This window comes from Ictidomys tridecemlineatus, chromosome 6, assembly GCF_052094955.1.
Source record: "Ictidomys tridecemlineatus isolate mIctTri1 chromosome 6, mIctTri1.hap1, whole genome shotgun sequence".
In the NCBI taxonomy this organism is placed as follows: Eukaryota; Metazoa; Chordata; class Mammalia; order Rodentia; family Sciuridae; genus Ictidomys; species Ictidomys tridecemlineatus.
In genome coordinates this window covers 30,024,120-30,096,208 of record NC_135482.1, presented here as the reverse complement: position 1 = coordinate 30,096,208, position 72,089 = coordinate 30,024,120, and positions in this window count along the sequence as shown.

The window sequence follows — 72,089 nt, the reverse complement described above, 5'->3', positions numbered from 1 at the left end:
GCACCATGTTCTACTGTAAAGAAAAACATCCAAATATTATATCAGATCCTATAGTTCACTAAAATTTGTGGAAGTCACAACTGATAAAATGAATGTGAGAAATCTGGAAGAAGTGTCAAAATTTTCATAAAAATGTAAATAAAAGTATATATTATATATGTACCATGTATCTCATATCTAATTTTTGTGCATGAAATAAGTCTTTTTTAAGCCATATCCTAAAGATAAATATTTTGAAGGATGTCTCATCACACACTACCAAAATTGTTCAGACCTTATCACCAACAACTAAGATTTAAATTGAATTAAAATTAATTAGCCAGGATAGAAGATTTTATTTTTGTATATTAAAATGTTTAATTTAGGCTCAAATTTCAAGTAAACTACAGAAAAGCCTCTTAGTCATTTTGATATTCGTGAGTCATCAATTAATTTTATCTAGAATGTTTACTAAAGGCCCTCAAATGAGTTGAAACCAATTAAATCAATAGAATAAAATTCAAGTCTCTCTCTCTCTCTCTCTCTCTCTCTCTCTCTCTCTCTCTCTCTCTCTCTCTCTCTCTCTCTCTCTTTCTCTCTCTCTCTCTTTCTCTAAGAAAGCTGCCTTTAGTTCTAATAGTAAAGAAATCTATAAAGGTTACATTAAGTCCAGGTAACCTTTACGAAGAAGATGAAAAGACTCACTTCACCAACATTACATAAAACTTCAGAGTTTCAAATGAAAGAAGCACAGAGATAGGTTTGATGAAACTTTTTCTTCAAATGCAGGACTGATCATATGTCTCATAAAGAAGACTTAGCAGCAAGATGTTCAAAAGAAAAGTATTGACTTGTTCAGAGAAAGCCTTAAATCTCCTACCAGGAAATCTGAAAAGACTAAATAAGGATTTTGTCTTCTGGTGAGATGAAGGAATAAAACCCACCTTAGAAAACTGAATACTTTCATTATAGATTGCTGAAAAGACTTCTAAGCAAATATGCTGTTCATCTTCTTCAAATGAAGAATATCTACAGCTATAATATGTTATTGTATCTGAATTCCACAAATAAAATAATATTACCCAAAATAGTTGAGATACAATTTTGTATTTATTTTATAGAAAACTAAACCTCATCCCCCTTCCACATTTTCTAAGCAACTCTGTGCATTGTTTCCAAAAAAAAAAAAAAAAAAAAAAAAGATTGCTTAGTGAAAAAAAGATATTGAATTTCTATTTTATTTTCCCACTTTCTCTCTTCCAACTTTATATTTGTTAGAAACGTAGTGTTAATTCTTATTTGGTCTGCTTGTAAGGAAATTTTATGGCAATTTATTTGAATGTATTTGAAGAAATCTTTGTTGGGTTAAATTACAAGTTAAATCACAGAATTAGACAATGACAAATCTCTGTTTCAGAATCTTGAATATAGCAAAACCATAAATAGTTCGGGTAATTCAGAAAATAAAAAGGGAACTTATGTTCAAGGAGAAATCAGGTAAATAGAACAACTAAATTCTGAGAAAAATCAGGGACTACAGGTAACTCTAGAATTTCACAAGTTCTAAAATAAAATTATTAATTAAGGAAAGAAAACCTAGAAGAAATCACTTTCTAGTTGCTGCCCCTGGTAAAGTGGTAACTAGGAGCTAGAACTAAAGCCAAAAGAAGTCTAATGCATGAATAAAAAAGATGGTTTCTCCCACTTCCCTGATACCACAAAGTAAATAATAATTTAAAAAGTCACTAAATTTGGAGATGCATGGAATTTATTAAATTCACTTGTTAAGATCTGTAAAGGTCAGTTCAAAGAATTAGACAACTGCCATTCAGAAAGCGAAAATCAAGATCTATGGGCACACCCATGGATTGCAAATGGCAGAGGTGCTTAAAGGTTTACCAAAAGTGCTATGGTTGAAGAATTAATCGAGACTACAAAAGTTGACTATATCAAAGCTGAGCTTATTGGCCCATAATAAGCTCACCATGCCAGAACAAATTTGTAAAGTCTCTCTGGGTGAACAGAAATAAGAGGGCCATAAAAAGTATCCAGTTATCACTTTGGGTTGGTTAAAAAGGGACTGAAAACGCTGGGTGAGGTGGCGCACCCCTGTAATCCCAGAAGCCTGGGAGGCTGAGATAGGAGGATGATGAGTTCAAACCAAGCTTAGCAAAAGTGAGGCATAAAGCAACTCAGTGAGACCCTGTCTCTAAATAAAATATAAAATAGGGCTAGGGATGTAGCTCATTATTAGTTGTGTGCGTCTGAGTTCAATCTCAGGTAACAACAACAACAAAAAAAAGTGGAGGTGGAGAGGAACTGAAAATCTCTTTGGAGATTGGGCATTATCCAAGTATGCTGTCTATAGATTAACTTCCCAATGGTGTCTAAAAAAAAATTGTGGATTTTTTTTTTCCTGTATCTTCTATGGATAGAAAAACAGCAAATACCATAAGTCTAACATGGTAAAAACAGAATCCAAAATTTAAGCATAGATGGTAAGTTAGCTTCTCGTCTTAGTGGGCTTATACAAAAAGAACTGTTCCACAGTTATTTTTTAACATAAATAGATAAGTTTTATGGCAAAAAATGAAAATGTGATCCTTCTCCAATTCTGATCTCATTTAAAATCCTCAACAGCCCTAATTGTTTAATTTTACTTTGAGATATTGTCTAAGAGAGCACATCTCATAGCATATAAATCTTCCCATCAAGAAAAAATATTTTTCAAAAACTTCTTTCCTGGTCTCTGGAAATTGAGAAAATTCAGGTTTGTGCAACAATAAGCTCATTCTTTTTCTTCCACTGCATACTAATAAAGCAATTATTCTCTTCTCATGCTTCCTGTTCAGACCTTTAGAGTGTTCCTCTTTTCTCGGTGACAGACACTTGAAGTGAAAAAAGACATCATTAAAAAATTGTTTATTTTATTGTCAAATGTGGTTTAAAGTGTTGTTTTTCTTTCTTTACTGAGCTACTAGCTTCAATCTGAACATTTCACTACTGGTTTCACAGCTACCTCTGACAGGTTGCTAGGTATGAACACTTTTCCACACCTAAGGATTGCAGAACTACAATTGCCGATAAATTCAGAAAGTTTTTTTAGGAGTATTTGGTAACACTTCCTTACTTTTGCCTTTCCTTAATGTGCTGCTCTTTTAAACATCCCAGGATTGTTTTTGCCCTGCATCTTTAAATTGTTTACTCTAACATCTTGGCTCAGGCAAGAGCTCTTCATTTTTAAAGTACTACAAATTGCTTAGGTGGGTTGTGAAAAAATAGAAATCATCCTTCATTTTTATTTCCTCTGAAACTTGAACATTTGACTATATACATTTTATTGTTTTTCCCAAGGACTGTTGCAAGTTTTAAATAGTATACAACCAATTATTTAAACATTTTTCTACTTTGTGGTGCCTCTTTTCTACAAAGGAATCTCAATATTTCAAGACAAATAAACCACAAAAACCCTTCAGAAATGTCTGATTAACCTTTTGTTAGCAAAATGTCTCTTTGTTTTCCTATACCCAAATTTCACAATTGATATATATTTCCCAAAGCAACATATTTTAGCCAATGTTTACGTGGAGAAAAATGTAAGTTTTTGCTTTCCAAAACTCAATACAAAGTTTTCTTAAATGTAAGGGAAAATCTAAAGTTGTGTTCCAAATAAAATTATTAGAATGTCAAATGAAGAGATTGAAAAAATGCTAGTAAATGGGATATGTATGAAATGTCTCAAGTGTAATGTAGCTTTAATTACAAATGCTTCTAGTTATTGGATGGGTGGCCCATCATGGTTTAAGCTTTTTATATTCTAATATGATGATGTTTTACGTATAAATATTTCTCTGTATTTTGGTCACATTTTAGGAAATATGTTGGGGGTATGGGTTTTCACAATATTCATTATAATTTTTCCAACTTAGAATAATTAAAAATAAGCTCTTGAGTAGTGTTTACATGAAGATATCTAATTTTCAGGAAGATATTTCTGGCATCAGTGGAGATAAATATAACTGATTGAAAACTATTTTAGGTCCCCAAACTATCAATGTTATGAATTAAATTGCTAGATAGGACCATTACCTTCACATTCTTATGACTACAAATTCTAAATTATTATTATTATTTAGAGTACAAGTAAAGGACTACTATTATTTAGAGTACAAAGGACCACTATTATTTAGAGTACAAGTAAAGGACTGCCCTAATTTTTTCAACTATGAACATTTTGGTTTGATCATTACTTCTTCACAGTAATTCTAGAAGAATGTCCTAAATATCCTCAGAGAAATCCTGTTTCATAACTCTCAGTCTGGGATTTGGGTATATAGATTGATCTCAGTTCAGATTTCATCATTAGCATCATTACCACCCACTATGCTCCTTTTGAGCTCCTATTTGTAATCCTAAAAGGGAAAATGCTTTGGAGCACAGAGCATAGTGATTAACAGTGCATACACTAAAGGAAGACATCCTGAATTCAAATCCCAGTTCTACCATTACTAGTTAACTAACTAACTAACTAACTCTAACTTTACAGTATCATAGGGTCGGTTTGTTACCATTTTAATATACTAAGAGATATTGGAATCCATTGAAAGATAATTTTTATACTAGAAATAATTACTCTGGTAGAGTGTGCCTAAAAGGGATAAAGGTGGAAGAAAACAATTTCCACCAATTTGAGCAGTTTTATTCAAATAGAAGTTTGAGATACATGTTGAAGGAAAATAAAAGTGACTAGATTCATGATATATTTAGTAGGTAGAAGCTAGAGTAATGATAATTGATCTGTTGTAGGAACTGGCAGAGGAGAAAGAGACTATTTCAAGGATACTTAATATTATCTGGATTTTAACAAGTAGGTGAATGATGCCATTCACTGGGATAAAAACATTGTATTAAAAGGAAGAATAGCTAAACTTTCTGGACAGAGACTTAGTAAACAATAGTAAAAAGGCTCATTCTACAATGACCAGGAAAAAATTTAAAGATATAAGAAAATACATTTTTCAAGGTATCAGAGAAAAATTTGAGAACAAATTTTACTTTAAAAAAGTTAGAAAACAATAGTAAAACAAATAAACTAAAGGAAAGAAAATCATACAACAGCAGATATCAATGAAATAGAATACAGATTTATAACAGAAAAATCAAAAGATCAAAAATGGTATTTCTGACCAGGCATGGTGTTGCACACCTGTAATCCAAGTTGCTCAGAAGGCTGAGACAGCAAACTCGAAAGCAGCCTCAGCAAAAGTGAGGTGTTAAGCAACGTGGTAAGACCCTGTCTCCAAATAATATATATATATATCTGGGGATGTGGCTTAGTGGTCCAGTGTCCCTGAGTTCAATCCCAGTATCAAAAAAAGTTATTTATAATGAATGAGAAAATGCATAAAGTTGAGCAAACAAATAAAAGGAAAATACAAATAACTAAACTCAGGATTAAAACATAATATCACTGCAGATTCTTAGGCACGAAGAAGATAAAATACTTTTAACAAATGTACAAAAAATAATTTTGTGATTTTTATGAAATGGAGAAATTAAAAGTATTATATTTGACAGTAGAAAAATAAATATGAGAAATGATGCAAAAGTAAATAAAAATTCTAAATCATCCTGGTCTGTTCAAAGCAATGAGTACAAAAATAGAAACTTTTGCAAAAATGGAAACTTTAGGACCAGTTGGCTTCATTTACAAATTCTTTTGACTTTCAGGAAGAAATAAAACTATTCTTACACAAAATTTTTTAGAAAATAGAGAAAAAGAATATTTTCTAATCAATTTTATGAGACTAGCATAAAATTTATTTCAAATCTAACACAATTATAAGAAAGGAAAATTATTGGCCAATATCTTTCAGGAATATAAATGCAAAAATGTTAAATATAGCACCATTTCAAAGAGTTCAGTAAAAGAAAAATAGAATATAACTAGGTTAAGATTGTTTCATGAATGCAAGTTTGGTTTAAAATATGATTTAATTGTTGTATTATGACACATTTACAGAATAAAGGAGAAAATAATAAGGCCATGTCATCAGAAAAAACAAACAAGAAATAAATGGAACTTCCTTATCTAATAGAGGGCATCTGTAAACACCTGTATCTCACATGACATTTAATGATGAAATAACATTCTCCACTGTAAATTTGACTGTCATTTTACAGTGATAGATTGGAAGTCAGTGAGTAGATGAGAATGAATAGACAGAAAATATAAGCTGAGAAGTGAAAAAAGTCTAGGATGGTGAGAAATATCAACTCTAAGTGGTACCAAAAAAAAAAAAAAAAAGATTGAAAATAACAGTCCAAGAAGTAGAACAATACATATGAGAGTGGGTCCAGGCAAAAGGACAGTCAATATACATAATGGTTGATCGGGTCTGTTCAAAAGGAAATAAAATGCTAATACCTCCAGTACACTTCCCCTCCTCCTCCTTGGTTGCTAAGGTCACCTGACTCCAGGGAATTGTTCCTCTCAGCAAGGTGTTGTTAATGAATACCCTCTGGATGGCTCTCTTCCTGCCCTTTTGTTAAAGTAGGCAAGATGAGAGGAGGAGGGACTGCAGAAGAAAGGAAACCTAAAATCCATAAAAGGGGCAAGACATCCCCACTCCCTGGGCACCAGCTCTGGACTGCCCCCTCAGACCTAGACTTCATCTCTCCAGAAGAGTGTCTATCTGACTCTTTCTCTCTCCCTCTCTACCCCCACCCCCTCTGTTCTATCCTTTAAATAAAACTTTGTTCATTTGCCTTGGCATTTCTCAGGTGTTCAATCCTCAACACCACGGGAACAGGGACCCATTTCTGATTTCCAAGATAGCTATCAAGAGCATAATGTCATAAAAACTCAAGGATGGAAATTGTTCCAAGAAGGAGAGCATGATCTTTATTATTTTTTCCTCCACTTCCACAATCCAAGTCTAGGCCTACATAGGTCATGGATTGCTGTATTACAAACATTAAAAAAATAAATAAAATCTCTGTTACACGATAGTACATATTTATTTTGACCATTCAACAGTGAAGCAGGAGCGGGGATCAACTGATTCAGTCTGGGCTTAGCTGAGCAGCTGTTAACTGAAGGTCAAGTCTGAGCCTGTTTCACACATTTCTCATTCTCTTTAAGAGTGTTATTCTCCTGTAAATGGCAGGGATATAAGACAAAAAGAAATATTTGATATATCTCTTAAAGCTGCAGTCTTGAAACAGCAAATGATCACTCCTGCCCACATTCTATTAACTAAGACAAATCATGGCTAGATTCAAAACCAAGAGATGACATACACTCCTACTTCAAGGAAAGGCAAGATCAAATGGCAAAGGGAAATATTGGGCAGATGGATGGTGATAATAATTACATAATAATGTGCATGTTAATGCTAGTATACTGTGCACCTGAAAATTATCAAAATAACAAATTTTATTTTATATATATGTGTGTGTGTACGTATATACATATGTGTGTATATAATACAATAATTATATATTAATAATAATTATGATTACATATTATTAAACATTATCAATAATTATAGTTATTAATTATATAATATATATCATACAACACAGAAAAATTTGACATAAACAATAAGTGAGAAATTTCAACCTTTGTAATTATTCAAATTAATGACAAAACAATTTTTTGGATGCCAATCTCAGTGTATGAGCTGATACTTTAGTTTTACAAAATTCCTTTAGATTACCTAAAAACATGAGAGTGAAGGATACAGAAACCATTCATGGTCCTTAAGCACAGTCTTGAGAGGTCAGGATTAGATCCAAATGATGCTGTTTTGGGTCTGGGTGCATAGCTCAGTCATATAGTTCTTATTTAGCATGCTCAATGCCCTAAGTTCAATCACCCTTCCCTATCAAAATAGAAAGGCAATCCAAGTGCCTTTGTAATTATTCAAATGTATGACAAAAGGATTTTTTGTCACTCATTCTCCTCTTTCCCCTTTGTTGGCTCAAATTTTAAAGTGGAGCCCTTCAAAATTCATGACCTTTCAAGATGATGTATTACTTGAGTATGTGATCCAATGAAGTGGGAGAAAGAATCACTTCTTAAAAATAAAACACCTTTAAAAATAATAATGATACAGGATCTTTCTTAATATATTTGTACTTCCCTACATTTATTTGTACTGTTTCTCCTTTTCCCTTTCCATTCACACTATCTTATTTTCAAGAGCACAATGGGGAAAGAGGAGAATGAGTGACGAGGCCCCAGGTTTTCTGCATCATCCTGTACTTTTTGCATTGTCACACTCCTCTTGCTACCATGGCGCTTCTCTTCAACATGGCTACTCTGAATAAATGAGCCATATCTTTCTTGACCCCTGAGAATCAGATAGAAAGCTTTGGGCATACTGCCACAGAAAAACACCAGAGTTTTGTATAAAATTCCAGGTGACTGCACAGGGAAGGATAAGAACAATCAAATTAAAGAGACTGATGTGGGTCCTGAGAAAGATTCAGCAGATAGAATTGATGGAAGAAACTAACATGTGCCCTGCTTGCCTCTGCCAAGCTAATATGGCCACCTAGTCAGCTCCCTGGTGACATTCATTTGCCCTAGGAATTTTCCTTTGGTGAGTCAGTGAATTTTTCTAATTGTTAAATATTAGGAGCCTCAGATTGTAGGAACACTTAAGAAATTTCTTGAACAAAATGCAGGATACATGTGACTCTATTTATTAAATATCTTTCTTTCCTAAACTAGAAAATTAAGTTGTAATCTGTCAATAAGAAAATCCAATATAGAGTTCAGTACAAAATGATGAAGAAATGACCACCTTAGAGCTAATCAAAGATTCTTGTTCATATATCAACATATTATATATAAATGTATATTACATATAGTAATCATATATATATATATATTTATCAAACTATATGAAAGGATATGCACAAGCCTAAAAGTGAATATACCTAGAAATGAAAAGACTTAAGAAAGCATTGCATTTTTTCTGCATTTGTAAGTTTCAATTTTTTAAAATCAATGCATTAGCTTTTTGATAAAGTTCATTAAAATCTCCTTTTTCTGATCCAAATTTTCACTACTCTGCCTGATTTTCAGGCAGTAATTGCAACAAATACTGTTCCAAAGCCTGTCTTTAAAATCAGCTTATCTTGGAAGTTAGAAAGCAGGGAAAAATAAGATAGTATGAATGAAAAATGGAAAGGAGAAACAGTACAAATAAATATAGGGCACACAAATATATTAAAAAATATCATGTACCATTATTATTATTATTATTATTATTATTATTATTTTTTAGAGAGAGAGAGAATTTTTTAATATTTATTTTTTAGTTTTCGGCAGACAAAACATCTTTGTTTGTATGTGGTGCTGAGGATCAAACCCGGGCCGCACACATGCCAGTTGCGTGCACTACTGCATTGCGTGAGCCACGTCCCTAGCCCTATTATTTTTAAAGATGTTTTATTTTTAAGAAGTGATTTTTTTCTTCCACTGGGTCAGATCACATACTCAAGTAATACATCATTTTAAAAGGTAATGAGTTTTGAAGGGTTCCACTTTAAAATTTTAGCCAATAGTAAATTCATTTTAGCATAATTGAACACTAAAGCTTAATCCTTAATTTTATTATAGAAAATAAATTAGTACTAAAATGATCAAAAGTAAGGTATTACGGCATTGGTAAAAGCATTAAAGAAAAATATTGTTTTCTGTAAAACTACCATTGCCTACCACAGATTCAACCCTTTTCTACTGTATCTAAATGCCATTCCTTTGATGAGTATCCATAATCTAGTAAGCTGGCATAAAAACCATAATTTTGCAATAAAGATATATAGAAATTTTGGTCAGATATACTAGTCCTTTTAGGGTTGATATTCTATTAGTTTTGTGGAGCTTTATAAAGATTTACTGGATTTGTGCTAACATACTTTTCATCATCTATATAAACTGCCTATTCAATTATTGCTTTTTACCTATTACTTTGACAATGAAAAGACAATAGGCTCATTTAGAGAAATACCTTTCATGAAAATTTGAAATGAGTCATTGGATTCTCATTTATAGTGATGTTACTTAAACCTACATGACACATTCCATTTTTTTCCCATGAATTAGAAAGCCAATCTGCCATACTATGAATAAAAGCAGCTATCAGTTACATTGTCTTTATTCTATCCATGTTGGTACTATCAGCAATGTTTCAAGTTCCTTTTTATCATTTCCTCATTTTTCTTCCAAAAGTATTCTAAACCTCCTTTGTTTAGTACCATACTTCATTCCAAGCTCTTCATAATCAGGTGAAAGATTTTCTTCCCAGGAACTACTCATATCACCGCAGACTATAAATATTTAATTTCAGACATTAAATTTCTCGCCACAATGCAAAATGTGAAATGCCATGTTCCCATCTTTTTCTTTCTTCCTGAAAGTCCCTGCCTCTTTAGATGTTGCCAAAAATCACTTCTAACTGCCACATTTGATATTCAAACATCCAATTCTGAGAGAAAGATGGTGGCAGAGAAAGATGGTGGCAGAGCAAGAGCCTCCAGCAATTGATTATCTTCCCATACAGATATCAATTTGAATACCTATGAAGATACAAAATTAGTTTCAAAAGAACTAAGGAAATCAGATGAGGTATACAATATCTGCTTTTAGAAAAATAACAATAAAAGAACCATTGAGGAAGACAGAAATGAAAACTTTGCCCTATCGCCCTCAATCTGCTCCAAGAATACAGCAAGGAGGAGATGCCTCCTGATTGTGTGAGGGGCACAGAATCAAGTCTAGGCCTGAGATTGGAACCCTGTATCAGACCCACCACAGCAAAATTCAGTACAAGGAAAATATTCACAGATCCTATCCACAGGCCCCCATAGACCAAATCTCTGGACCTGTCTTAGCTTGGTGACCAAGGGAATGCCTCTACCATCTCTACTTTATCTTCAGGCAACACATTGTGGAGAGAGAGTTTATCCATTGAGGTGTGTGAAGGGTAAAGACTAGTAAAGTAAGCAAAAGAGATGCCTTGGAATTCAGTGTAGGGTCAGTGAAATTCAACACCATAAGGATGTCATTGTTTCTGTCCCTAGGCTAGTACCTACAGATAGAGCTCTGGAATTGACCCATTATGAGCTTTAGACCCTCAGCCCCGGCTGGGCAAGCTTATATTCTGGGTAGCATCATTCATGGCTGGCTGCAATGGTCTCAGGCCAAAAGTATACCTCATTAGTAGGTTGCCCTTACCAATGGTATCAGTGGCTTAAGGATTCTGGAAGTGATGAAGCATCATGGCATTGGTGGCAATGGGACTCTTCACCCTATTTCTCCCCATCACTAGGCAGCATAACATGAAAAAAAAATTAATTTCCCACTTGGGGAAGAAGAGAACAGTGGGTGCTAAATCACCTTATGAGCTTAGGGCCTATTACTCAGTGTCAGGCTGAACCCTACAGTGCTTGATACAGGTTTGTAACTCTGAATGAGACATGAGAGGCTTCCCTGTACCAGGTGGAGATTTGCAAGGGCATATTACTCCTTCCTTTGTAAACATTCATCCAATCCATCCAGAACAACATACTAACCATTATTTGGGACAAACTTGGATCCAAAGTGTCTTCCAGTGCTGTAATAGCAGAGATAACTACAGGCTTAAAGAAAATAATAGCACAGTCCCACATATAGCTGGACCACAGACTGGAATAAATATCTAATCTTTCCATGTGTAATCATCATCATATACCAACAAGCAAAGAAATTTCAGGAAATAATAACACTAGTTAACAGACAAATTAATATCTCCCAAACCAGCTATATAGCAACCGATATGTGAAAGTATTCAGAGAATTCAAAATAGCTGTTTCAAGGAAACTCAAGGAACTTAAAAAAATGACTAATTCAATACTTTACAAGAAAATTTAGCATATATTAAAATAATTTTTAAAATCAAACAGAAATTTCAAGGTGAAAAATACACTAAAAAAATGAAAATGCAATTGAAGTCAAATTACCAAAATAAATCAAATGAAAAACAATCAATAATATCAAAGATAGATTACTTGAAAATAGTCAAAGAAGAAAAAAGAATAAAGAGGAATGAGAAAAACCTTCAGCAATTTTGGAACAGCATTTAAAGAAAATATTTAGATTAGAAGGATTAAAAAGGGGCTTGAAAATACCAAAAGGGAAGAAATATTATTCAAAGAGATAAAAACAAAAAAAACCCTTCCAAATCTAGAGAAGAATACAAATATGGAGGTGTAGAAAGGATAAAGTTCACTAAGTCAGATTCAACTCAACAAAGTCTATTACAACACATGCTATAATTAAGCTCTCAACGTTTATTTGCAAATAGTAGATTCTTAAAATAACAAGAAAAAAACCAAGAAACATCAAATAAGAAATTTGAATTTCTCAGCAGAAACCTCAAAAATTAAGAGAGAGTATAATGAGGTATTTGTAATACTAAAAGGAAAATACTACCAATCAGGTATATGGAGAAAAAGAGAAAAGAACTATGATAAAACTAGAAAACAATTTACAAAGTGGCTTTAGTAAGATCCCCTTCAACAGATGAATGGATAAAGAAAATGTGAAATATATATTCGATAGAACATTACTCAGCTTTAAAGAAGAATGACATTATGGCATTTGCCATAAATGGATGGAATTGGAGAATATCATGCTAAGTGAAATAAGCTAACCCCTCAAAAACAAAGGCTGAATATTTCCTTTGATATGCAGATGCTAATTCCCAATGTGTTGGGGAGTGCTAGGGAAGAATAGAGTTACTTTAGGTACATGGTACACTGGAGTGAAGGGAGAAAAGGGGTTCTGGGAAAGGAAGGATAGTAGAATAAAATAGATATTATTACCTTATGTCTCTATATAACTGCATAACCAATGTGATTCTACAACATACAAAATCAGAAAAATGAAAAATTATACCCATTTATGTATGATATATCCAAGTACATAAATGTATTCTACTGTATACTCATGTATAACTAATTAAAACAAACAAACAAACAAAAAACAGTAAGACCCTATCTACTGATAATCACCTTTTTTAGAAATGATAGATAAAGATATTCTCAGTGGAGAAATTAAACTAGAAAATATTTCACCACCAGAACAGTTCTTAAAATGCTAAAGGAACTGAAAGGAGACATTAATGAGAAAAGAAAAGATCATGTGGTATAAAACTCACTGATAAGATTAGTTGTACAGACAAATTCAGAATATTATAATGTGTACTCATGAAGCATAAACCATTCATATCTCTAGAATAAAGATGAAAAACAAAATAATGAAAAATAATAATAGCAATTATTATTATCAATGTGTTAAGAGATAAGCAATATAAAAAGATATAAGATGGAATATCAATTCAAAAATTGGTAATAATTTTAAGACTCCAGATAATCACAAAAACAAATTTTATAGTAGACAAACAAAAAGTAATAAGCAAGGAATATATTACTAGAATAAATCACTTAAAGAAAAAGAAAGACCGTGAGAGATGGAGAATAAAAGAAAGGAATTACAATGAAACCTCAAAACAAGTTACAAAATGGCTTTAGTAAGAACTTACCTATTGATAATTGCCTTAAATGTACATGAAATAAATTGCCTAATTAAAAAATATAAAGTGACTGAATGATTTTTTAAAAAATGAATTAAAAATAGAAAGATCCAAGTATATGCTTCTTATACAAAACCATTTCACCTGTAAGAACATTACAGACTGAAGAGTAAGAGATGAATATGAAATTCAAAAGGAAGCAATAGTAGCCATACTTAGCTAAAATAGACTTTATAATAAAAGTAGTAAAAAAAAAAAGATAAAGAAGATTATTTTATAATGAAATGGGATTAATTCAGCCAAGGGAAAAAACAAATATGCATAGATACACATACAGTCAATATTGGAGCATCTCTAAATATAAGAGAAATGTTAAAAAATAAGGGAAGGCATAGACTAAAATCAATAATAATAGGGTACTTTAGCAACACACTTTCAGAAATGGACAGATTACACAGAGAGAATATAAATACAAACAAACAACCAAAAATCCCCAAAAAGTTAAACTATAGCCAAGACCAAAAGAATCTATGAGACATCTACAGAAAAATCTAACAATTGCAGATGCACACTCTTCTCAACACTATATGTAAAATTTCCTGGGTAGATCATATGATAGAGCACAAAGTAAGTTTCCAAAAATTTTAAAAATTAAATCATATTATGTATCTTTTTGACCTTAATGCAATTGTGAAGATTAATCTTGACTTGTCAGCTTGCCCAGATGGAGAAATGTGATGAAGTGCATTTCTGAATGTGTCTCTGAGGGGACTTACAGAAAAGGTTGACATGTGTGTGATTCAGCAGTCTGAGAAAGGAAGACCTGCTCTGAATGTGGACAGCCCTATCCAATAGGTTAGGGGCCTGTACAAAACAAAAACCAAAAGAAGGGGTAGATCCTGCCTGTGCTTGACTATTCTTGATCAAGTACATTTTGGCAGCCTCCATTTCCCACAGATTCGAGACTCCAGGTTCTTCAGATTTTAAGCATGGATTCACACAGGGAGCTTGCAGGCCTTCCATGTCAGACTGCAGCCACATCATTGGTCCCTCTTTTCTGAGACTTTCAGCTTCTTGGACTGAGCAGCTACTAGTTTCCTCAGCTCTCCAGCCTACAAACTGTCATTGTGGACAGATGAACCTCTGATCATATAGGTCAATTTCATAAATATGCTTTTTCATCATATATACTTTATATTGACTGTGTTCCTTGAGAGAACACTAGTTAATACAATAAAACTAGAAATCAGTAATAAGAAAAAATTTGGAGATGATATAAATACATGGAAACCAAACAATAATTCCTAAACAACCAGTGGACCAAGAAAAATATTTAAAAAGAAATCAAAATACTTTTGAAACAAAATAATATACCAAAACATATGGAATAGAACAAAAGCTGTATGTAGGAGGGAAATTTATAGCAATCAACACCTACACCAAAAAAGCAGAAAAAAACTCAAACAACCTTCCTGGATTAGTCAGCTTTTTATTACTGTGTCCCAAATACCTGACAAGAACAACTTAATGGAGGAGGAAAGATTTATTTTTAGTTTACTGTTTCAGCAGTTCAGTCCATGGGGAGCCAAGTCCATTGCTCTGGGCCTGCAGTAAGACAGAACACCGTGGCAGAAGGGCATGCAGAGAAAAACTTTAGCTTTTGGGAACCAGGGAGGAGAGAGAGAGATTGAGGTGAAAAGGACAAAATATTAACCCCAAAAGCATGCATCCAGTGACCTACTTCCTCTAGCCAATCCCTATTTGTTAATACTGATTATATTACAGTTTTCATAATCTAACACAGGTCCATTGCCTAACATGAGCTTTTAGAGGGATATCTCATATCCAAACCATAATAATGCTTTTATTGCTCCTCAAGGAATTAGAAAATCAAGAGCAAATTAAGCCCAAAACTAGCAGAAGGAAAGAAATAACAAAGATCAAAGCAGAAATAAATGGAATAGATATTTAAAAATAATACAAAAGATCAACAAAAGAAAATTAACATTCCAAAAATGTTTTCAATGATAAACTGTTATCTAGACTAAAAAAAAAAGAGAACACAAATAAATAAAATCAGACATAAAAAGGAGTCATTACAACAGAAAACACAGAAATACAAAGGATTATTTAAATGATTGTAAAAAAAATCAGACAGTGACAAATTTGATAGCCTAAAAGAAGTGAACAAATTTCTGTATACACATACATTACCACTTTTGGATATATATCCAAAGGAAATGAAATCAATATGTTGAACAGACAGTTTCACTCCCACATTTATTGCGGTACTATTTACAACAGCCAAGAAATAAAAACAACCTAAGTAGTCACCAACTAATGAATGAATAATGAAAATATGGTATGTATACACAATGGAATACTATTTGGCTACTATGAAAAAAAAAAGGAGAAAATCTTGCTATTTGTGACAACAGGGATGAAACTAAACACCACTGTGCTAGGTGTAATAATTAGGCACAGCAAGACAAGTACTGCATGATCTTGCTCACATGGAATCTACAAAAGTTGATCTCATAGAAGTTGAGAATAGAATGTTGTCACAAAAGGCTGAATAGAGTGGAGGAAAAGATGGGGAAGTTTAATCAATGAGTACTAAATTATAGTTAGATAGGAGAAATAAGCTCTGGTGTTCTATTACAAATTAGGCTAACAGTAGATAACAATAATGTACTCCAGATTTCAAAAAAAAAAGCTAGAAGAACAGTTTCAATGATTTTATCATAAAGAAGTGATAAATATTTTAGATGATAATCTTACCCTGATTTGAACATTACACAATGTGTACATGCATCAAAACTTCACAATACCAATAAAAAATTTTATATGTGTGTTAGTTAGCTTTCCATTTCTGTGACCAGAATATCTGAAAAGTAGCAACTCAGAGGAGGAAAGGTTTGTTTTGAATCATGATTTCACAGGTTCAGTCCATGATCAGCTGACTCCAAGTGAGGTGGCCCAAATTATGATGATAGAAGAGGATGGCTTCACTCATAGTGGCCAAAAAGCTGAGCGAGCAAGAAGGAGCAACAGGGAAGATGCACGACCCTTGGCATGCCCTCAGAACCCACCTCCTACAGGTATGCCCACCCCATCTATAGTGACCACACAATCCATTCAAGTTAGGATAGACTGATTGGGTTACAGCTCTCGAAATCCAATCATTTCATCTCTAAACATTTCTGCATTAACACACAGGAACTTTGGGGAGACACCTCATATCCAAACCACAACAAATGTATATTATTTAAAGAATTTATTCTACCAACTTCATTAGCAATGTTGAAGACTATTTATTAATTCATTGGTACTGGGGATGGAACCCAGGGCTGCTTTACCACTAACCTGCATCTCCAACCCTTTTAATATTTTTATTTAGAGACGATCTTACTAAGATACTTGGGGCATGACTAAATTCTTGAGTTTAGTCTTGAATTTGTGAGCCTCCTGCTTCAGACTCCCAAGTCACTGGGATTACAGGCATGCAGCACCATGCCCAGCAAATAATAAAGACTTTACAGATCCAGAATCACTAAAGAAATCCTGAGGGAAAAAAAGAATGCTGGAGGTATCATAATACCTGATTTCAACTTATAGCCCCAACCTATAGTAAAAAAAAAAAAATCATGGCTTTAGCATAAAAACACAAATATTAGCCAACAGAATAGAATAGAGGACACAGAAATATATCCACAGAACTACAGCCATCCAATTAGTGACAAAGGTGGAATAAACATATACAAGAGAAAAGGCATCTTGTTTAACAAATAGAGCTGTGAAAACTGGATATCCATATACAGAAGATTGAATCTAGATCCTTCTCTCTCACCCTATACAAAATTTAGTTCAAAATGGATCAAAGACCAAAGTTTAATGCCTGAAACTTTGATTCTGCTCTAACAAAACATAAGAGAAAAACTGTAAGATATAGTCACCGGCAGTGATCCTACAGCTCAAGAAATAATAGCAAGTATCAACAAATCGGATGGCATCAAATTTATAAAGCTCCTGCAGAGCAAAGGATTAATGCTGAAGACACATGCACAGAATTGGAGAAAAACTTTGCCATCTATTTTTTTTTTTTAAAAAGGATTAATATATCCAGAAAACATAAAGAACTCAAAACTTAACACCAAAAATTCAAATGGCTTATTCAATAAATGATCTAATAGAAATATCAGACATTTCTCAAAGAAAACTATACAAATGACCAACAATTATATGAAAAGATAATGTTCGACCATCAGGGCAAAGCAAATAAAAACCACATTGAGATTCCATCTCACTCTAGTTAAAATAGTAGTAATCAAGAATACAAATAAGAAATCCTGGAGAGGATGAAGGTAAAAGAAGTGTTGGTGAGAATGTATGGAAGTTCCTCAAAAAACTAGAAATAGAACTACTGTATGATCCAGCTGCACTACTCTTTGGTATATACCTGAAGGATTTAAAGTCCACATACTCTGAAGAAACATTATACCCATGTTTATCACTGCACAATTCACAAGAGCCAAACAATGAAATCGGTCTAGGCATCTGTCAATGGTGAATGGATAAAGAAAATGTGCTATTTACACACAACAAAACCATGAAGAAGAATAAAATCATGTCTTTTTCAGGGAACTTTATGGAACTGGAGATCAACATATTCAGCAAAATAAGCTAAATTCAGAAAGTGTAGCACCACATGTTATTGTGTGTGGAAATACCCTATGTGAAATCTAGAAAAAAATATTTAAAAACCAACACGAAAGCAGAAGGAAAGTATTAAAGATGAGAAAGGGTACTGGAGAGGGAAGAGCAGAAGATTTATAGTGGGGTTGAAATAAAGTATGAACAAATGTGCCACAAGAAAGCCTATCACTCTATGCCATTGATATTTTTGCTTCTTTTAAGTAAAACTAAACCAAACAAAAAGCAAATATCCCATTTTTTTGAGAGCCTTCCCAAATACTGTCTATCACAATTGCTTGCTCAGATTCCTACTGTAAGAACTACTAACTGTAGAGTGTTATGAACAGTTGTGCTTTTTTTTTTTTTCTTCACTATACTAAAGTAGTTAGAGGAGAGAATAACAACACAAATCCATCGAGAACTCCATTTGCCAGTCCTTTGTCCTAGCATGGAGCTCTATACTCCTCCAGGGAAAAAAAAAAAAAAAACAGGGAAGAGAAGAAGAAAAGATCCAGAATATCTAAAGAAATTTATGCCAGTTATGGTTTAGATGTGGTGTCCCCCAAAAGTTCATGTGTGAGATAATGCAAGAAGGTTCAGAGGAGAAATGATGGGGTTGTGAGTGCCTTAACCCAGTCAGTGAATTAATTCCCTGATTGATAGGGATTAATAGTGGTAACTGAAGGGATAGGGTGTGGCTGGAAGAGGTGGGAATTAGGGTGTGGCTTCCTTATATAAATATGTACCTGGAAAATGGAGTCTCTGTGCTTCTTGATCACCATGATGTGTGCTGCCTCCCTCTGCTACACACTCTGCTATGATGTTCAGTCTCCTCTGGAACCCTGAGAAATAGAGCCAGCCTTCCATGGGCTAAGACTTCTGAAACCATGAGCCCGCAAATTAACTTTTCCTCCTCTATGGTTGTTCTGATCAGATCCTTTTTCAGAGCAGTGAAAAACCAGACTAAAACAGTGTCCCAAAATGCCATCACTTTTTTAAACTCTCTAATAATAGGATTACTTCTGCCTAGAAAAAAAGCTTGTTCTAATTTACACTGAGAGACGAGTTTTTTCTTCTAATTCATAAGCTTTTATATTGTGTTGTAAACTTCACTGGATGCAACACCTGAAGGTAGGTATTCATACAACATTTTGTTGGGTAAATTATGACCTGAGGACAAACAAGAGATACATGATCTTTGAATAAAGTTATCAGTAGCTATCCTAAGGTCTAGTTCATAGAATGCTAACAGTAAGTGCTAGGTATCCAATAAATTATCCTGGGGATGGGATGGGGGTGTCTGGAGAGAACTTTGTATTAAATTTAAGATACAGAAATGAAATACAACTATCAGTATTTTGATTATATTTAACTTATTTGATTGAGATTTAAAATTATTCATCATTTGTTTCTGAGCAACATATCAATTCATATTAATGATCAGGATGTCTTTAAATTTAGAAAATACCTACTCTAAAATAAAATTGATTTGATTTAATTCTCCCTACATAATTCACCCAGATAAAATTTCCTTATTAGTTTCTTCTCAGGGAGGACAAATTCCTCATTAATTTTAAACATATCAATCTAAGAATGCTATACACATCAAATAGAATAATGATTGACATTATAAGAAACACAATGCACTACATACCAATTGTATTGTATGCCCATTATTCACTCATACAAATACAACCTTTATTTGTTCTTTGTTAACTTTATGAGGAGAAATTCAGTCAGATATTTAAACCATATTGGGCTGGGGATATTATGTGATAAAGTGCTATTTTTATTAGTGATAATATCCTAATGTGTGTTAATAATGTGCAATATCTCTGTAAGGTTTGCCCATGTAAGCATACTTTTATATTTAGAAATAATTTAACACAGATGTGTCTTCTTACCCAATCCCTAATTTGAGTCAACAATATTACTATAGAAAGAGAATATTTTCTTAGGTCATTTCATAGGCCAGGTTTTTTTTACCCAATTATTTACAAAATAGCTATTTATGTACTAAATCAATGAAAGAAACACTTCTGTTTGTTATTTAAATGAATTTAAAAGTGTGGTCACTTTTTGAATGCTGAGAGGCATAATGAAAATGGACCAACACAAATTCCTCCTAAAGGCATATTTTCTACAAAATGCTGAAGTATTCCTTCCTAAGGCTATTCATTTTCTCAAAATCTATCCATGGCTTACCTATCTCACTCCAGACAAAAGTAAAGTTCTTTCCATGATCTGCCTGGCTCTCAAGGCCTAGTCCCCTCTCCTAACTCTTATCCAACAACCACAAAGGACGAATTAGAGTGCTTCAAGGTCATCCTGCATCCTGGCTCTTTAGCTCCCTCTTTCCCCATGACTCCTCCACTTCACTCCAGAGCTGTACACGCGCATCATGGAATTTCCATGGAAATACCTGCCCACCAAGTACTATCTTCTTACCCTTTTCTTTTTCTTTATGCCACTTCTCACAGTCTGATAGTTGTCCTTTTGTTTTCCACGATCCCTCCGCTAGAACATAACCCCTAAGAGCAGATTTTTGTTTATTCAGTACTGTATCACTATCATTTATTATAGTGCCTGCCATGTAGTAGAAACTTAACAACATTTTATTGAATAAATGAAATAATATCACTGGAATGTTCATGGTATATTTGAAGTCATTAAAGACCTACCATAAAGATAAAAAAATTTTAATTGCCAATAACAAAGCATTTAAAACCATTAAAGGATTTGTAAGCCCAAATTCATTTTTTAAATATAGAAATATATGTAATATAACTTAAGGATTCTTTTCCTCTTTGGAATATTGTTAATATTTTAAAATATGAATTAGACTTTTCATTTAATATTGTTAAATGTTTGTTCTTGTTCTTCATTTTTTATCTTTTTCAGATAATGGGATCGTTATATAACATAACTGCCAGGGGAATACCTTCTCCAGAGAAAACAAGTCATCTACGTAAGAATGCTTATAGCTCAGAACGGGGGCAATGCAACCTCTATTAAGATTTGCCCCTGCCATTTGCTGTGTGTCATGGAATTGAAATACTGCAATGTAAAATTGTCCACCAGGATGGATTCTGCCTCATCTGTAGATTTACAACTATTTTCCACTACTGTATTATGTGATTATATCTATGTTAAGGGTGTTTTAACTATATCTCCAATTACCTATGCATTTTAATGCCAAGGGTTCTTGAGCATCAAGAGAAATGCTTAGGGTATTAGCAAAAGAAAACATGGGGAATTTTCATATATAAACAAATTCACTTTAAATATATTTAAACCTGTCAGTTGCATCTTTGCTGATGAGAGAATAAATTAAAGAAATTAATAATACTGAAATATATATATCAGTATATATATATATGTGTGTGTATGTGTGTGTGTGTATGTATATATATATATATATATATATATATATATATATATATATGTGGTATGTGTGTGTGTGTGTGAGAAATGATTGGGTTGTGAATCTTAACCCAATCAGGGAATTAATCCACTGATAGAGATTCTGCCTCATCTGTAGATTTACAACTACTTACAACTACATACACATACACACACACACACACACACACACACACACACACATATATCCTTATCTCTTCTGGAACTTTTCCAAACAAACTTATCCAAGTCGCTAGGTTTATAATACCTGATTCAGTTTGGGTAAAAACTAAACCCTTATGCCAAAATCATTGCAGATTTTGAGGTTTGAAAGAGAAACTATATTTTTTTTTACTTAATTTTATCTTATTTTTTAAGCAAAAATTACCTAGCACATATTATGTAATATTTTTGTTTTGTATAAGAGTAAAAAGATTATTAAGATAGTTATTGTCCTTCAAAAGACACAAAGCTGAATAAAAATGAGTCCATATCACTAAAGAGTTTACAGTCCAGTAGGGAAGATAAGCATACAAAGTGAGTATTGTCAATATCATAAGTGGAATAGGTATCACTCGCACCATGTATTGTGGAACTTCCAAGAGCTTGGGAGCTTTAGATAAGTATTCCGAGGAGACAGATGCTTGGGATGTCACACAAAATAAGAAGAAATTCTAAAAATCATTGGTTAAAAGAGCAGTGTGAATGACAATTTTGCATGTTACTGCAACAAGTCTCAGTGTGAGAAAGAATGAGGCTAGAGAGGAGACAGGGCTCACATCGGGAAGGTTCCCATGTGCTCATCAAAGGACAGATATTCAGCAGTAATTCTCACAATCAGTACATGATTGTATGGGGATGGACTTGAAGGCTTGCAAGACAGAAGGCAGAGAGACTAGTTGGTAGACTTGAGTAATTCATTTGAGAGAGACGATGAGAGTCTTACCAAGTTGGAACAGAAAAGATTAGGAAGAGCACATAGATATGAAAATATTTCAGGTCAATCAGGACAATGTTTTGGTTTACTGAAGTATAAAAATGATGAATATATGCAAAAAAGAATAGATGGCTCACCTTATGAAATAGAGTTGATATGAGAAAAAGTAAACAGAATTGTCCATAGAATTGCCATACAATTGTCAATAGCTAGCTGAAAGGGACTTGATAAGTTGTTTGAAATATTTGCTGCTTGCTTCATTTGGAAGAATTTTTCATTACCAGCTGGTGACACTATGTTTCACCCTGTGACTTGCTTTGGTCAATGAAATGGGAAGGAAAGTGATATGGCCACTTCCAAAAAGAAATGTTATAAATAGTTTCAAGGTTCTTCTATGTTCTATTTGACATCAAATATGGGATAGAGCTATCTGAAATGAGGGTTGTTCCTTTAATTTTGGTCATGTATGAAGATAATGTGTGGAAGAGAAGTGCTGCTGGCCCATGTAGTGTGAGAGAGAAAAAACTTTTTCATGTCATAAGACATTGCTTGTTTTGAAATATGCCTTAATATTCCCTAGCCTCATTATTCAATATACATCCTACTATTCATCTGAAAAGAAGTAAATAATTGCCTAAACAACTTATTGAAGAGTAAATAGGGTAGACTTGATTGGAGCTTAAAGTTCATGAGTGGAACAGAATTGGAAATTATTGAGACAGGTATGAAGGATAAGGGCTCAAATAACTAGAAGAGAGAAAAAAAAAAGGGATGTTGCAATAAAAACCAAAGCTTCAGATCCAAAAGTAAAGGGTTTTATTCTCCATGAGAGCACTGGAGTTAAAAGGTCAGCAGTAAAGCAGCTAGGTGAAGGTGAAGTCTTGTAATAGGTCTTCTTGGAACCAATGTGTCCCTAAGCAATTATCTACATATTGATATGAGCAGAACATAAAGCTCAGGATGGATACCATTAATGGTAACATATTATTTAGCCAATGTCCCTTTAGGAGACTGCACCTATAATCCAATGAAAATATATACTTTTTAACCTGACTTTGTCCCTGAAATCAAAATGTAGTTTGGACAATTTTAAACTGTGTAATGGTATATGCCGCATTGCAGTAAATGGAATGGAAAACTGCTATTAAAATGAATGGTAAATATAGCCTTTCAAAGAGGGTTCCCTCTTTCTGCTGCATTCTTTTGTATATTGTCAGTAAACAGTCATTCCAGATTTCTATCTAAGTATGTTTTGATAATACAGATCATGAGTATTATGTATACCTTTGCTTATAATGTTACCTGAGAACCAAACCTTGAAAAACTATAGAAACTGAGCAAAAATGAGGATGATATAAAAGCCAGGAAAGAAAGAATCATCCATAAAAAGAATAAAGGAAATGAATAAGAAGATAACTGTAGACAACCCTCAAATGCCAATTATAACAGAAGGAACAGAAAGTCTTAGGGGAAAAGAATGTGAGAAGAAAATTAGAATATAATATACACAAATAAGAAGAAATAAAGATGATTTATATTAATTTAATAATAATAATAATAATAATAATAAAATTAGGAAATAAATTCATAGTACATTACCTACCTCTGCTACCAACTAATATTTTCATAACAATAAAAATACAGCTTATTTTTTTCTTTATTTAAATTTTAGAAAAATCAATAAAAATAAATAAATAAATTTGAGAATTCATCAGAATCAAGATGGTAGAGTAGAAGCAAGTAGCACATTCAAGCCCCTCTGGCCAAAAAAAAAAAAACTGCTTGGACAAGGGGGTGATAGACAGAATGTACTAAGGCTTATTATTACATAGACCAAGACTTGAGAGTCTCAAATGTGGTTATTGGAATGGAAAGCAAGAAGGAGTTCACCAGACCTGAACATGTACATGCATATGGGTCAAGATTTCAGGGCAGTTTGACAAAAAGGGAAAGAAAGTGGTAAAATTGATAGGATCCTCTAAGAAACAGCACAGAATGAAAAAACTGAACTTAGACGAGGCATGAGCTGCCTAGTGGGCTGTTACATCAAAAGTACTCTGTTTTTCCTCTATTCACTAGTAGAAAACTGTGGCATCCAGCTATTTTGTGTAGATCACATCTGGGAAAGTTTCAATTTCTATAGCTCCATCTCACCTGGAGGTAGCAGTGGATATTCTCAAGAAAAATGCTTTTGAAGTAAATCATCTAAATAATTTAATTTAAACAGTGAGATAGCTGTGATCTGAAAGCCCACAAAGACTTCCAACAATAGGAATGCAACAGAACACAAGGAATACACGTCAACATGAAGGTATGCATGCAGCACCTGTACCATGCATGAAAAAATTACAGAAAAATTATGTGGGCACACACAGCCCCAAACCACTGAAGCCACCACAATTGGCAACAGGAACTGAATGGAGAGGGCAGGGTGTGAAAATGATGCAGGTGCACATACCCACTACAGTCCAACATAGTCTGTGCTATGCAAGCAGAGGGTTCTCAAGTGCCAGAAACTATTACAAAACTCCCGAAGCCAATCTGGCCATGCAAGAGAAAGGTGAGGTGAGAGCCATATTTCTAAACCCATTGTGAACAAAAAGCTGTCTCGAGAGTCAGGGATGGATTTAGCCACCAGATCACAGTGTTTCAGGACCATTCCCTCTGAGTCACAAGAGAATGTGTTAATTGGATTTATTTCTGTTTTTTCTTCTTTCTCATTTTTATACTCCTTCCTTTGTGTTTTATCTCTTATTTTTTTTGCTTATCTCTATTTCCTCTTTTATTTTTACTGTTTCTTTCCCGGTTTTTTTTTCATGTATTATATAGTTCAATATTTTACATTATTTATACCTAAGTATTTGGCCTATTCAATTACTCCTCTTTTTCATTTTTGGATTAGTAGAGTTTTAGAGAATATTTCAAATAAGTTCCTAAGCCTTTTTGGCTATAGAGTTTGCACTCAAGTGGTTGCAATTACTGATGATTATTATACCTCTCAAAATGGTGCTGAATACATTGAGTATGTATTTTGATGCTGAGATATGTCCCCAGCCAGGGGCAACTAGTAAAGAGTTCATAGCTCACTAAAACAAACCTCCACCTAACATTGGAAAAGATATCAATTCCAGCAGATGTGAAAATCTTGACCTAGAGAAAACAAGGTAATAAGACACCTCCAAAATTTCATCACTCCCCAATAACCAAACCTATAGATATTGAGGTGAAAGAAATGCCAAAACAAAAAAACAATTTATATATTGATGGTCAATGAATTAATGTAAGAACTAAGAAATGAACTTAGGGAGAAAATACAGCCTGTGCCAAAGCATTTAAATAGAGATATACATTTTGAGAAAGAACTGAAAAGAATTCTTGGAAATAAAAAATTCAATAAATAAAAAATTCAGTCAAGAGTCTCACCGATACACAGATCAAGTAAAAGAAATGATATTAGAGCTCAATGACAAAGTGATAAACTAAAACATTCAGATAATAATAAAGAAAAAATAGAAACACAGGAACATAATACACAAGATCTCTGAAACAATATTAAAGGATATACTTAAGATTTGTAGATCCTGATGAATGAGTAGTGATACATGTTTTTGGCTAACAAAATCTATTCAGCAAATAATAGCAGAAAAATTCTTTAATCTTGGGAATGTGCTATAGGACACTCAGGTACTGTACATATTTAGAACCACAAATAAACATAACAAAAAAAGAAACTCTCCATGATACATCATAGTTAAAATCACACACACACACACACACACACACACACACACACACACACACACACAAACAAAGAAAGAAAGAATTTTAAAAGTAGAAAGAGAGAAATGCCAAGTCACTTATAAATATAAACCTATCAGAAGATATTCTGAAGTCCAGCAAGGCATGGAATAATGCATTTTGAGCCCTGAAAGACAATAAACTTCCAAACTAGATTGCAATACCCAGGAAATTTATCCTTTATAATTGAAGAAAAAAATTTAAAAACTTCCAAGATAAGCATTAACTAAAGAAATTCATGTCCACTAAGCCAGCATTATAAAATCTACTTGAAGAAATCCTACATATAGAAGAGGGAGATAAAAATAGAGTATGAAAAAGTATAAATTTCATTAGAAGACAAGATAAGCAAATGGAAATTAGCTATGATTCAGACATTAGAATTAAAACAAACTGATGGGAAGTAATAAACACCTGTCTTAATATATCTCTCTATAACACACTGAAAGTAAATGGTCTTAATTCTTCAATTAAAAGACACAGACTGACAGATGGCGTTTAAAAAACAAGGCCCAATTGCTTGTTTCCTCCAAGAAACACCTCACAGCAAAGACTTTTACAGACTGAAAGTGTTGAAAATGATATTCCATGCAAATGGAATCTGAAACAAACAGGAATAGCAACTCTCAAATCTGAAAAAAAGCAGATATCAAGCTAAAATTAATTAGAGGAGACAAATAATGTCATTAAATGTTGGTAAGGAGAAAATCGACAAAAAATTATGGTGATTGTAAATATTTATGCTCCAAATGTCAGTGTACCCAATTTCACAGAACAAATATTATTTGATATAAAGGAACAGATAGATCCCAACACAATAATGGTAGGGGTCTTCAATACATCATTCTCACCAAAAGGTAAATCATCCAGATATGAATTTTTAAAAAGACAACATATTTAAACTATAATAAACATCAGTTGGAACTAACGGATGTCTAGAGAATATTGCATCCAACATCAGCTCTTTGTCAGCTACTCATGGAACTTTCTCAAAAACTTGTCATCTATTTGGTAATAAAGCAAGCCTTGGCAAATACAAATTATCTCTTGTATGTTTTCAGAAAATAATAGAATGGAGTTAGAAATCCACAGCAAGAAAAAACTATAGAAGAGATGTAGAGATTGAACACTTTTGAATGACTGAGTAAAGAAGCCAGGAATATGAAAAAAATTTAGAGTTAAACAAACATTTAAACAATGTATGAGAATCTGTGGAATACTCTAAAGAAATTCTAAGAGGAAAGTTTGTTTATTTATTTATTTGAGATGGGATCTCACTGAATTGCTGAGGCTGGCCTCACACTTGGGATCCTCCTGCCTCAGCCTCATGAGTAACTGGATTATAGGTGTGTGCCATCACACTTGGCTCTCAGAGGAAAGTTTAAAGCTACAAGTGCCTACATAAAAAAAGAGATTTCTAACATATACAACCTAATTTTGCTTCAAAAAGTCTTAGATAAAGAAAGAAAACGAATCTCAAACTAGTAGGAAGAAAGAAATGTCAGAGTTGAAATTGATGAAATAGAGAGTAGAGAAATAATACACTGGATCAATGAAACAACGAGTTGCCTCCCTGAAAAGATAAACAACTAAAAAAAGAGAGAGAAAACCCAACTAACCCTCAGCCCAACAACCAAAAGATAGAGAAAACCCAAATAAAATTACTGATGAAAATTGAGTAATAAATAGAACAGACACTGCTGGAATCTGAAAGACAATTAGGGACTATTATGAAAACTCATATCAAAAAATTAGAAAATGTGGAAGAAATGGGTACATTTCTAGATATATACAACCTAACAAAACTGAACCAAGAGGAAATAGAAACCTAAACAGATAAATAACAAGCCATGACATTAAAGCAAAAATGGAAAACCTCCTAGACCCAGATAAATCCACAGTTGAATTTTACCAGATCTTTAAAGAACTAACTCCAGTGTTCCTCAAATTAGTCCACAAAAGATAGAAGATGGAAATGCTTCCAAACTCATTCTATAAAGCCAGTATCATCTTGATACCAAAAATCAGATAAGAACACATCAAAGAAAGAAAATTGAGGACAAATAACACAGATGCACAAATACTTAATAAAATACTTGCAAATTAAATTCAACAACACATCAAAAAATTTGACAACATTATCAAATTGATTTCATTCCATCAATATAAGAATGGTTCAATAAATGCAAATCAATAAACATAATACACCACATATGTAGACCCATGGACAAAAATTACACAATCATTTCAATAGATTCAGAAACAGTCTTTAACAAAGTTAAACATCACTTCATAATGAAAACCCTGAAAAACTAGGAATAGAAGAAACTTACTTCAACATTACAGTGCTATATATGACAAATCCAAAATCAACATTATTAAGCTAAGGAAAAACTGAAAGCATTTCCTCCCAGTTTGGATACCAGACAAGAATGTAGATGTTTACTACTCTTACCCAGCATAGTGTTTGGCATTTTAGCCAGAGAATGAAATAAAAGGGGAGGAAGAAGTCAAACTGGCCCTATTTGCAAATGGTATGATCCTATATTAGAAGACCATACAGTTTCAAAGAGAAGATTTCTTGAGCCAATAAACAAATCCAGCAAAGTAGCAAGATACAAATTAACACATAAAAGCCAATAGCTTTTCTATATACTAGTAATTAACTTGCTGAGAAAGAAATTAGGAAAACAATTCCATTCACAATAGCTTCAAAATAAATAACTGCATAAAACATCTAGAACTAAATTTGCCCAAGAAAATAAAAGACTTCTACAGAATGCTGAGAAAAGAAATGAAGACAATTGGAGATGGAAAGATTTCCCATGTTCATGCATAGGCAAAATTAACAATATTAAAATGTCATATTACCAAAAGTGATCTACAGATTCAAAACAATTAAATACCAATTATATTCTTCATAGAACTATGGGGAAAAATCCCAAAGCTCATATGGAATAATAAAACCATAAACTTTACGACTGCTAGAAACAGAGGGGAGACATTTCAACACATAGGCATAGGCATTGAGTTCCTGAATAAGACTCCACTAGCTCAGGACATGATATCAAGAATCATTTAATGGGATGGCATCAAATTAAAATGGTTCTGCACAGAAAAAAAAAACAGAATGAAGAGCCATCCTAAAGAACAGGAGAAATCTTCATCATCTATTCTTCCAACAGAGGATTAATATTTAGAGTATAGAAAGAATACAAAAACCTCAACATTTCAAAAGCATATAACCCCATCAAAAAAGGGAAAAATAAAAAGAACCAACACTTCTCAAAAGAAGAAGTACAAATTATCATCAATTACATGAAAAAAAATGCTCAATATCTTTAGCAATCAGAGAAATGCAAATCAAAACTACACTGAGAGTCTTTCTCACTCCAATCAGAAAGGCAATCAAGAAAACAATAAATGCTGGTGAAGATGCAGAGAAAAAGGAACTCTTATTCTGATGATGGGAACGCCAATTTGTACATCCACTATGGAAATCAAAGTTTCCTCAAAAAACTAAAAATAAAATACCATATGAGTCAGTTATAGCACTCCTTGGTAATTATCCAAATAAACAAAATCTGCATACTTTAGAGATACATGAATACTAATGTTTACCACCACATAATTCACAATAGCCCAGTTATGGACTAACCAATGTGTCTGTTGACAAATATGGATAAAGAAATGGGATATATATTCACAATGAATTTTTAATCAGCTATAAAGAAAAGCAAAATTATGTCATTTTAGGAAAATGGGTAGAACTGGAAACATTCATATTAAGTGAAATAAGCCAGACTCATAAAGAAAAATATCACTTGTTTTCTCTCATATGTGGAAGATAGAGGAAGGAAAAATTTTTAAATGGATTGTCAAAAACAGTAAAAGGGAAACTATTAGTGTACAGGAAGAGGATCAGAGGAAGAGGACACAGTTGGATGGAGAAGCAGGAGTATTGGATTTGATCAAACCAAGTTATAAGCATGTGTGAATATGACTCAATGAAATCCACATTCTATATGATTAATGTGCACCAAAGAAAAAGAAACCCATTTATTCTAATAATTTATTCTAAAAATAATTTGAAATTTAAAGCACACAAAAATGTACAAATATACAAACATATATTACCACACCACAAATTTTGTCATATTTTCTTACAAGTGTTCTATTTTATAAAGAAATTAAATATTGTGGAATAAGTTGAAATAATTTTGATCTCCATATTGCTTTTCCCAATGTCTAGAAACTACCAGTATTATAGTTTCATTATCCCTTGAAGATATTATATTACATATACATATATTTATAAAACAATTTATATATTTTATATAAACATGTTCAAAAATGACAAGGATGCTAATAAAAATTAACCTTTTCCTAAATATTTCTGAATACCCATTTCATTTAATTGCCATTTAGAATTTTATGTTCTAATTTAAATTTGTTTCATGTTATTGCTGCTTTTGCTCTTACACTAAATAAATATTTAATCTTGAAATTTATTTATTAATTTATTTTCACATTATTGCTTCATGCATTTCACTGAAAACAATCTTTTACAATTTTTTTAATTTATAGTCTAAGTAAACAAACACTCTTAGTCTTTTTCTGCTGCCATTCCTGAATGATAATTTAATTGGGAATAGAAATCTAAGTTGAGAATCATTTTATTACAACTCTCTGTTTTCAATCATTAATTTCTTTAAAAATACTCCTGTCAACTTAATCTTTCTTTCTTTCTTTATAAGTAACTTTAATATTTTCTTGTTTCTTTTAAAGATTTTCTAATTATTATTAACACTATAGATGTACTTAGTTTTTCCTCTCACAGTGTACCGCTTCTATTTGTCCTATTCAACTATCAGTAAACATTTTTAATCTGAAATAAGAAATAATTTACCAACTATACTCAACTATTCCTTCTCCCTCAAGTCTGCAAATTAAGTTTTAAAAATTTCCACTGAAAACATACTAGGTTTTACTAGTTCATTGTCTCTTTCTTATCATCTCTTTTATATTTTGCTTTATCTCTGTTGTTTCTGTGTAACTTGCTTTCTTCATCTTTAATATGATGATTCTCTTTAACTGAGGATGGCACATCATGTATCTCATGTTAATCCTCCTCTCTCCCCCACAACCAGTACATTTTTGTATTATACACATATGCAAATTGTCTTTCACACATCACCTGTCCTTGTTTGGTAGCATCCTGTTATCATTGCAGGGAAATTTATCTCTTCAAAAACGAAATATATATTTATTTTAATGCCTTTTATATAGTGTTACTATTTCTGCAAACTTGAGTTATTATGTTTAGCTTCTGTGGCAAACTTTCTGTGATAGTTATTGGTGTACTTTTCATTTTGACCAAAATTAATCATTTTGGACTTCATCATACAAGTCTTTTCTGCTGTGTGATTCACATTTGCCTGTCCATTGCTCTAAGTAGAATTAACAATGATGTATTAGGTGGTAATCCTGTGCAAGAATTTAAAGAGTTTCCAGTTTTGAATGCTACCTGTCTTCCTTACTCAAACCTGAAAGGTTATGCAAACCTCTACCTCTATCCCTGTTTCTGACCAAGCTATGAACTTCTCTTCTCAATTCTTGAATCAAATCTTTACTTCCTGTGAGCCATTTTGCCACTTTTTATTTGAAACTATAGTGATCTATCTCTCTCTCTCTCTCTCTCTCTCTCTCTCTCTCTCTCTCTCTCTCTCTCACCTGGGGAGATGGTTCTCTTTTGTTGGAGCACATCTCTGCATTTTTAACTGATGGATGCTCACATAAATATATATATTATATATATATGTTATATAATATATATATTATATATATAATATACATATAATATACAATATACAATACATAATATACAATATAATATGTATATGGTATACATATTATATATATTATATATATATATAATTCCCTGCTATTGTCGCTGTCTTCCCCAGTACTTATCACCATCTGATATGATGCATACGAATTAGTTTATTTGTTGTTTATGGTTTATATTTTGCCATAAAAGTAAGATACATTCCTGAAGTTAAGAACTTTGGGTGTTTTTCTTTTACTGACATATTCTTCCCTACTTTCTGAAAGAACACCTAAAAATAGTCAGAAATCTATATATATCAAATGAGTAAATAAGTGAATTAAATGAAATTACCAAAAAATTATGGCTATAAAAGATAATGTACTTGCCAACAACAGTAGAATCTAAAATTCAGAATTTTAGGACAGAGGATGCTCAGGATGGTTAAGAAAATGATAAATGCATTAATATCCTTATCATATAAGGCAAGGATCAGTGACAACTGTCTTCATAGTTGAGGGAAGGAAGAAAAAAAGCATCAGTATAGTCTCTCGTGCTGCCAAGTTAGCATACAGGAAAAAATGTAAATGATGCTATAGTGACATTAGGAGGTAAGAAGATATTTCCTGAGTGGACAAAGTTGTCTTGTTATAATAAGAAGCTAATGTATGAAAATTTAAAAACAGAAATACTATTATAATATTTATATTTCTATAATACAAATAATTTATATTATTATAATATTATAATATAAACTAGTATTAACAGGAACAGAGGAAAATACCAGGAGAAATATCTCAAAGAGACTAATATCAGTACTTCAGGTTAATATAACTAGTGATTGGAAGGAATGAGACTGTGGGCTCATGCTTTCCACTATAAGCCCTTTGAAATATCTGATTCATTTTTTACATCATGCATATTTTATTTCGATAAAAATAAAGCAAGTCTGTTAGATGTCAGGAAGATGCAGCAGGAGAGGTACCAGAAGAAAAAAATAAATGGGGAAAAAAAAGAGAAGGGAAGATATGCATTCAGAGAATCTGGTTTGCATTGCTATTGGTTCTTATTTTAATTTTTTCAATTCATTTAAAAACCTGAAAATTCTAATTTGTAAGATTTAGAGTTATATAATCTGTAGAGGAGGAAAATACTGTCCAAGCAATTTTAGAAGTATTTTTCACTCTTAGAAGTAGGAAAGCAAATTCATGAAAATGGGAATGATTAAATATCAAAAGTACATCTGTAGGCCAGTGACAAAAGATAATATTGATTCTTTCTTAAAAAAAAAAAAAAAGAATCAATTCCTTTCCTTAGGATACATAGATTTACTTTTAACAGAAATCAAGGGTTAATTTCTATGTACAACATTTTCTTGGTGGGGGAATTATTCTTTATTTTTCTCATGTCTTATGATCTTAGAGCAACAGCCATGAATTTACTGGTGAAGAATGTGTACCAAGAGAAGTCTTATAAAGTCAGAGAGATAATATGTCTGTGAAGCCCATTCCCCTGCTTGCCTTGCATCACATTAGAGAAGGGAACGTGTAGTGACCACAGCCAACAGGAAGATCAATACTAAAGTTCATTGATTCATCATGATCAATCGTATGGGAAGGTCTGTTCCGGAATATTCTGACTGTATTCTGACTTAATACTGAGGCAGTAGGAATTCACTGTAACTGCCTTCATAATTCATTTCATTATTGAAGGCTTTAGTGGCATCATGAATATTTAATGGCACGAGAGGAAAAAAAATAAGCTTTAAAATATATCTCAAAATTGCCAATGAAAATGCTTAGATGGCAAACAACACAGTTTCCAAGGTGAAAAGTTTCATTGAATAAATGCAGAGACAGCTGTTTTCAGAAAAATCACATTTTTCCCCAGTCCCGAGTGAGACATGTTCTTACACATCACAACATTAATAGTCACATTGTGTTACCTGATTTAGTGCAACATAATACAGTGTAACTAATGCAACCCGATGGTATACAGATTCATGAAAGTGAAAATTCTATCACCTAGGAAATGTGAAACAAAGACACACGTTCCTGAAAACAAAGGTTAAATAAATCAAAGTTATCCAAAGAAAGAAAAGTCACGCAAAAGAGGGTTTTATTCCAAAACACATTTCAATCCACCTCCACAATGATCCCTGGATATGCTAGAGAAGGGAATAAGCATCAAAAATGAAAAGCTTTTAAGCTGCTTGAACTCAACAGTACTTAGCACTTTCACAATATTTTCCTCTGTTGTACCAGTCTTCTGAAGCAAGAGCCTTTTCATCAATCTTATCATGCATTGCCCAGGTGACTGCTGCATGGACCCAGTTGACAAGCCAGTATCCTTTCTCCAGCAGTATCTCTAATAATGTACTTGGGATATTGAAGGGATAATAAAAAGTTACTTTTAAAGTCCATCTTTTAAGGACTATTAGAAAAATAGAAATAATTAAGAAAAAATTTTACAATAGGCCTTTATTTGGGTTTTGATTGTGCAGATCAATTTATATGTTTTTTTTTCTCCTTGTCAGGAACATGAATTATGTGAACCATTATCTAATAATATGCATTGGACAGATAACAAGAGACAAATGTTGAACCTCTCAGTCAATATTTTGAAATTGAAAGAATTGTCATTTTACTCTTCAAAAAATTGCACCCAGAAATTTGAGGAGAAAATCCTAAAAGGGTATTTGGATTATATTACCAACATTTCATTCTCATAAAATGAGAGATAATTTGAATATTATTCCGTAAGGTATTCCTTGATAATTCCTCCTCCATCACCTCCATCTCAACCCTGCAACCTTGCAAGTTAAGTTGGAGGATATTTTAAGTCCAAATGGTAAGCATTTATTGAAACTGCTTTTTTTTCTTTTTAATGTCCTTGATTATACTGGATGCCCCTGAGCCTATTTCTTACCATTATTGAGAATAACTACATATGATCATAACATATTATTGTAAATTATCATTGAGAATATATTGTTATTTATATTATACAGCAATGCTGAAATAACAATACTGTTATTTTCACTTTCCAGATGAAGAAGCTGAAGCCAGGAGGTCAAGTGAGTTGGTTTCTGAACATAACAAGTAAATGTTAGAATGGTATTTTAGTACAGACTTATCTAGGTTCAAACATATGTTTGTGTCATCTACAGAACAGAGTGTTTGTAATATTAGAAGTGCTCAATAAATACTGAGTCATAAACTCTAAGAGTTGAAAGGCACCAAAGTCTTCTTTTACTTCAATGTTCAAAGAAACTACTTAACATTTATACATTTCAATAATTGTTTTCCAGCCGCAGTGGAAATCTTCATTGTTCGGATCTCATTTATTCAAGGTCATCTGCATAGCTCTAAGCACTAGAAAGTTCTTAAAGCTGCCCAGAATTAAGTCTCCCTAGAAAAGTCTGACATGTGCATATTCAGCTGAGTGTAGTCCCTGAGAGCAAATTGATTTAAGCATGCCTGTGGTAGACTGGAACATTGGTGGCTTCTAGTGAACCAGACCTCATAGTCTTCATGTGTTGTGTAGTTTCCTCCCACATAAGATCTAAGCTCATGTGACTTTCTTTAGCCAAAATGATAGTAGCCTGCTTAATGTAAGTGGGCCTTACTCTCTTGGAAGCCAGAGGCTATGATATAAAGAACTCGGGCTCACTACTGAATGATGAGAGATCACATAATAAGACACCCTACAGATATTCGCTTGATGCTGTAGCTTTTGCTAAACTCCAGCTGCAACACATGGAGCCACCCCGGTGAGCCCTGCCAACTCATAATCACAAGAAATAATTTTTGGCCAGTTTTTCACTGCTAAGTTTAGAAATGGTTTGTTATACAGCAATAGATAACTGATACATGGTACTTGAAGGCTCTCACATTTATTGAGGGAGTGACATCTGCAAAGGCATGCATTTTTTTCCCCTCTGATAATAAAATTAGCTTTTCCTTTGCTAAGGCTTCCTTCTCAACATCCATCGTATGAGAAGACTTTCAGATCTTCCTCAATATGTTGTACCTGTAATATGACATTGAATAGATTGCAAGTGTAAGTGGTTTTTCTTTTTTAAAAGATCCTATTAAATAAAACAACAATAAAACAGTATCTTAAATCAAATGTTTATATTCCTATTAAGTTTCAGATACTCTGCAAATTTATTTAAATTTCTTTACCAACTCCCTAAGATAATATGTACCATTATTTTTCCTATTTTGTAATTCTGAAAACTGGGGCAGAGTTATTTTGAGAATTTACATAAAATTAGATAGATATAATTAGCAATAACAAATTCAAACTTATAAACATCTGACACTAAAATTTACATCTTTATCCATTATATTCTCAACAAATAAAACCTCAAATAGTAATTGAGGATAAATAATGAAAGAACCTCACTCAATAATGTAAATACTGGTAAAGTGAATTGTCCTCTTCAAGTTAAAGTATAAGATCAACACATAACACATAATATAAAAAAAGAAGCAAAGTCTACTTGAAAAGACAAAATTAATCTTAGACTTGAGCAAAATATAGTTGTAAGATGATTTACGTCATTAAATCCACATAGGAGCAAAGTGGAAGCAATTTGAAGGAAAAATAAGGCCCAATTAGAACTTGAGAAAGAAGTGTCTATGACAAGCAGTGACAAAGATGACCCAGAATCTATTCTGCAGGAAACATTTGGACAACTTCATGTTCGGTTAACATGGTGGGTTTTTTTTCATGGAGAAACAGACCAATTCCGATAGGTTGTTTATCCCTACAGCTAATTATTTTGTTCTTCAGGTTCTGATTTTAATCTGACTTTCCATGATACATTATAAATGTGTAATTTGGTGCTCTATTTTCTGCACTTCAGTCTAATTAAAGTTAAGGCACTAATAGAACCTAAGCCCAGGCTGCCTGTATCAAGGTAACAGTGCTATGAGATCTCTGGGTATTCAGCCACTCCTGCCGTAAAAATTTGACCTCTTTAAATGTTAACTTTCTCTTTAAATTAAGAAATGTTAGTTAGTCATAGCTTATCTCCGCTGTACCCAGATTTGAGAAAATCTCTTTCCACTACCCACACTGAGTAAAGAAAGAACTACATAGTACAGCTTTGCCCCTTGCTGAATGACCTACATATAGTATTGCCCACTGACCCTGTGTAGCACAATATAGGGAAGAATCCCATGGTCTCCAAAGTTCACCTCTGGCATTCGGATATAGATTTCAAAGAGTAGTTGTGAACTTCAACAGATTACTGAATTATGCTGTAGCTCCATTATAAGGAAAAATACTACAAAATAGAACTAGTAAGATAATGTCTACCTCAAAGAATCATAAAAACTAAGAAAAAATTAAATCATAAACATTGTTAAGCATGTAAAACCAAATACTATTGTGTGGCATGTAACAGGTACTCAATATAGTAGTGATGATGATCGTGATGGATATTGCGGTGTCTGGTTCAATCTGGCTCAAGAAAGACAAAGTAGTATGTTCACAGTATCCCTTTTGTGGATTTCAAAAGAGACATATGGTTGGGGAGGTTATCAATTTCATATCTGAACTACATCATGTCAAGCTTACTGATTCATGAGTGAAAGAGCAAGGAGAGAAAGGTAGCCAAGAATTAAAATTTAAAAAAGGTCATACAAAAAGAGCTAAAGATGTAAGAATACAAAAACTTCTTGTGCTATGAAGAAAGTATCTTTTGTTCTAGATTTTCAGTTTTCTGATTGATTCTAATGCTGCTGAAGTAATGCTGTCGAATTGGTAGCTGTATCATTCCAATATAATACCCTGCATTCCACCCCTCACCTATAGCCACCTAACTGGCTTTCTGACTTTTGCATCTATAAAACTGCACACTTTGTTCAAAATTTGTATAGCTTAATTCTTTGAACTACTCTAATCTCTTTTACCTTGTTCTGCCTTTCTTGTCATTTATCATTTGAACCTGCCAAATCAATAATGTAAACAATGTCACAATTGGAAATAAAAAAATGATATAAAACCCACAGGAAATTAAATTGATGTGAGGATAGGAAATACCATCACTTCCCAAACACAGAATTGATTTTTAATGCCTCCAAGCAAAGAAAGATGCCCTCAGAACCTCATGAGGATGAAACTGGAAGTACTGAATGACTTGTGGATATCATATCATCAGCACAAATTCCTCTCCCTCCGTCTCTCTCTCTCTCTCTCTCTCTCTCTCTCTCTCTCTCTCTGTTCTTTTTCCTTACCTTGTATCTGAGCTACTACTTTTAAAGCACTGAATTTTAAGCTCTCTCTTCAAACCTTTGAGGAGTCTGTATACTTTCTGAAAAAAATTAAACTGTATATCATAGCGCTCAGATTATAATGGTTAAAAATTCATTAATGAGAGCAGATTGATGGTATATTGCTTCTTTAATTAAGGAGGATTGTGGAATGGCATTTTAAATAGCTCTGTCATTTTCTAAATTGACATAGCTCCATTATAAGGAAAAATACTTAAATTGAACCTGAAGTCTCACAGTTACTCTTTCAGTAATACAGGGCATTTCAGTTTAAATTTTTAATCTGCTAAAAAAATATTCACTGCCAAAGAAAAAAAATTCTCATTATATCATTTTTGCCTGAATGCTAACTGGAAAGATTCCAAGATTATTTTCAGGTATCTCAAATAGTAAACCCTAAGTGCTGAGGACTAGAGGCAAGTGGGAATAAATTTCTGCACAAATCTAGTGGAATAGCTTCAAAGTAGATTTTTCCAAAAATAGTTATTTTTATATCTTTGACAGATACATCATATCCTTCCTCTGATCTCCCTTGCATCTTAGAAAGGAGCTTCAGGTCACTGAATCTTAGCATTAGAAAGAATTGTTTGGAGATTTACCTAGTGGCAAATAATTTGCTCTAGTAAAGTCAGAGCCACAATGCTGGCCTCCAGTAACCAATCTGGGACATTTTTCAACTATATCATACATTATTTGAAAATCAACTCCCATATCTTATACCATTTATACAAAGCTTCTGGCTTAGTTTCATACTATGTCAAAATATGACTTTTGACAAGGGTATAAAGCTATTTTAAGGTTATAAAAATCCCCTGTTTTATCATCATTATGTTCCATATTCTAGGATAACTGATGAAGAGACATATTTTTTGAAGATTTTTTTTGAAATTTTGGGTGTTAAAAGAGAGGATGAGTTTAATTTTGCTTTGCTTTAAATGTAAGAAGCAGTTCAAATATGCACAAAATAGTAGAGATTAACAAAACAAATGTATATTTACTGAATATCCATTTTCATAAATTTTAATTGAAACTTCAGCTTATTTTTAAAATATTGGGAAAAAAACATAGTAGTGAATGATCTGTGTGTTAGCCACCAACCAATTCCTCTATTTTCTCAGAAGCAGAATTTAATGTTTTCATAAGTATTCTATTTTACAAAATGTCCAGGTTGCCATAGGCAATATATTGTGTTTTAAAGGAATAAGTATAATAATAAAAATAACAGAATAGTGAAACTATTAACAAAGACTTGTTTTGTCTTTGTTAATCAGTGAATCTATAGTTCATTTGCTTAAGAAACTGTAGTTTCATATTTTATGATATATTGTCATTTATCTTTTCTTGTATTAATAAACATTTTTATTATTTCCAGTTTTTCTTAAAACAAGTCCACTGTGAACATTCTTATCATACTTCTTTCTGAACATGTATGAGTTTCTTTATGGCATATATTTAATAGTGTAATATCATAGTATTTTCTCTCCAAAATGGTTATACTGTTTTAGACCCTTTTTACACCTATCAGAATGTACAATAATTTTCATTTTCAGACATCCTCAACAATACTTCCTATTCTCAGATTTGTAATTATTTGCTCAACTAATAGGGGTAAAATGAGATTGAGGTTATTTTTTTAAAATTTGAGTTTCCCCAATATTAAGAGAGAGAGAATTATTACATTTTTTTTCCTATTACTATTATAACAAATTGCCACAAACCTCGGTGTCTCAAAACAAATTTGCTGTCTCACACTTCTGAGAGTCAGAAGTGTAAAATGGGGTGGCTAGCCTGTATGGTTTCTAGAACTTCAGACTTAGTTTCCTCTCCTTTTCAGCCTCTGAAGTCTGCCTGCATTCCAGGACTTGCAACCTGCCCCTTACACATTAGCCACCTCTTGCTTCCACCACCACACCTCTGCCCACATCTCCAGGGAGACTTACAATTACATCAGTATATTCCCAGATAATTTTCCTGTATCAAGATTATTAATGTATTCGTATGGACAAAATTGCTTTATAATGTAAAGTAACAGGATCCAGAGACTGGGACATGAACATCTTTAGAAGCATCATTGAGCTTGCCAAAACAAGTGTTGACAATTTGAAATTCCTTCCAAGGAAACTTCATGTTTACATTGATTTGCTCATTTTTCTACTTAGTTGTCTTTTTCTACTCCCTTTGTAAAAGATTTTATGAAGAGTTCATGAATATTAAGAATTTATCAGGTAAAGACATTGAAATCAGTCTGTGGTTTCTTTACACTTATGATTGTGGGCAGTTTTTAATTTTAATAGAGTCAAAATTTAACTTTCTTGCCTTTAGAACATGTTCTTTTGAGTCTTGTTTAAAAAGTCAATCGCACTGTTTTTCACACTGAAGTATTTATTGTTAATAATTTTTCGGTGGAATTTTTTCTTCCACCTGTATAAACTGTTTCAGCATCATTAATGAATAAGCCCTTCTTACACAGATCACTTTGTGATTAGTTTCCATATATTCATAAAATTTTATACTCATCCAATAGTTTATTCATCTTCACCTATATTAATAGTACATTATCTTAGTTGTTGTTATAACTTTAAACTAATTTTTGAGTAGAGTTTTAGTAGAGTAAATTTTAGTAGAGTAAATCTCTCAATTTTGACTCTTCTTGGTCTTTTGTTCTTCCATTGAAATTAAGTGTCAGCTTTCCTCTTTCCTTAAAAAAAATCTTGAAATTTTTATTAGGATTTCATTGAGGTTACATTTTAGGGAGTATCAATATCAGCTGTAATTTAATTCTTGAACATGATACATATACATAACACATCACATGCACACACACACACTGACATTTTTTTAAAATTTATATCCTGATTTTAGTCAGCTTTTTCATTGCTGTGACTAAAAGACCCAATTAGCACAATTGTAGAGAGGGAAGTTTATTTGAGGGCTCATGGTTTCAGATAATCTTTTTCCATAGAAGGCTGGCTCCATTCCTTGGAGCCCCAGATGAGGCAGAACATTATGGCAGGAGAGTGTGGTGGAGGAAAGCAGCTCATATGATGATTAGGAAACAGAGAGACACTTCACTAGCCAGATACAAAATATATGCCCCATAGCCCTGGCCCCAATGAACCACTTCCTTCAGCCATACCTCACCTGCTTCCAGTTACTACTCACTTAATCCCATCAGGGATTAATCCATTGATCAATTTAAGACTATAATCCAATCATTTCTCCTCCAAACCTTCTTGGATTGTTTTACATGTGAGCGCTTGGGGGACCTCATATACAAACCACAACAATCCTGAATCTTTTGCAGTTTTCTCCAGAGTGGTTTTGCACCTTTCAAATTAAATACACTAAGCAAGTTGTATGTTTATTCCTATGGAGACTGAGATTTTAGTTCTGTTTACATTTTCTAATGGAATATTTCTGGTGCCTAGGAGCCCTTTTGATGATTTGTCTGTAGAAGCTCTTATAATTCCTGCATAGATAATCATGTCATCAAATAAGAATATTATCTCTTTCTTTCCACTGTTTGCATCTCTTTCATCTTTTCTTGACTTCAGGTAGGGCTGCCTAAGTTTTAGTGAGATGTATAACCTCATCATCTTCCTGACTCTAGGGAAACATCTAAACCTCACTGGTAAGTGTGCTGCTTGTTGTTGGTCTAGATTGGAATAAGTCATCAGAACAAAGAAGTGCCCATTTTCTAATTACAGGTGTGCTAAAGTTGATCCATAATGTTGAATTCATCAAATGCTTTTTCTGCATTTATTGAGATGCTGTTTTGCTTTTCTTCTTTAATTCATTAGCATAACATCAGGGAAATAGCAAGAAAAAAATATATTACCTCATTCTTTCTAGAATGGATATTATCAAAAATAAAGAGAGTAACAAATATTCATACTTGTTGACATCAATAATTTATATATATATATATATATATATAAAGCAATATTATTCAACCTTTAAAAAGAATGAAATCCTGACAGTTTTGAACAGATGAATGAATCTGGGGGACATTATACTGTGAAATAAGCTGGGCACAGAAAAGGATTTATGTGTAAATCTAAAATTTATTTCTCACAGAAACAGAGAGTAAGATATTCATAACTAGGGCCTGGGGAGTGGGGAAATGGGAGCTAAAAAGTTTCAATTAGGTAAATAAATAAGTTCTGAAGATGTGGTGCACAAGATGATGGTAGTTAATAATACTCTACTGTACATTTGAAATTTGGTTAGAGTAGATATTAAATGTTCTTATCACCTTACACACATACACACAGAAAAATGATTAATTGAGCTGGGTGGAGAAATGTCACCTGTAACCCCATCAACACAGGAGGCTAAGGCAGGAGGATTGCAGGTTTGAGAAGAGCTAGGCAACTTAGTGAGTACATTTCTCAAAATAAAAAATAAAAAGGGATGTGAATATAGCTCCATAACAGAGCACCCCTGGATCCAATCCCCAGAAAGAGCAACAAAATAAAATGAGTCTCCAGGTGAATTAAGTGGTACAGTGTGTTCCTTATGACTTAATTGAAAATAGTTTGTGTAAACTCAAAATTTAAAAAAAAATTTTTTCTTTGCTGTCAAAACCCTGAAGTATTTGTTCATTAATAAATTAATGAAATCAGTCTATTATATGTTCAGTTAGGAATTCTTTTATTCCAGGCCTATATTTTGTAATGTTTTATTAAAATAAAGGAATTACAATATACTTTGCCTCAAATTTCAAGGTTTGATTTTCCAAAGTATAAATTTTCCAGAAATATGTAGAATGAAATATTTCTCTTGAAGGTAAAAATCTTGTAGGACAATTGATTAAATATTTAAAATAAAATTTATTTTCGGTTTTGAAACATGGTACAAGTAATTTATAAACAAAAATGATAGGAAAAAATCAATAAGGAAAAGTACAACTGGCCTTCAAGATGGTCAGGTCTGCAACAGTAGTTATTACAGAGATTTGTCTAGACAGGAATTCCAAAGTAAACTCAGAAGTGGAAGGCCTCTGAGTTTTCAGGATTCTATTGATCACTTTCATCCACTAATTTGTCTTAGCTATTTCTTCTACTGTATTTTCTTTTCTCCAGAAAGCATTTTCCTTGTATTCTTCAAGCATTTAGTTGACAAACTGTTGTCAGCAATCATTCAAGAGCAAATATCTCTACTGGTAGCCTTTAATTGAGCAAGATTTCTCTTATCTTTCCTATCTTCAAAAATCTATTGATAACACATTCTAACTAAGAAATGCCAAATCACATCAGAGTATTAAAATGTCTAAGAGAATCTAACTAGTTCCCACCATCTTCTTCTCCTGACCCTGAAGCCCGTCCCACAGCACTGTCAGACTCCATGGATAACCTCACAAATGGATACATCAGGAGTGCCATTTCTACGAATCTAAAAATAAATGCCACTGTTATTATCCCACTTCCCTGCAGTAATTTTATTTAATTTATTGCCCTTGGGCTTCATTTTTAGGATTGCAAACTAGAGACTTTATGATCACAGATGAACATTTACAGAAAGGCCACATACATTGCTTTGGTATGGATGTTCTTTGTGTTATCATTGACATCATCAAAGACTCTGCTGCTTTGATAAACTAAAACAGGAGAACTTGAAATTCTCATGCAACTCCATTACAGCAAATGTATGCTGCTGTGGTTGCATAACTGAACAGCATCCAAGAATATCCTCATATCCCTTCATTTTCTATGGGACTGTTTTAAAATCACAACTTTCTTCTCGTATTTCTTTCTTTGTTCTGTTAATTCTGTAATGTATTTAAGCTTTCTTTTTTGAACTTCTTTTCTACCTTTTTAAAAAAAATTGTCAGGAATTAATCTAACTTCTTAACATCTTCAAAAATATGGAACCAGATACATAGAAAAAGCATTAAAATATTTTCAAGAAGTCAAGGTATTTCCTCTCCATGCTTAAATAATAAGGTGAATTACAATATAGAATATATTACATAATACTTACTTATCTAAAAGTATAAATAGATTACTGACACTCATATTGATGATGTCACACACACACAAGAAAAAAATAAGAATTACACCCAGCAAGGAAGCTTCCAGAACCTACATAGAAAAGCTGCCAAAGTGTAAAATTAATTTTCAGTTTTGTATAACTTTAAACCATTTTTGGAAGCTGAAAGTAGAAAAACATATGAGTTCAAAACAAACAAACCAACAAAAAAAGTCACAGAATTCATTTGACAGGCAAAGAAAAGGATATGTCAATAAATGCATAAGGCAAACAGTTAAGTCAAAACACTTTATGAATTCTGGTCTGAACTAATGGAGCATCAAGGAGTTAGGCAGACAAAGAAATACAAAAAGCAAGCAGGTTTCTTAGAAATCTGGAAGCTTAAGAAGAATGGGATAAGAGGAAGCAGGTCAGCCTACAGGGGGTCATGGAAACCAGTTAAAAAGTTCAGCAATAAGACAGTGATACCAAGTAAAGAACCAGAAGAATGAAAATGGGGAAAAGCAGTCGAAGCAGGTTTTGATATGGAGCAAGCTCTTCCCTTCCTCATTAGGATCTCCAGAAGAAAAAAGCTCATGATTTCAGGTAATGATCAGAAGACATTAATTCTTTCCTTTATAAACTTTGCTTTCATACCTTTTTTTTCAAAGATCTAGCATCTTTGCAATCTAAAGATTCAAAGTATGAATTATACAAAGGTGTCCAAGCAACCTCGCTGAGGTTGAAATTATTTTTTGTCAGTAGAACTTCACCGTAGATTGTCAAAGTAGTGTGAAAGCAGATGAGAAAAGTGTATCCTTTGTTGCTCTCTCTCTCACACACACACACACTTACATGGGAAAACTTTTCCCCAATCTCCAACCAACTGTGTGTCAGTAACTAATGTCTGGCTTCTGTTATAGTGGGACACATCAATTTATGAACATTACTTTGTAACAGTGGTGAGTAGAATAAGATTTTTTTTCTACTTAGAAATGTCACTCTGTCAGCTTCTAGAAGCCGCTTTAAATTCCCTTGGCTTCTGCTGTGATAGTAGTGCTGTGTTTATTCTTCCTTAACAAGGAGGGAAAAGGGCAAGGACAGGAGACATTCCCTGAGAGTCTGCATAATTATGTCTGCAAGCAAAGAGCCAGTTTGCTCAGGTTCCTTGCTCAGGTGCAATTCCACCAGGTCTGCTAGGAGTTGAATCAACTCCAAGCTTGTCATGCATACCAGAGTCAGGTGCTTAGGGAGTAGAGATCTCATGAGAACTACTTCCTCAAAGCACTGATTGTGAAAGTCAACAGCATATTTCATCTTTTAAGAAAGAGAATTTTCTTTAAACTTCATATTACCTTTATACAGTCCATTCCTAATCTTGTCCTTGTAAAAGATGTTCACAGTGCCAATAATGGACACATGACAGATAGGCTAGTTTATAAAGCCCTTTGTGTTTAATACCTTGGTTTGGTAGCCAATGACACAGGATGGCAGCTGTGCCAATCAACCAAGCCTTAGAATCCTCTTCAGTTTTGGCAACCTCTACAGGGAAGCAGCAAGTCAAATCTCTTATTGCTAAAGGGTCCTTGGCACAAATATTGCCAATTACACTTAGAGAGAAGTTATTACAATTTTACTCCCTCTAGTAATGTTCCTGGCATGTATTTCCTTTCTTCAGTTCATGAGTGAGATGCTCAAGCCAGGGCAAAATGCCCCACAGCACCCATGGAAGACACAGGAGTTGACCTTCCTTAGGAATAAATATGCAAATTAAATTAACAAAAAGTTAACAAACATTATCCTTGTACCCTAGGAGTATTTTTTAAAGATTTGAATGCAATGAATAAAAATGGTAAGAAAGCTTAATTCTTTGCTTATAATTTTGTTAAATTATTTACTTATTTAAAAGGCAAAATTCGAGCTTCAGATATGTGCATATTAGGAAAACACATTTTTTTCTTTTTTTTTTTTTTTGCTAACAACTGGAACTAGCTCACATATTGTCTTTAGAAAATGACAGCATAGAGTTCTTAGAAGACTCCCTAGTTGAAAATAAATGTACCTCTTCCAAGCTCAGATACTGACTATAATTAGATATCATATAGAAAATAGCAGCTCCTACCCTCCTCTATCCATTTATTTAAATGATTTTTTCATTCAGTCTATAATTTAATTGTCAAAGTAAAGTTTAAATAATTCATAGAGTACTAAGTTGATAAGGAACTCTTAAAATGGTATATAAGTATAATTCTATTTTTTAATGTTTTGAGACTAAATGTTTACCTTTCTAAAATGATTTTCTTCTTAGAGTTACTGTTTTTCTATTAGAAAAGTACATATATAAGTAGGTAAATATCTAAGGAAAGTTGTTTCATGTTTATACAAACATGTTATTATTAAGTCTATAATTAAGTTATATCACTTGAATACTAACATGAAATCTCGCTATCTAAATATCTAGGAATATACTTAAAAACTAGGAAATAAACAAAAATGGTATATCTGATCTAATCTGTTCCATATATCCCACCTAGACACACATATATGTCACTCATTATGGTTTGTATATATATATATAAAACATATATGTTATATATATAACATATATATGTGTGTGTATGTATGTATATATATATATATATATATATATATATATATATATATATATATATATATAACAAATTCAAATGTGTGATTTCAAGAATTACAAATGAACAAATATCAAAACAATAACAGGGACAAGTACATTGCAATGCAGACAAATGAAAATATTTTTAATAGGTCAATAAATAAATTAAAAAGATGCTCAACATCATTAGATTCATATAGAATCACTATGTGACCTAGCAATTTTACTCTTTGGTACATATCCAAGAAAAAATTAAAAATCTGTTCAAATAAATATTTAATGCACCGATGTTTATGAAAGACTTATTAATAATAGCTAAAAAGTGGAAAAGCTCAAATGTCCATCAACTATTAAATGTATATATAATATTTAGTATATCTACACAGTAGAATATTATTGGGCAATAAAAAGAACAAAGCACTGATTCGTACTACATTTTGTATGAGCCTTGGAGTCCCTCTATTAAATGAAAAAAATCCAATTGCAAAATACCTCACATATTTATGGGTGTGGTCTTCCACAACTATAATTCTAGCTACTTGGGAGTTTTGAGGCTGGCCTATGGCAACCCGTTTCAAAATAAAAAAATATAATAAAAGTTTTAAAGGGTCTAGGAATGTAGATCAATTGTACAGCACCCTTAGATTCAATCACCAATGTGACAAAATGAAACAAACAAAAACACATATTGTATGATTCATACATATAATGTATTTGTACTAGGCAAAACTACAAAAACAGAAGTTGCTAGAGAAGGACTGGAGTAGGTGGGAAAAGAAGAGTGAACAGGTAAAGGATTTTGAGGGTGGAAGAAAATGTTTTAAAATTTATCAAGGTCATGGTTGCACAGTCCTGTGAATATATTTTAAAAAATCATTAAATTATATAATTTAAATGAGTGATTGTATGATATGTATGTTATAGCTTAATGAATGCTGTTGCAAAATAAATAAAAGTAGGGCCCATTACAAGCAATAAAAATGATGACCATAAGTTCTCTTTGCCCATTGTCTAATACAGTCTCCAAAAGTAGAGCATTATTTTTCATAATTGTAAGATTCTTTTCAAATAATATTCTTTGTTGAGAAATATTTCTGATACCTCTTGTACAATAAATAATATATTTTTAAACAATATCCTAACCTCTTTAAATTGTTTGAAAGGAGAGAATACTTAAATTTCAAATAGGGTATTATTATAAATAATTCCTAAACCTAACCAGGTCTCAAGAAACATAATAAAATATATTATTAATCATGATATCCCTCTAGCAGGAAGAAAATAATGGAAAGAAAAGGTGCTAGATGAGGACATCGTGTATATTTTTGTAAATTCTTGTGCAATTTATATTTGCTTTTCGGGGCTCTTCACTGAAAAGAAAGTCAAGTGCCTCTGGATATAATAAAGAGCCTGAACTAATGTAAAATTCTCTTTAAAACACTCAAGTCATTTGAAACCAACATATGCTGTCATCCCATTCCAGTCTGTCCTCATTCCTGTTCACCCTCAATTACAGTAAGTAAATGAAACCAGCCACAGCAATTCATATAGCACAAAATGCTTACCATGACTCCCCATAAGCCCTGTCCTTTAAGTGTGTAACTTCCGTTTCCCTTAGTCTATCTTTCATCTGCCTGAACTGGAGCAGTTGACACAGCTATTCAATATTAAAATTCATAGTGGTCTATGGCTCTTACCAGTGGTTTGTGTTATTTAAAGATTGGAGGATCGGAGAAAATGTGCTATCTTTATAGAGAATGTTCAGTAAGGATACATATTTCTAAGTAGATTGTAGATGTATCTATGGGGAATAGCAGCTTGAAACCTAAAATATATACCCAGTCATACATACCGTGCTCGCTCTCACTCTCTCTCACACACATAATCACATATATACAGCAGTTAAAAAGAAGTAAAGATCTCAAAGGATGAAACTGGACTTCAGAGCAAATCACACTATTGCTCCTCATGCTAATGCACTGAAGGACCTATGAAGGTTAGAACTGTAAAGAGCTAAAATGCCAATATCAAGCATTTTAGATCCTGAAAGTTATTAGGCACTGTTTTAAGCTCTGAAAATAAATAAATTTCAAGAAGAGAATTAAAATTCCTGTTTTCAGGAAACTTTCATTGTAATGGCAGGAAAATGGTGTTAAACAAATGCATACATAATACAAAATCTCATCGATGAAGAAGAAATCAAGCAAGGGAAATGCTTGGGGACCAAAGAAGTGAATCATGTGTGTGTGTGTGTGTGTGTGTGTGTGTGTGTGTGTGTGTGTGTTTGTGTGTGTGTGTATGTGTGTGTGGTGTACACACACATGTACACACACACATTTATATCTGTGCTAATGTAAACATGCTAGACAAAATAATTGTCCTATAAGGGCTAGCAAAGAAGAAATCTGATTAAAATGCAAGCATAAACGACACATTTTGAACAATGCATTTCTTTATTTTTTTAATTTTTTAAAAAATGTATTTACTTTTTATTTATATATGACAGCAAATGCATTATAATTCTTATTACACACATATAGCACATTTTTTCATATTCCTGGTAGTATACACAATATATTCACATCAATTAGTGTCTTCATGCCTGTACTTTGGATAGTAATGATCATCACATTCCACCATCATGAATAACCCCATTGAACAACACATTTTATGTAGGAAAAATGTTCTAGGCAGCATATCCAAAGACTCTAAATTTTAGGGAAATTATTAGTTTCTTAAGAAATAGAAGAAAGTTTGCATCCCAACAGAATGGAATAGGCAAGGGGGAAAGCCCTCAAAGATGAATTAGTGAGGGTGCCAGAATAAAGCCATGATTAGAATATTGCATTTTATTCTATGTATGATTGCAGAAGCCTTTGAATGACCTTTAGAGTAGAACAAATTCAAAGTAAGTTCTGCTTTAATTTAGGACTAGGAATGTAGCTCAGTAATAAAGTGGTAAAGGTACTTCCTAGCAAGTGTGAGGCTCTGAGTTTCATCTCCAGCACCACAAAAATATAATAAATGGATAAATAAAAGATTACCCTAGCTATTTGATGGAGAGAATCTAGAACAATCATGGATAAAGGGTGGACCCATTAGATGAAGATCTCAGCAAAATCTTAGGGTGACTTGGACTAAGATTGAAAGGGAGAATTGGAAAGAAAGGTCAGGAGTGTTGTGTGTATGTTGAAGATTGATTCAACTTGCTTTTATAATGAAATAAATGTGGGTAGGTGAGATTTTAAAAATAAAGTAAAATAACACCTTTTCTTCCATGGCAATTACGTGAAGGGAGGCATTATATACTGAATGGGACAAGAAAGGAAAAATAAATTCAATGATCATGGTTAATCCAGAGTTCTGACTAATAGACATTTAAGTAACAACGTTGAATGGTCCAACTAGATATATATTGGGTCCAGAGTAAATATTAGAGTTGAAGTTGTAGGTATAGAAAGCTTCAATTTAGGATCAATATGTGTGTTAGCTTTCTATTACTATAACAAAATACCAGAGATAATTCACTTATAAAAAATAGGGGTTATTTTGACTCACAATTTAGAAGTTTGAGCCCATGATCAATTGAACCCATTGCTTTGGGTCTGTGACAAGGCAGCATATCATGGCAAGAGCATGTGGTAAAGTCACTCACCTCATGATTGAGGAGCAAAAAGAGAAAGGGGGTTAGAAAGAAACCAGGGTCCTACAATCCCCTTCAAAAGGATAAATGACCTAAAGATCAGTAACTGGACTCCAACTCTTAAAATTTCTACCACTTTCCAGTACTGCCAAGCTAGGGATCAAACATCTACTTGTGCTTTGGGGGATATGGATGGATATATATATATATATATATATATATATATATATATATATATATATATATATATATATCACAGTAAAATAGTAGGATTTATTTTGACATATATATACACATGGGGTGCAACCCATTACAAATTTAATTCCATTCTTGTGGTTGAACATGATGTGGAGTTACACTGGTCATGTGTTCATATATGAGCATTGGAAAGTTATGTCCTATTCACTCTACTGTCTTTCCTATTCCCCTCCTCACTTCCGTTCATTCCCTTTTGTCTATTCCAATGAACTTCTATACATCCTCATCCTCTCCTTACCCTCCCCTGTTATGGGTTAGCATCCACATATCAGAGAGAACATTCAGCCTTTTGTGAGGGGCGGGGGTTGGCCTATTTCATTTAGCATGATAGTCTCTAATTCCATCCATTTATCAGCAAATGCCATAATTCCATTCTTCCTTATAGCTGGGTAATATTCCATTATTTATATATACCAAGATTCAATAAACCAATATCTTTGTTAGGGTAGAATCTAGGCCATCGCAACAAAAATATAGTGACTTATAACAGAATTTTATCTCACATTCATATAAAAGTGCGGTGTCAAGGAGCTATGCATCTAACTTGAAATTCATGTATTTTTTTCCATCAGCTACAAAATACTTTACTAAATACTTTACAAATACTTTATTAAAGGCAATCCACTCAGAACCCAGAAGGGGCTGGGGACATCTCCCACAAACCCCATCGGCTGCCCTTTGGTGCATCCATCTGGACCTTTTGCAGATCACAAAATACAGAACCAGGACCTGCAGGCAACCAGAGTACAGAAAACTACAGATCGGCAATGCCTTTACTTACCACCCAGGTTTTCATCACCTCTCGATCAGGGTGTCTGGGTAGGCTTATAAGGGGGGATCCCAGATGAACCCCCATATTGTATGCTCAAATTTGGGACCCCCAAAAGACCACCAGAGACCCGCATCCATGTAAGCAGCAAAGAGGTGTTTATTGAGAGCTAGCTCGGTCCTGCGTGCACACAGTAACTGATGTTGCTGAGAGGCCTCATGTACTTCTGACTTGGCTACTTGGTTTAACTTACCAACCCTTGGCCAAGCTATTCAAATTTTAGAGAAATAAAATTCCTTCCTGATTTGACCCATAGAGCAGCTCCTTTTCTTCAAACCAAATTTTACTCAGTTGAAACCATCATCAAGTATCCAGAATTATTATCATGGAGTACAGGCACTGTGATAGACTTTGAATATACAAAAATAAATAAAAGAGAATCGGTGCCTACTCTTAGAATAAAATCTACAAAGTAGGCAGAATAAATGAGTAACATACAAAGTGATATAGGTCCAAATATATTTAAGACTACAGACACCTATCTGCTAGCTTATGAAATCTTTCATAACTTAAGGCCTTACATATATATATATATGTGTATACATACACACACACACACACACACACACACATATATATATATATACATCTTTGTATATATATATATACACATACACACGTATATATGCATATATATATACATATTTATACACAATGCCACCCTATTTGGACTAGGTGCAGTTCCTCCTTTTTCTCCAAAAAGACCAAGAATTACCATCTTATATTGGATCCTTGAACAATTAAGAAGGCAAGAGTTTACATTATAGGACCTCCAACTCTATTAATATACCAAGAAATATATGTAAACTAAATAAATCTTGTGTCTTGTCTACATGTTGAGATAAAATTTAGTATCCATACTGATTGATTGAAACCTCCATAGTACTGCTCACTAAATATTTTGAATTTCACCTCTGTCTACACAAAGTACTTCCAAAGTCTATATGAATCAATTGTAATTATCACATGCAAAGCCTTGTGAAAGCATTAATAAATTCACAATAGCTTCTTGATAGCATGTGGTTGTTCAATAAAAGGATGCAAAAAGGCCAGATATTGATCCTGAAGTTTATATCCTTGCTCCCTATAGTCTATTCACCCTGTGGCAGCTAAAGTAAGCATTTTAAAACTAAATCCATATAATGTACTCCACTCAGAAATCTCCAACGATGCCCTATCTCACCTAATAACCTACAAATTTCCACATGCTTTGTTCTCAGTCCTGCATTCCTCATCTCTTTCCATGCACCCTTTTGTCCCCAGGATTCTGGTCATAATGGACCTGGTTCTCTTCTTCAAGCCAAACAAGTGCAGGCCTCCACAGCTACTGCTCTTACTGAAGGATTCTTAAAGATATCTGGGTTGTTTCCTCTCTCATGCTCCCAGAACCTTCTCAGCTACATGAGTAGACAGTTTTAGAGCCCCATTCTGTTCCATTTTCCAACCTGAAACATCCATCAACCACTGCTGCTAGTGTTGATCCTAGGATTCAGACCTGACCCTCCTTTGTCCAGATATTTGGTATTAGTCACACAGAAGTGCCTTAACCCTAGGCAATGCCATGCCACCTCAGCCAGGTACCAACTGACACAGGCTATAAAAGGTCAGGCCCTACCTCAAGGTGGGCCCAACACTACAGTACAACTTGTAACCCAGAAGTGCCAGTGATTTACCTAAAAGTCTCCAGCTCAGATCTCATTCTTGCTGATGTCTTTACCCAGGTCTACCCTGCTTGGCTCACTCCACTTGTCCTGAATACAACTGTGCTCCCTGAAATAAGTTGTTTGGACAAGAATTCCAAGTTGTACTACTAGGGAGCCAACATAAGACTCCTGCCTTTCTTGACCACCACACCTACCCATGTCCTCCATATCTTTCTTATGTGGATTTACTTTTTACACAGTGCTTATCATCAACCAAAATATATTTGGTAATTTCATTTTGTTTATTTACTTTTTCTTCCAGTAGCATGTAAACTCTAAAAGATCAGGAAATTTTAAAATTTACTACTATATTCCCAAGACTATAAAACTCCTTACCTCAGTATAGCTAATAAATACTCACTGCTGAATGCATGAATAAATGGAATAAGACAATGAATATGTCTTATCAGTATTTTTAAAAGTATGTCCTATTCTTAAAAACATTGGGAACAAATAACATGATTAATTTAATCTACAGTAAAGAACAGCTGTTAGAAACTTTGGTATATTCTAAGGTCTTTCAAACTATCTCAATACTGGAATGCTCTGAGTTAGTTTATTAACATACCTTCACAAGCCTTATGAGGTTTTTAACTCAAAGTCTTAATCTTGTTATATTTTGATGGTCATTCAAATTCCTTTAGAGTTTCTTAATTACCCTTTTTTCATGAAAGAAAAATTATTTTTTTAAAAAATAAGCAATATTTTGAACCCATATCTAAAAAATCCATACTGAAAACATCTAATGAACATCTATGTAATTTAATTCTCTCTCTATGTGTATATATATATCATATATATATATAATGGTATATATACTTATTAGTATTTAACAATTTTATATATATATATATATATATATATATATATATATATATAATTACACACACACGTACTATTTAAAAAGGAAGAATACACTGCAATGAGAGAATGGTCAATCTGTGAATTACTCATATTCTCTCAGAAAAAAATTCCTAAATCTATTCTAGAGAAGTATCTAAAAATTGATTGTAAAATAAGGTAGTATTTATTAAATTAACTACACAGACCCCATTTGACTATAAAAGCAGCAAAGAAACACAGCTTCACTTGAGCTGCTTCATTAAGGAAACACTGCAGTTGGTTATGATACATAAAGAGTCATCAAATATCTAACTATGGAGACTTTGGCTGACTTTCAGCCCCTTCAGTTCACAAGCTTTCTAACAGAACTTGGCCCTGATGAGGTTTTGCAGAAAATTATCTTCTTTGTCAACCACACTCCACAAAAATGTCTTGGATAATTTGACTTTTACAGATTTAAAAAGTCAAAAAGGATTTGAATTTGCATGCCAGCTCCACAGAAGTCTTTTCATTAAGCAATAAATAAAGTTTGATTTAATTTTTTTTCATAAAAAAGGACTTTGTGGTCATGAAAGCCTGCTGTCAGTTCCATTAAAAATAAAGAAATCTTCTAAAGAGAATCTTAAATACATTCAAATGCAAGCCTTGCAAAGATGTTTCACTCTAATTTGGGAGTACATAATGAATGTACTTCTTTGCAGCTAGCATTTAATGCCAGTGCTTTTATGGTTTATGATGTAACGTTTGTTTCTTTTTATTCAACAGAAAAGGTCAATGTGACTAATAATTAGAACTATGACTCTGAGAGAAGAAGACTGTAATTAGACTGTTTTTCAACAAATAATAAAGTGTCAGGAAAAAAAAAAGTGAATCCTTAGTGTCAGCAAAACTAGTTTGCATATGGACAGGCAAAGTGATTCTTTTATGCAGATGCACACTTATGTGACCTTCCAATAATCTAACTCAAATAATAAATGTACATGAAAAGCACAATCCAAATATTCAAAGTAATACAGTGGATCACGGCCAAGAGTGATTTCGCCTACAAGGAGAAATCTGACAATTTCTGGAAACAATTTTACTGTTACAACTGCAGGGTTGCAACTGACTTCGAGAGGGTCAAGTTCAGGAATGCTGCCAAGTGTCCTACAATGGATGGTGCATCAGACCACAACAAAGAACCACTGAGCTCCAAGTGTAAAGTGCAGTAATTTTGAGAAACTGAGCTAAAGTTATAAAACTTTGTCATTTTGAAATTAATGATCTTTAAAACAGACCACAGAAACTGGAGCTCTGTGGAAAATGGTTGTCTACTGACATCACAGTGTGAAAGACATTTTGTATCCATTGTAGATTTTTTAAAATGCTAGTCGTCTTACAGTGAATCTCTTTGAAATAATACTGAGATTCAGGACACTTAGATGTCATGTAAATGTCCGTTGGTTCTCTATGAATTTATTAGGGTTACCATAAACAAGTACCACAGACTAGGTGGCTTAAATAATAGCAATTTATTTTTTCACAATTCGGAGACCTCTTATTTTACTTGTACATGGGTCATCTTCCCTGTCTTACAATGTCCTCTGTGTGGCTGTTCCCGTGTCTGTGTCCTATCTTTCCTTCTTACAATGACTCCTGTAATATTGGATTAGAACTTATGTCCAATGAGTTTATTTAAGTTCAATTGTTTTTTTTAAAGACCCCATCCCCAAATGCCCTCATATTCTGGGATATGCTTTCTGGGACGTAGGACTTCAATGTACGAATGGTGGTGGGGGCAGGGGCCATAATTCAACCTGTAACAGGAGCATCAGTCTGCCTTTAGTCCAGGAATCCTCCAGAGGAAGACTGTGCCTGGTGATCAGGATGAGCACTGCCCACGCTCTCTGCTCTACTGGAACCCAGGAAAGCATGCATAAATGAAAAGTGTGCCTTCTCTTAATTAACCCTTAATATTTATAAAAATGACTGAATTTGCCCCCAAATCTTTTCAGGAAATAGTTACAGGAACTCAAAAAAAAAATCTACAATTTGATAACTTCAAATCATAGAAATAATTGGTGTATTTAGGTAACCTAACATACACTTTTCTAAAGCAAACTAGAACTAGAACAGTGGATTTTAAGCAGAGATCATATCTGCCATGTTTGCAAAGCTCTGTGAACAGTGACCAACACAGAAAAGCCATCCTTCTGCAAAAGTTTGCTCACTGGCTATGTAACTGGCCAATGAATGATGTTTTCCTCCCACTCTGCTACCTACTGAGTGGTAAAGTGAGTCTCACCTTATCTCCTGCCACTTGCTGTCTTGCATCTCATGCTACAGCAGCAACAACTTGGGGGCAGCCTCAGGTTCAGGTTACATTGTCGTCCTTTTGCTCACAATACCCTGATTTCTCCTTTTCTGCACAATTTGTGAGGTAGCTTCTTCTCCACCCTGTTTCAAAACTGCTCAAATATCACCTATACCAATTTTAAAACAGACTGACTTACCAAACATTACAGGTGGCCAGTAGAATTTAATATATTTATACAAAATATGTGCATAATATATATATATACTATTATGTATTCATTTATCTATATTAACAAATATTTATTGAGTAACTATTTTGTGCCAGACCCTTTTATATGAATCCTGAGAATATAAGATATGTAATATCCTTGCTTCAAAGAAAATACATTCTAGTATATTGGTACCAAAGAATGGACGACTCTCTTTGTTGAAAAGGTATACAGAGGCATAAAATGAATAACTGAAAATCAACAAAGAAAAAACTGAAAAAAATTGATTTCTTTAAGCAATTACATTTAAATCAATCTTTGTGGATTATAAAATCAAGGTAAAAATTTCAAAATTCACATCAGGGGGGATTTTCTTATAAATTAATGATTAATAAAAACAGGCCCTTCTGTGCCTTGAGAATAATGCATACTTTATATATTTATCTTGACATTTATATGGTATAGATTATTGACCAATACTCAGGGTGGACAACTGAGATTCACATTCTAAAATTAAGAATTGGGAAGGAATACTAGATAGATATTAGATGACTAAGGACTATAAATTTGTACAGAATCTCCTCGCTTCTCACACTCCCCCAGCTGAATGTGTGCCGCTAAACAAGTTATCTCTGGTGGTTCATCTCCTATATACTGAAGAAAATAAATGAAAATCAATTTTACCAGATTTCAAACTTGCTTTCTATTCCAAAAAAACTTCTTAGATACACAGATGAACCTCACATTTTGGAGGTCAGTAAGTTTCAATAAGTGAACAACAAATCTCTTTAGGTTAATGACTTTTAAAAACAGGGGAAGAGCTTTGAAAGTTTTGCCAATTTAAAAGTAAAACATTTATAAAATAATTTATAAAAATGATTTTTTCTGAGAAATATAGAAACTTATAAAAATGTTTCATAATCAATGAAAGATCTTAAGTTTCACACGTTTTACTTGTCAAATAGATTTATATGACTGTATTAAAATATGGGAGAAATTTTCAGGTGTTTATCTCTGTTTTTCTTTGCATAGCTGTATCTCAAAGCAGGTGCTATTTATAATGGCAAGAAATAATTAAGTGGGTAATAGCTAATGAGCTTTCCTTAGCAGGACTTTGACCACAGCATTAAATAAAATTGTTAAATAAAGCAAATCCATAAAAGTAACAGAGTAACCAAAGGGAAGACTGCAAAAGGTGGTAAAAACTAATGGCACTTCAATCATTAGAGAATGAGAATAACAAGGGAATATGTGAAAAAAGCAATTGATAAAAACAGGTATTCTTTAAAATTACCTTGCCCATAATAGTAAACTCTGGTCATTATCTCTAAGTACGAAGAAAACAAAGGATTTGCACAATATCTTGCATTTTAGTCACAGAATTCAAAGTAAGTGTCATAGTTTGGATCTTAACTGTATTCAGGAGAGGGGAAACAATATGAAAAAAAATCCTTGGCCCAAAAAGCAAAACCATCTGGTAAAGTTATGAATGACTGAGTTGAACAGCAGGAAATCCTACTGTTAATCATTTCTGCAGTCAATGGAGAATTCTGTAGAGAATATATAAAGAATAGTATAAAAAGTATAGTGACCCAAATAAATTGCTAAAGGAATAAAGTCAAGATCAGTTAAGTTAACAGATATTGTATTTTAAAATTACTTCCAAAAATGAATAATTTTAAAAATCACTAATAAAATTGCTTGTATATTGCTGTGATAAAGCTATTTTCTCCAAATTTTAAGAATCCCTACTTGATTGTGTTATTGTTGACTTTCCAAGATAATAGAAAAATTTTCTGCCCTACTTACAATAACCACTAAGAGATATTTGTTACTAACGCTTTAATTATGAAATACAAATGGTCAAAATCAATCCATAGTAAGAGGCAATACATTTGAAATTTAGCACAATGAAGTTGAATTTTTATAAAGTTCCGTTAATCTCCAAAATCCATTCGTGTCTTATTTTCTTTCTCTCTTTCTATTTCTTTTTTTCCCTCCTTTTTCTCTGCCTGCCTACCTATCTACCTCCCTTCCTCCTAAAATAAAACTCTTAATTTTAGCTTACATGGGATTGGAACACCCAACTACAGACTTGATTTACCATTTGTGTGGCCATGTGATATAGTTTGGGTTTTAAATATACCCTGAAAGGCCCTTGTGTTGAAAGCTTGGTCCCCATTGTTGGTCCATAGTATTATTGGGAGGTGATGAAACCTTTAGAAGGTGGGACCTAGTGAAAGAAAGTTAGGTCATTAGGGTTGTGTCCTTTAAGTAGATATTAAGACCTGGACAGTCCTCTTACTGTTTTTGCTTTCTTCCCACCATGAGGTAAGTTTCTCCCATTATCTGTTCCTGCCATGATGTACCATGTCACCATAGACCCAAAACAGCAAAATGATCATGGGCTGAAATCTTTGAGATTGTGAACCAAACTAAAACTTTCCTACTTTTAAGTTGCTTACCAAAGGTATTTTGTCACAGTAATGGAAAGCTGACTAGCACAACATAGGATTAAGTAGAAGTCAAATAGGATGGTTTTACAAGGGATAAATGCAACTGAGTCCTAATATTGAAGATAAAGATAATTGCTTTGCATGTCATCTTTCCTCTGTAGAAGGATGACAATTCATCTAGAAGAGAACAATACCCCAGGTGATGATGGAATATCAGACAGCGTATTATACTATAAACAAACTTGGATCCATGAATGACTTCTTTTAGAAAAGTCCTATAGGATTAAAAAAATAAAATATGATATCTTATAAGAACAGACCACCTTGCAAGAAGAGAGAGAAAGAAATAGAGCCTTCTCTATGGACACACTTTCTACATGTGCACCCCATCTACTCTCCATGAAAGTTGTGTGGCTTTACAGGATTAAAACAGTCAATTGCTTTGGGGCTCCAAAAAACCAAAATTCTGTCCTTCAGAATTTTTCTTCAGTTCTTCCCTTAATATTTTTCAGTCAAAGGCCAACGTTTATACTATCATTTTGCTTAATGCCTGTATTTTTAGATTACTTTAATCTAGCTACATTAAATTGAAGGTGAAAGGAAAGGTTCAAGCACAGATGCAATAAATAAGAAGATGTCTTACAAGCTTAAGAAACATGAATATAAAAGATCATTGTGTGTGGTATCTTTTCCATAAATTCCATTGAAAACAAGTAGTCTAAGTTTATTATGTTTTTGAGAGAGGTCTACTGCAAGGAAGCCACACATCTGATCAACAAGGGCCTGTGATTGTCCGTAAAGCAGTGCTAAGGTGGGCATGTTCTCAGTGCACATTGACTGTGGCAGAAGAAGATACTGGGGAGAAAAACCCTATTTCACCCTAGAGGGAAGAGCTATATGACTTCAGTGAAAATGAACCAGAGAGTCCCTTCAGAGATCTGGGCAATAGCCCAGGTGAGGAGTCTACCCCACTGTCATAGCATAGATCTTAAATCATTGCCTTCCACATTTTTGTCATTTTTAAGGAGCAGTGATTGCTCCCATTCTTCCTATTTCATCAACAGGAACTCCTCACAGTGGTTGTAGTATTCCAGCACCACCATGGTTAATTGGGTGTTACAGACATACAAGACTTATATATTAGTTAATGAATTATCGGTTTGCAGAGAATCAGGTTCAAACTTGAAAAAGAGGAATACACAACACTCATTTAGCCTCCATATTTATGAGGATGTAATAAGTTAGAGGAACTTTGAATACTTCATTTTTTTCATTGCAAGAAAATGTGTACTTAGAGGAAGGAGATATTCATGGAAGGTGACCAGAGAAGCAGTTGGAGTCAGACCATTCACCAATATTGGTTTCTTACTCTTTCCTTTGAATGATATGGACTCTTGTGTTTTAAGTGGCCACCTGTTTACCCACATTATGGAGTATGTTTCCCAGTTTTTTCTTGCTGCTAGGTTTGGCCAATAGCATGTAAAATAAAGTTATGTGAGTAATTTGTGGGTATCTTCTTAAAAACAAAGATGTTTGCCTTGACTTAGTCTTCCGAGTTGTCTCAGATTATGGACAAAACAGTCATCCAGCTCTAACAAAGCAGACAAGAATATCCCAAGGGAGGATGAAGCAATAGAATGAGTGAAACTTGGTCCCTGAATGACCTAGAAAAGCAGAGCCACCCTATCCAGCCTGGGCTCCTCACTTCTGGCTGTTTATTTATAAGAATATAAATTTGGGCTTTAAGCTTGCATATTAGACTCTCATCATATTCCATATTTAATTTAACCTAATAAATCAATGGCTGTAAGGACATTTAGGATTGCAAAATAAAACCGAATTTATAAAGGTATATATCTGAAAGGAAATAGCAAGCTTTTATAGACCAGGAGAGGTGAAAACTATTTCTTGCGGAAGCAAAGGAAGTATCAAATAGTTTCTGAGACTTGCTGTGATGAATGCCTTCTACACAGATGTTAGACTCAGGCACTTTTTATTTAATTTCAAAAGGTGCACCATATGTACATCTGTCTCAATAAACGATCATATTTTATAATTATAAGACTTTTTAAATCATGAGTCAGACACATCCAGATGCCAAATAAGTCAAAATCTCCAGTGTTCAAACCACTACTCAAAAATAATTTATACACCTGGGAAATCAAAGTTAATGATTTGGAAAATATTTCTGAATGTGCCATTATATCCTCAAAATGGTTGGAAGTCTTAAGGACAGGACAAGGACAAGATATTGTTCCTATAGTTAAGAATATTTCACCCTAATTGAAAGTACAAATCTGATCTACTTTAAATAATTAAGGAAACACTTGCTATTAAAAATAAGTGCTTCTAGCTATAATTCAATTTAGAAATTATTGGTGTTTATGTGTAATATTCTGGTGAGTTTCAAAAATAAGACATTGTTCCTCTCTTGAAAGAACTTAAGATTGTGGGGTGGGGTAGGATAGGCAAAGGAGATATGCAAACATAGTCTCACACATAGACACATGCAAATAATATAAGGCAGATGTCAAGTAAATAAAACCTTGTATCAGTTCCTTAGGCAGACTGGTAACTTATAGGCACTAAACTTGTGTTTAGATAATGGTTATGAATACAAAATATTTATTCATCCCTTCCAGTCCCATATGTTTTATGTATTTATTATGTATTGTGTGCTATGTTCTGGGTACTGGGGCCCTATGAATGACAACAAGGATATTCACTAAACAACAAATAGCTTACTTGTGCAATGCACTAGCCAGGTGCTGGGATGCCCAAGTAAATGAGAAAGCCTGGTCTTGCTCTCAAAGAGTTCACAGCTAAGAGGGAAAAAGGAAAAGGTACAAGAGAGAGCATTTCCATGGTGGTGAAGAAAAATGATGAGCAAGTCAAAGAAAAGGACAGTGTTGAAGAGGAAGAAATGAAGCAGCCTAACCACATTCTGATCCTGACAAATTAGGTGAAACATAAAAATGAGCCCACAGTCAATGTCAAACATTGGGAATTATATACTTCAAATAAAAATGTAAATCCCATTTTATAAGCCCATAATCTAATGTAAGAGGTAGAATTGAAACAAGTCATTTTAAAATACTAAGAAAAATACCATATTAAAGGTATACACAGGGTTATGGGGGAGAAGAGTGAGAGGGCTTCTGTGTAGGATGTTGAAGGTAGTGTGAAGAGACTGCGCCCTGAGCAGTGATGATTCTAGGCAGACAGACTGAATGGGTGAATGATTCATTATTTATGGTCTTTCCATCGTCTCTGGTTTGCACCAAGGTAAAAAATAAAAATTAAAGACACAGGGGACAAAGACAGGAAGAGAAAGAGGCAGAGGGGAAAGAGGTGTGTAAGAAATGTCTACGGTGTCCAAAGAGCAAAAAAGAAGCTGGCAAATGAAAAAGGACACCCACATTTGAACTACAAAAATGAATTCAGTTTTTGACAGCTCTGTATGCTCTCTTACCAGCCCCAAAGATGCAGATTTAAAATATTTTAATCCAAACATCAAATACGTTTTGATTCTCTGATTCTAACAACAGCCATTGCTATATTTGCATTGACTTTGGTTTAAAATATAACACTTCTTTGCATCACTCTAAAAAGAATACACTATTACATGAATAAAATTACTAATTAACTGATGATCCCATAAAAGACTTGAGAAAAGGAATTTTTATCCTCCAGCCTTCAGCAAACAACCTTAAAATCAACATCAATGTTTGCATATGTGAAATTTTCTCCCTGGACACTACCATCATGAATTATTTTGGCCCCTCTTCCCCTATGCAGCCTGGTCTGCATAGATGTTTCTCTTCTGTCTCACCTACTTTTCATTCTGTTATCCTCATTACTCCCTTTCTCTTTTCAGGAATCAGGAATCATAGAAGAAAAAAAAAAAACATTTTAGCAAGAGTAATTCTTTTTGAGCCTGTTCTTAGGGTCTTACTTTCCACCTCCATAGAACAATTAAATTATTTTCCCCCCTCGGGAAATGCTTTAATCCCTTGTAAGAGAATTCTATTGATTAAAAGAATTTTCTCTTATTACACTATGAATGATCTCATTTTATTTGTTTCAGAGCTTGTCACTGTAATCAAGAGGTGGTAAGAAAATACATGCTCTTTAGGAAAATACAAATAGAAACCTCAATAAGATACTACCTCACTCCTGTGAGAATGCCTATTATCAAATAGTCAATCAAAAGAGAAACTGATAGAAGTAAAAACCAGAAATAAATCAAATTGACAGGGAATAAAAATCATTTCTCAATAATAACATTGAATGTAAATGGCCTAAACTCATTAATCAAAAGACATAAACTGGCAGATCCTATTTTTAAAAAGACCCAAAATACGCTGTCTTCCAGAGACTCACCTCATGGGCAAAGACATCCACAGACTGAAAGTAAAAGAATGGGTAAAAACATATCATTCACATGGCTCTCATATACAAGATAGGGTCTCTATCCTCATAGCAGATAAAGTGGACTTCAAGCAAAAGTTAATTAGAAGGGACAAAGAAGGACATGTCATACTGCTTAAGGGAATTATACATCAACAAGACATAACAAAAGTAAATATTTATGACCCAAACAATGGAGCATCTATGTACATCAAAGAAACCCTTCTCAATTTCAAGAATCCATTGGACCACAACACAATAATAGTGGGTGACTTTAACACTCCTCTCTCACTACTGGATAGATCTTCCAAACAAAAACTTAATAAAGAAGCTATGGAACTAAAAAAAATGATAATTTAGACTTTACATACACATATAGAACATTTCATCTATCAATGACTGGAATACACTTTCTTGTCAGCAGTACAGGGATCATAAAATAGACCATGTTTTGTAAGCTATCACATATGTTGGCATACAACTGTAATATTACCTTAATATATTTTTAGCATCTGTGGGATTGTTTTGATAGATCTGTTTCCATCAATATTAATTTTTGTGTTCTTGCTTTTTTATTGATTAGATGTTAGATTTTTATCAACTTTTAGATCTTTCACTTCTTTTCTGTTTCATATATTTCTGTTCCTACTCTTATCTTTTTACTTTCTACTACCTGATTTGAAAATAATTTGATTGTTAATCTAGCTTCTTTCTGATACAAGTACTTTAAGTTGTAAGTGTTCATTTGAGTACTGTTTCATCCCAGAGGTTTTGATATTTTAAGCTTTTTTGATCACTTAGTTCAGAGCATTTTTCATTTACTTTTCTTGTGCTTTCTTCTTTGATCTGTAAGACACCTATAAGTATGCCATTTAATTTTGAAGTATTTGATATGGGGTAATGGGGTTTTATATATCTTAAGGTGATTGATTTCTAATGTAATAAATCATGCAGGAAACACAGTCTGTATGATTTGAAATATTTTTAATTTCTCAAAGCTTATTTTAAGACAGAATATAGCCTATCTATATTAATTTTCTACTTGTCATTTTTGTGTATAATTCTCTATAAATAATAAGTAGGACAAGGTGGCTGATAATGTTGTTAGGACTTCTATATCATTAATACTTTCATCAAAGTGAGGGAGTTTAAAATCCACAAATATGACTGTGGATTTGTCTTTCTAGTTTTATTCACTTTTACTTCATATATTTTGAAATTTTGTTATTAGGTACATATACATTTAGGATTGTTAGACTTTCTTGAAGAAGTTCCCCTACCACAGTTATGAAATGTTCCCCTTTAACTCTGAAAATACTTTTTCTTGAAATTTATTTTATATTAATAGCTCTACTTCAGATTTCTAATGCTTACTTTCCCCATCTTTAGCTTTTAAGCTATTGGTGTTTTGATATGTGTATAGAGCATATAGTTATTGCTTACTTTTTATACATGTTGAACCTTTATACCTTTTAATTACAATATAGAGTTCATTTATATTTACATTAATTATTGATATTGTTGGGGAAAAAAAAGAACACCTAACATGAAATTCAGTGTAAAATTAGGTAAATGATAGTTTTAATAATGGAATGTTTGTAGAAAACAGGATGAATAAATCCTGCTGTCAGTCTCAGAAAGAAGACTGTTGGACTGCTTTTGTTGCCGTTTTTCATTCTCTCATTTATCATATGGTACACAGTAACAGAATTATTTTATTGTTTGTTAACACTTTTTATTTTGAAAATAAAATTTTCTCAGAAAAAACAAAAAAATATATAAACGTGTGTTGGTGAGAATGCAGAGAAAGGTCAACCCTGATACACTCTTGATGGGAATACAAATCACCACAGTAATTATTGAAAAGAGTATGAAGGTGCCCCAAAATGTTAAAAATAGAATTATCATGTAATTCATCAATACCACTGGGTGTGTGTCCCATGGAAATGAAGTAAAGATGTTGAAGAAAACATCTTAATTGCCATGTTTATTGCACCACTGTGCACAATAGCCAAGAAATTGATACAAATCTGCCTGTTAACTGAGGAATGGGTTTTTTAAAAAATGGTACATATGTATAATAAAATATTACTCAGCCATAAAAAAGAAAACCTGTTATTTGTGATGTGATGCTCTGATCCTCATATTGTCTGCCTCTTTCTCCTCTAATGATTCAATAAGGCCTTTTGTCCTCCCTTGTTATGACTGTTCTACTCTCTTCTGATGCTGAATGCTTATGGCTAATAAATCTCAAAGGCTAGGGATAGAATTGGAGCTCCTTAAAGGGTAAAAGTTAGGTTAGGAAAAACAAATACTGAATGATCTCACTCATATGTGGAACCTAAAACAGTTGATTTCATAGATGTTGAGAACAGATTGGTGATTAGGAGAGGCTGGAAAGAGTTGGAGGACAGAGGGATGGGGAAAGGTTGATCAATGGGTATTAAGTTACAGTTAGGAACAAGTTCTGGTGTGCTATTTTATAGTTGAGTGCTACAGACAACAATATGTACCCTGAATTAAAAAAAAAAAAAAAAAGCTAGAAGAAAATAATTTGAGTATTTTCACCATAAAGAAATAATAAATATTTGATGAGCTAGATATGTTTACCCTGATTTAAATACTGAATAATGCATATATGTATCAAAACCTCATGATACTCCATAAATATGAATCTATATGTAAATTTTAAAAACAAAAATAAATAAGTAAATTTTTAAAACAGTCTTATGTACATTAAAGCGGCAATGGTTGGTCTTCTGAACAAGTCAGTCATTTGAAATATTGGAAGTTGAGGACTATTGTACTAACTAAATCAGCTTTGCTTGTGCTCAAACTGTAGTGTCCTCTATGGCCAACCTTCCTGGCACTAGTGCATCCTGCAGATTCTCACCATTCCCCACGTTATGGGTTCATGGCTGATTTCACCTGCATGATATTGTCCTATGTTTTTTCAAATCCCTAGCAGTAGAGTCTCCTCTCCAGAGTCACAAAAATATCCTTAGGACTGATTTTTCATTATTTCCCCCATTCTGTTGAGATTTTTTTTGACCCACTTTCATGTGAAACTAGAGGATTGTCACTAATTTCTCTTGGGTCTCTCACTTACCTTCAGTCAATTCTATATTATAATCACATAACATATTTCATTTAACATTTTCAACTCCCACCATATGCATTCCAGAGGATTGTACATTATGAGGATTACAATCAATTTACACATAAAAAAATGAAGGGCAAGCAAATGGTTATGCAGGAAGGACATCCCAGGAAAAAGGAATAGCCCTGAAAAAATTATTGAGACTTAAAAGCTACCACTGTACTGAAAAAAGTACTCCACTTTGGATATTTCACTGAATATTTATAAAGTAAGGATATAACACTAAAAAAAAGTTGCAGTTAAATTTTGGAAAAGTCCATAAGTAGAACTGAAAAGTTTTCATATAATGGTAAATCACTGAGTATTTTTTAAAAGTGGGTTAATAGAATCAGGGTCCATGTTTTAAAAGATTAATCTAGAATAATCGTGCATGGAAAACGATGGAAGAGAAAGGCTCAAGAGGGAGCATATCAATTAGAAATTGTCAAAATAAAGGGGAGAAATCAAATAAAACAAAAAAATAGAAGACTTGCAAAAGTTGACAACTTAGATGTTGAGAGAAAAGTAGAAACAGAATGAAACACAGTTCTAGTTGTTGATCCTGAATGACCAAGAGGACATCAGTGATATAAGCAGTAATGGGTGGGATGGGAAGAAAAGCCTAACTATGGTAAAATCATGAACACACGAGTTCCAACTTAGTTCTATAATACAGAAAAAGTGATTTCTGCATTTTCCCTTCAATTTTGCCTTTCTCCAAAGCCCCATACACTCCCGACAAGTGACAAAAAAGGAAAGCAATTAAATGTGCAATCCAATTTAAAGATTAATTTGAATCCAGTGGTTCTTGAAAAAAAATCTACTCAGATTTGGACATCTTGCTCCTGTAGGAGGAATACAGCTTGTCCTTACATAAAGGGAGAAGACACATAAAATCCTCTGATGCTAATGTTGTCTGCCTTTTCTCCTCTAATGATTCAATAAGGCCTTTTGTCCTCCTATGTGCCAACTGCTCTGCTCTCCTCGGATGCTGAATGCTTATGGCTAATAAATCTCAGAGGCTATAATCTTGGCACAAATACTGCTGCTTTTTGCATTCATAGCTCACAATCTTCACCTCAGATCTTGCTGTGCAAACCTCTGAGATCTACCTACAACTCTTACTTGGCCCTAGTTAGAGTGGTCCTTTCTGTAGTCCTTAGTGTCATTGCCTCTATTCTGTCAAGATCCATATTGTGACCAAGAAAAGTCTTATAAAAGCCGATCCTTTGGACCTGTTTTTTTTTTTCTTTTTCTTTTTACCTTAATGGGTTACACTGGCCATCTCCCTTTGAAGTGACTGTACATCATTGTTGACAATTCTCCCTGCAAATTCCTCCTCCTAAAGATACAAATGGGAAACAAGGACCTAACTCTGATTTTGCTGGTAGCCTCCCTATCCCAATACCTCTTGTGTGGGCTAAAACCAGATAAGAAAAATATGGACACATGACAAGTTATTTATTTTTCTTTCTGTGTCCCTCTTCTTTCTTTCCAGAATCCCCTGGGATAAGACCTTCATGAGGAACAGGGTTATATTCCATCAATCATAGGAGAGCTCTGACATCACTGCTCCAAGATAGGTTGTTCATTTGCAAATATAGAAAATATAGAAATAATGGATTTCCTCCTTCTAGAATAGCTAATAATTTATTATTTACTATTAAATTTGATATATGTTTTATTATTAACTATAAAAGCAAATTGCTAACACCTACATCAGTTCCATAAAACCTTTCTTTTTGTTTATTTCTTTATTCCTTTCTCATTTTTATTGTTTGGGTGCTTTCTCTATGCATTCCTCCTGAAACAAATCCTAATTTTCCCCAGGCACACTACTGCCTGAGGCAAACCAAGACAATGGTCTTTTATGCTGAATGGCAAAATAAAAAAAAAACACATCAGTAATTTTCAAAACATTACCCATTGCACATGTGTAGCTTAAGCTATTGCAGAACATTTACAGGAGTAAATCTCCCTTGGTAATCAACAGAGATTTGTTTCTCCATTTTAACTTAAAATCTAAGCAATGTTCTAGCTTTCATTCAGCCTCTTATTATGATTTATCATCACTGATGGAGTTTGACTATAAACCAGGAGGGGTATTTATACCTTTAAACTCAAATAGTTTGAAAACAATTTGGTTTCTTAGAAAATACATTAAAAAAATGAATACACTAAATCATAATCTTCAGGTATCACAAGTCCCAAGATACATCCTTATTTAACAATGCTAATTATATAATAGTGCCAGCACTATAAAAATCAGAGGATAACAGGACAAACAGGTCATCAAACTTGGAAACATCAAGGGAGGGACCATGGGAGATAAATTAGATAATCAGACTTCAGCCAACAGTCAAATATCTCATAGATAACCAAGGTCAAGCACAGACTTAAGATCAGATACCACACAGTCATTGCTAAAGGGCAGCTGGTAAAAGAGAGTATATTGGGAAATGTCTGTTTTGTACAAAAAGACAAAAATAACAAAAGGCTACCAGGTATCAGGGTATGCACTTTAGGAAGTCATGAAGATGAAACAAGGATTTAGAATTTCGAGACCATTTTTTTTTCTCAAAGGAACTAATGCTAGATTGGCCAGTAAGCAATGGTCAAGATTACTTTTTTGTGTGTCTAAGGTTGTTGCTGATATTTGCCTCACACACTAAATGAAAAATATGAAATCTTACCAGGTGAGTCAGGATGCTCTGAACAGAAGAAAAATTAATATCCAATTTTAAAGTATAGAGTGACTGCATGTAGGGAGTGCTATTGGGGTAGCATGTTGAGGGTAAAATGGAAATGTTAACAGAGTTGAGTAAAACTTATGATGATTACAGATGATTGCTGGGAACACTAATGGAACTTGAGTTTCCACAATCAGATGATTCAAGATATATTTGTGGATTAAACAAGATGCACGATTAACAACATTCAGGCTAGAATTATGTCCATTGAAAATCCAGAGAGGGTGGGAAGAAATATAAGTGACCTCAGGATAAGAAGATGATTATTATTGAACATTTTATTATTTCATTTAGATAAATAAATATTATTTATATAAAAAATCAACATTCAAGTTTTGTATGTTCTAATCATTGTCTGGTCATTTATCATTTATCTCCTCATAGGAGGGTTTATTTATATAGTCATTTTCTAATTTGTACATATCAATAGTGATAGTTTGTTAAACTCTTCCAGTACTAGCCAAGATGAATTCAAATGTCATCAATAAGCTATTTAAATCCCTCAAGTTAGCAGAAACTGAGTTCTAATTAGACACCTTTTAAGGGTTCAAAAACATTTTAACATTTATGCAAATGCCAATTTTTATTGAGTTATTATCAAGGATATGAAATAACTTCCTTTACATACCTTTTCTTAGGCTATTGTTTCTTATAAAATAAATTGCCCAATCTCCTCTCATTCAACCACAGTTATCAGTTCTTTTTTGTCATATCACTGCTACAAGCATTCAGCTCAGGGCTAAAGAATGTAAAGATATTTGGCTTATAGCCCTTGTCCTCAGGACTCTGGACCAAATATTGTAGTTATGATTGGAGATGGGAGAAGAGTATAGGGTACTGTTATTGAATTCATTTCTTCTAGGAAAAGGAAATGTTTGTTAAAACTAACAACGTGTTTAACAGAAAAACCAATAATGCATTCTCAATAGTAGCAATTAATATACTTCAACACAATTTATGTTGACAATAAAAGGAAGAATAAATATCAGAACTACAGGCCCTCTGTTGGGGTGGCAGTACCTTAAACTTAAGGGTAAATGGAAATGTGAGCAGAGTTGGGTAAAGCATAAGGCGATCTTGGATGATTGCCTGAAACATGTAATGGAACCCATGAGGTCATTCAACCTACCAAAGTATTATAAACATGAATTAAAGAGATGAGGAAATAGAGAAATTCATCATTAGCTATATTTATCTTTCATAAAAAATATTCATGAAACACAATTATCATTGCTACTTAGTTGATTGTTAATGCAATGCCTGCATTCTCCATTTGACTGTGATCTCCACAAATGTAAAGAACACATTTTACTCAACATTACTCACTCAATGAAAGTAAATTGAGACACAGAAACAATCTAGGAGATGTTTATGGCATGAATTGAATTGGGGCTGAATTTTGAGACTTGAATATGAGATTTAATAGCTTCCCATGAGTTTTCCAAGTCCACAGTGCCTGGGGTGTGTCTCACAGGCAATAACATATCTCACTGAGCTCAAAGTCAAGCACTCTAGAAAGATTCAAAGAGGCCACATTGGGTTTCAATCTTCTAGAAAAACTTGCTTCTTTCCAGATTACTCATGCCAATGAGTACACAGGCATTTCTCAAGGGATCATTGAAATAAAGAACCCTTTTGATGGCAGAGGATCACCTTTAACATTCTGTCTCAAGACACAGTAGCAAAGCCATTTAGCCAGCTGGTTATGGAGGATGCTCATCCCAGACTATTTTCTATGCTGTGTCAGATTTAGCTCTTCTATACATAGATCAGCATATTGAGGTGAGTGAACCCTGCCCTTCAACCTGTTTGAAGCATTTTCTAGTCATTCTTGCTGGAGAATAATTGTATTCCTTCAATTTTAAATTAGTTTTCCCATTGTGTTTCAGCACTGAGTTTTTATGTAACATTCTAGGAAGAGCTTCAGACACCCAGCAGGGGGTTGTAATACACATAAAATCATTGCTAAACTGACATCAGCTTTGGACCCCTGCCATTTGTGTATAACTTCTCATTTTGCCCTTTGAATGAACTGTATATAAATAGACTCAAAATAAACTCATTATGGAGTTAGAAGTTGAACATATGTCGGAAATGTCACAGCATTCTTTGCAGCCAATGTAAGATTGTCTATATATTACCATTTTTATTTTCAATAATAAAAGATTTTCCTTTGAAGCTAATTTCCAAGGTTTAAAGCACAGCTTAACAAAGTTTTGTTTGATATAGAAACAGATTTTAAAAAAAAGTCTTATTTCTTGCCAAAGTGACACCACTGGGAATTATATGATAGTTAAGTGACAAAAATACATGTCATAAACCTCTTGGCACAAATTACTTTTGTAAGAGTTTAGCACCAATCTTTAGCTTTATTTGTCCATATTCCAGAGAGTCAACAATAATATTATTCAAACATTCTCTAAATATTTATGTAAAGATCATCT